General features: G+C 35.7%; 6 protein-coding genes, 2 long non-coding RNA genes and 1 pseudogene across 12 annotated transcripts in view; 5 read left to right on the top strand and 4 right to left on the bottom strand.

Moving 5' to 3' along the window:
• Positions 1-24,603: 24,603 nt before the first annotated feature.
• On the top strand, positions 24,604-26,001 carry LOC18014064 (non-specific lipid-transfer protein-like protein At5g64080). The gene is made up of 3 exons (XM_024153896.1): positions 24,604-24,966; positions 25,107-25,136; positions 25,758-26,001. Exons 1-3 carry the CDS (start codon positions 24,651-24,653, stop codon positions 25,925-25,927), a joined length of 516 nt encoding a protein of 171 aa, XP_024009664.1. The 5' UTR covers positions 24,604-24,650; the 3' UTR covers positions 25,928-26,001.
• A 1,343-nt stretch (positions 26,002-27,344) lies between these two features.
• On the top strand, positions 27,345-45,122 carry LOC18014039 (annotated as a pseudogene).
• Positions 45,123-48,788: 3,666 nt separating this feature from the next.
• On the top strand, positions 48,789-53,449 carry LOC18014038. 4 transcript variants are annotated; one of them, XM_006418529.2, is made up of 12 exons: positions 48,789-48,888; positions 51,167-51,226; positions 51,378-51,436; positions 51,528-51,583; positions 51,698-51,758; positions 51,855-51,891; positions 51,978-52,052; positions 52,147-52,199; positions 52,290-52,350; positions 52,448-52,530; positions 52,626-52,847; positions 53,161-53,449. In XM_006418529.2, exons 3-12 carry the CDS (start codon positions 51,410-51,412, stop codon positions 53,308-53,310), a joined length of 825 nt encoding a protein of 274 aa, XP_006418592.1. In that variant the 5' UTR covers positions 48,789-48,888; positions 51,167-51,226; positions 51,378-51,409; the 3' UTR covers positions 53,311-53,449. The 4 variants fall into 4 exon arrangements, with proteins under 4 accessions (XP_006418592.1, XP_024009704.1, XP_024009705.1 ...); XM_024153936.1 differs by having other exon boundaries at positions 48,796-48,888; positions 51,365-51,436; XM_024153937.1 differs by having other exon boundaries at positions 48,796-48,888; positions 51,362-51,436.
• A 602-nt stretch (positions 53,450-54,051) lies between these two features.
• LOC18014037 (non-specific lipid-transfer protein-like protein At5g64080) lies at positions 54,052-55,453 on the top strand. Its single transcript, XM_006418528.2, has 4 exons — positions 54,052-54,056; positions 54,178-54,521; positions 54,672-54,701; positions 55,369-55,453. Exons 1-4 carry the CDS (start codon positions 54,052-54,054, stop codon positions 55,437-55,439), a joined length of 450 nt encoding a protein of 149 aa, XP_006418591.2. The 3' UTR covers positions 55,440-55,453.
• Positions 55,454-56,440: 987 nt separating this feature from the next.
• LOC18014025 (L-gulonolactone oxidase 2) lies at positions 56,441-59,184 on the bottom strand. Its single transcript, XM_006418527.2, has 4 exons — positions 58,471-59,184; positions 58,116-58,371; positions 57,403-57,504; positions 56,441-57,291 (listed from the first exon to the last, which is right to left on the bottom strand). The coding sequence occupies exons 1-4, from the start codon at positions 59,182-59,184 to the stop codon at positions 56,552-56,554; spliced, it is 1,812 nt and encodes a 603-aa protein (XP_006418590.1). The 3' UTR covers positions 56,441-56,551.
• Positions 59,185-61,381: 2,197 nt separating this feature from the next.
• Positions 61,382-61,884, bottom strand: LOC112084635. Of its 2 annotated transcripts, none has more exons than XR_002898305.1 (2): positions 61,760-61,884; positions 61,382-61,579 (listed from the first exon to the last, which is right to left on the bottom strand). It is a non-coding gene; the product is annotated as an uncharacterized LOC112084635 (long non-coding RNA). The 2 variants fall into 2 exon arrangements; XR_002898306.1 differs by having other exon boundaries at positions 61,661-61,875.
• Positions 61,885-61,949: 65 nt separating this feature from the next.
• LOC112084634 lies at positions 61,950-63,746 on the bottom strand. Its single transcript, XR_002898304.1, has 7 exons — positions 63,603-63,746; positions 63,222-63,473; positions 63,038-63,130; positions 62,872-62,924; positions 62,419-62,778; positions 62,173-62,330; positions 61,950-62,023 (listed from the first exon to the last, which is right to left on the bottom strand). It is a non-coding gene; the product is annotated as an uncharacterized LOC112084634 (long non-coding RNA).
• A 1,619-nt stretch (positions 63,747-65,365) lies between these two features.
• LOC18014024 (probable L-gulonolactone oxidase 6) lies at positions 65,366-67,767 on the bottom strand. The gene is made up of 4 exons (XM_006418526.2): positions 67,004-67,767; positions 66,643-66,898; positions 66,360-66,461; positions 65,366-66,255 (listed from the first exon to the last, which is right to left on the bottom strand). The coding sequence occupies exons 1-4, from the start codon at positions 67,715-67,717 to the stop codon at positions 65,444-65,446; spliced, it is 1,884 nt and encodes a 627-aa protein (XP_006418589.2). The 5' UTR covers positions 67,718-67,767; the 3' UTR covers positions 65,366-65,443.
• Positions 67,768-70,868: 3,101 nt separating this feature from the next.
• Positions 70,869-71,141, top strand: part of LOC112084643 — a 1,173-nt gene continuing 900 nt past the window's right edge. Inside the window, exon 1 of the mRNA XM_024153917.1 lies at positions 70,869-71,141. This exon is cut by the window's right edge and continues 242 nt beyond it. Coding sequence (XP_024009685.1) covers positions 71,072-71,141 — 70 coding nt within the window. The 5' untranslated portion in view covers positions 70,869-71,071.

Genomic DNA, 71,141 nt, shown 5'->3' with positions numbered 1-71,141 from the left:
TTTCCCTAGTTGCCCTTTAACCAAAACAAAAGAAACATAGTTGTACCAGTTGCTCTAGTTGCCCTTTAACCAGAACAAAAGAAACATAGTTGTACCAGTTGTCCTTGTTGCTCTTTAACCAAAACAAAAGAAACATAGTTGTACCAGATGTCCTAATTATCCCATGACCAATAATCTTTAATATTGTTTAGTTGTACCAGTTGTCCCTAAACCATTACCAGCAAGTCAAACATAGTTGTACCCTATTGTCCCATAACCAAACTCATCAAATACTAACCTTTGCACTTGTTACAATTGCTGCGTTTATATCATGTAATGGAATGCTTTTCATGTATACATCGGTGAACTTGTGCTTGCACATCCTCGGACAGTCTTTCTGCGCAGGTACAGCTTCTCGGAATTTGCAGCCAAGGCTAGGAATACACTCAAAAGCAAGTATCTACACAAAAATTCAAAAAATTAAACCCTAAATTATTTAGATAAATTAACTTCTATAAACTATTGACTGAGAATTACTTGTAGAGGAAGAATAAAACCAGACAAGGGACATTCTGTTTTTTTGTCTTTGATGCTGCCATTATACTTTGCCATCACACGCCGGATCTCCTTCATCATGTCATCGAATGTGTAACGCCCCCAAGGAAATGATTTACACACATTCAAATCACTGACAACTCTGAGCAAGAACGGATCAATGTTACCATCAGTCTTGTATTTCGCCTTCACTACCTTGCATAAAAACCAGAGGAGAGCCATTTTCTTCCTGTCCACAGAGGTATCCTTCATTTCTTTTAATTTTTCTTCCACATCCGCAATCTTGATTTTATCCGCCCTACCAAAGTGCTTCTCAACAAACTTCGTGTTCCCCAAATTGTTGTAGTCAGCCAGGTAATCACGACAGTCAAATCCATTCAAAAGCGCATGCTCTCCCAGAGAATACCTTATTGGAACTCCGTTAACAACAAACCAGCACTCACTAAGCCTTTCAGTATGAGCAATGTGAAGGAGAAGCATCCACAATCCTTGATTTATGTGGTTTGGCTCCTTGAACATGTGAAAAATGTGGTTAAATTGAGGATTCACTCTGAACCATGCTTTCTCCTCATCAAGCTTATCAATCTTGTCCACAACTGCTCTAACTGAGCACCTTGTCAATATCCTACAACCCTTGCTGTACTCGGTTGGACCGAAGTAAAGCTTCTCAGGCACCATCGGTTGACTACCATAATCGACATCCTGAAATATAAACAAGAAACACAATCATATCAGATTTAGTTGTCCCAAGTGTCCGCGTGTTATCTAATTCTGTTAAACTAAGTTGTACCAATTGTCCCTGTTGTCCAACAGTTGACCAACACAAACATTCATCAAACACCGTTATCCTAGTTGTCCAACGACCAAACATAATATCATCAAACACAGTAATCCTAGTTGTCCTAGTTGTCCAAATGCCAAACATAATTTCGTGCAAATAGTTATCCTAGTTGTCCTAGTTGTCCAACGACCAAACAAAATTTCGTGCAAAGTATACTTACCTCTAAATCTTCATCTGCCTCTCGACATCCTCTTCTTCCGCTGCATTTTCTTCCTCTTCATTTCCTTCTTCTTCATTTCCTTCCTCTCCTTCTCCCTCGTCATCTTTCTCGGGTGTCCCCCCCTCCCTCTTCGTCTGCTTCTTTCTCGGATTCCTCTTCTCCACTATCTTTCTTGGATTGCTCATCCTCGACTTCCTCTTCTCTTGTTTCCTTCTCGGATTCCTCTTCCTCGGCTTCTTTCTCTGATTTCGCTTCCTAGCCTTCTCTTTTTGAAGCCTCATCCTCAGATACATCTCCCTAGCCTTCTTTATGGGATTCTACCACACCCGCTTCCTTGACTACTGTATCTGCTAAACCCTCTTTCTCAGGTTCTTCACGAGATTCCAACCGCTCCTCTGGTTGATCCGTCGCACCATCGTCCGTGGGTGTTGGTGCGGATGCAGGGGCGTCTTTGGTGGTTTCCGTACCAGCTGGGTCTGCTTCCATCGTGATATTCTTCTCTCGAGTTTCTTCATGGGTTTTTTCTTCATCATGCGCCGGGGGGTTTGGGGGTAGTCCGGGGACTTTATCTTCCCATATGTGCTTTTTCGCTGCGCTTGGGTACTGAATCGTTTGAATCATATACCACGCCCTTTAGTCGAATTTTAGCCATGAAGTTTAGGATTTGTCTAGATGTATGTAGAAGGATAAATTAATGAATAAATAGTACGGGAAGTTGAAGGAGTAAGTTGAAAAAGGGGAAGTTGAAGGAGGAGAAGTTACAAAATCTAGTGTCGTTTTAAGGGGGAAGTTGCAGAATTTTCGGAAGAGTGAGGGAAGTGGAGATAGCCGTTCGGGGAAGATGAAGAGAGAAAGAGGAGAAATCGAGATTTGATTTTTGGTTTCAAGTTTATCAATTGTGTTTGGTTTTGAGAATCAAATTCACTCGGTTCGGTTTCGTTTACCCGATTTTCGGTTTAACAATTAAAATTTTCTATTTTCGATTTCAAATTCATTAAGTTTTATTTTTTTGGATAGAAACTGCATTTTTTAAGGGTTATCGGATGGGCTTAAAACAGGTGGGTTTTACCCTGGTATTTTCGTGATTATGGAGACATATAAGGAGAAGAGTATAATTTTCATGGTTTGAGTTAATAAAATTAATTCAAAAGAAAATTAATTTTTATACACATGGCTTTTCAGCCTACTTTTTCGCGTTCCATAGGTTTTCAGCCGCGCACTCGGATTAGTTGGTTTGGTTTTGTTTTAAGGTCTTTTTGAAATTTTGTTTCCGATTTTGCTTCAATTGTAAAAAACTTTTGGATGAGTATGTTTTTTTTAAATAGAAAAATGATAATCAACTACACAAACTATATCTCATCACATAACTACAAACTAAATTAATGCATTTATAACTACATAATATATACATGACTACATGTATCAATTAACAAGAACTATGTTATTATGACATAAATATTTTGGGAGTTGACGGAACAGTATATTGGAGGAATGAATCTAGCACCATATAAATTCATATATCAAGAACTACACGATTATATAATTAATATACTCAAAACTATACGATGCATAATCAATATATTCAGAACTACATGATTTATAATTAATGTATCAAAAACTGCACTATAATGTTATATGTAGCCGAATGCAACACTAAAATGGATCACAACATACAATTCAAAAGAATAGACATGGTAATGCTTATTAACATTAACGAAAACCCAAGAATCAAAGTAAAAGCCCAATAAGTAAAAAACACGTTGCAACACGTGGTTCTTTCAAAATATGTAAAACATCACATGATTTCCTAAAATATATTCATCAAAAGAACCACTTACCCAAAAAAACTATAAAATCACATATATACTCCCTAAAAATTACCACACATGTTTTTCTTAAGAAATAAAGTAGCAATATCATCATCCAAAGATCAGCCTAAATAATCGGTTGCATCTGCATAAGCCTCCTTGACCTCTTTGGCCTCAAACAGGATGACATTGATGTTCATCTCTATCAGCTACTGCTTTTTTACTCATTTATATTTGATGGGCTTGCGGGCCTAGGATTTGTTTTAAACAAGCCTGTTGGTCCTCCAAAAGTTTTAAATTTATAAAACTCAGTGTCTGCAAGTGCACAGATGTACATTGTAGGACTTAGGGTGTCGATCCACAGAAGGGATGTCTAATCTGCGACAAACAACAAACTAGGAAAATAGAGTATGTGAAAAATTTAAAAAGATTAAGGAAAAAGAAAACTTACCTGGTGTGGTGATGGATTGTGAGGTGATTGTAGTGGTGGTAGGATGTTGAATAGTGGATGGTGGATGATGTGGAGTGCTGCTTGATCCAACTTGGATGGATTTGAATCAAGGTAAATGTGGAAGTGGCCAAGGGTGGCCGATTTTTGTTGGCAGCAGATCAAGATGTCCCGGCCGCGGTAGGACGCATGCTGGCCGCGGTAGGACGTGTGCTGGCCGTGCTTCAAGGCTTCGTGGCTGCGGCAAAATGCTTGCTGGCCGCGGCTGAACCTCCTTTGGCCGCGGTCAGCTCCTTTTTTTTTTTTTAAGGTGTATACTAAGGCCTGTCTAAAATAAGAAAAACAAAACTTGAATTAAAAGAAAAGTTAAACAAAAACAAATAAGTACCTAAATGGGTTGCCTCCCATCAAACACTTTGGTTTATAGTCTTTAGCTAGACTTTGCAAAGAAAAAGACTTAGTTCAAATAGGATCTTGTCCTAAGACAAATCCTTTTCAAAATCTTCTTGTTCTGTCTTGCAGGTTCTTCATCACTCCAGAGTTCTTCTGGTTTAAATGCCTGGGCTTTATGCTCTCTTCTTTTGCTCTTAAGTGGTGTAGCTTCATAGAAGATGTCCTTGTCAATATTTGCAAAAGAAACTCTCCGGTTGGGCCAATCCATGATGGCTCTAGCAGTTGCTAGAAAAGGCCATCCAAGGATAACTGGATATGAGTCATATTTAGTCTTCACTATGTATAGATCGACAGGTGCTATGCAATCTCTAATCCTTAGAGGAATGTCTTGGGCTATCCCTCTTGGTGTTGCACTTGAATCAGCTGCTAAGCTAATCTTCGTCCTGGTACTTGAAATGTTCTTAATGCCAAGTCTCAAAAGCAGTTGCTTTGGACATCATGTTAATGCAAGCTCCAGAATCACAAAGAATATTGAGGAATCTTTCACCTCTAATGTCACAAGAGAAAAGAAATTGACATTTGTCTTGAACTTTGTGTAGAGTTCGAACTGGTCTATCTTGTGGATGATCTGGTGCTTCAAATGCAGAATAACAATCACAATAGAACCTTGCTGCTTCGAATTCGATGATTGAGTCTATGTATGGCATTTGAATCCTCTTAGGTGATTCATCCTCCACATCTATTACATCTGGTTCATCTTCTGTGATCTTCATGCATGGGATGTAAGATTCATGCTCTTTTGGGTCTGCAGAGTCTTGGTGATGTGAGCTCAGGGAAGGATGGAGGTCCCTCGCGGATGGAGACGTCGCACCCGTGGCCAAGTCTCTTCCTGCCGCGGGTGAAGCTCTCGCAGCCGCGGTGAAGATGGGCCTGGCTGCGGTTGAAACCCTCGCGGCCGGCGGTGAGGAATTCCGAAGGTTGCTTAGCTGCTTCTCCTTCTTGCTCTTCTAGGATGTCTTCAGGGCTACTCTGGATGTCCATTGTAGGATTTCTTGCATCAGAATTGGTTGATCCTCCTTCTTTTTACTGACCATGAACAAGATAATCCTTCTTATGATTCTCAAAGATCTTCCTCACAACAAGGTTTGTGTCTCCTTGGCACTTAGAGATGCTTGATGTCAGAACTTGTTTTCATGCTCTTGTGTTCAAGCTTGCTAAGGCGAAATTCAATCTCTTGAAGTTCACCATCTGTCCTTCCTCTGTACCATGAAGTGATTTCATTGGCCTTCCTTAATCTCTAGCTTGGCAGCCTTGGCATCGATGGATCCTTGAAGGATATCATACTTCTGTCTTGGCTACTCTTCCTCAAAAGCATCTATCTTCCTTTTTAGGGCAGAAATACACTACAAGAAAGATTGGATTTTACGTCGGCATATATCGACGTAAAATCGACGTAAAACAACATTTACGTCGAATTAACGACGAAAAAAAATTCGTCGTAAAACGATCGTCGTAAAACCAAAATCGTCGTAAAATCGTCGTAAAATTACCAACTCCGGAAAATCGTCGTAAAATCGTCGGAAACTATTCGTCGTAAATGCGACGTAAAATTTCCAACGGAAGTACAACGAAAGAACTCCAACATAAAAACGAGAAATTACATCGATTTTAACAACGATTAGGCGACGAACAATTTCAATTAAGGGAAACTAATTTTTTAATTGTCGATGTTAAATCGTCGTAAATTTTCGACGTAAATTCGACGTAAACTTATTCGACGTAAATTCGTCGTTAAATATTCGACGTAAATTCGTCGTTAAATATTCGACGTTAGATCGACGTAAATTTACGACGAATTTACGTCGATTTATAAATTAAATATTTAATTCGATTTTAATTTAATTAATGAGTTTTGAAAATAATAAAAAATTAAAAATAGAAAAAAAACAATTTAAATTCAAAAATAATTTATAAATAAAAAAAAATTTAATACAAATTGTTTTTTACAAAAAAACCTAATCTACAATGTGATTTCGTAATCGTCGAGGTTCAGATCGACGTCACGAGGAGGCTCTCCGTCTTGGCCGCCCGTCGCTGCTGGACCGTCGTTTCCCGACTGTACTACCGGAGCCGAAGACTGACCCTGCGTCTGCTGGTCCGATGGTCCAGTACCGGAAGTACCACCGGTCTCAAAAACCCCTCGTGCTCGCTGTTGCCTCGCTCGGATTGCGGTGGCCAACTGCGGAACCGCTTCCGCAATGATGTCGAAGAGACCGTGCATCTCGGTGAGCTCCTGCTTCTGGGCCACTTGCTCATGCCTGAGAGTGGTGATCTCAGCATTGGCCGTAGCAAGCTCCTGGCGAAGCTGACTCGGATCCTCCTGCGTGCGGAATCCGGAAGCCGAGGCGGCAGGACAGTCTCTAATAGAGCCCATCTCTAAGGTTCGGCCCTTCTTCTTCGGAGCAACCTACAAATGGAAAATAAAAACGTTAATTATTTATTAAGTAATAAATATAATAAATTTTAAAAAAAATTGAAATAGATCATACCTCTTCGATAATCTGGTCTTGCTCAGCGACGGTCAACGGTACTTGGATAGTACCGTCAGGTGTGGCCTGGGTCTCCCGCTCGGCGATCTGCTGCATAGCGGCATTGTAGATCTCCTCGGACCGAGCGTCGATAAAGCTCCCGTCCCTCTTCCGGTGAGTGGTCTCGAAGAGCTTCGTCATTGGAGGTAGTTCTCCTCCGTTCTCCTCGGCCTACGAATTAGTAAACATTAGTGAAAAATATTTAATAAATTATAGCAATAAATAAAATTAAATTAAAATAATAATTACTTACCATCATGAGACGTCTTCCCGCAAAAGATATTTGGCCAGAAGTGTGCGGGGTCACTAACTTCTCACCAGTCACCGGATCGACCCGGTTTCGGACGGCCGAACACTTAGCAGCGGTGGTTTGGGCATGCGGGTCCAGCCAGTACGCCTTCAACCCGTTCCAACAGGTAGTGGACATGGAGCTCGGCTTTGCGTCGTCGCCGTCGGTCTCCCATTTCCGCTTCCAATCGGAAACGGTGTTGACTAGGCGTTTCTGCGCCTTCAGCCGGAAAGCTTCGCGGACCGTCTCGTTGATCCCGATGTCCCAGTTCCACCGTTGCTGCAAAAGAAAACAAAAAATTAGATAAATAATATAAAAGTAAGATTAATTGAATTTTACTACAATTTAAAATGATATAAATAATATTTAAAATATATTACCGCAAAGCACTTGTACTAGGTGTCGAACGTCTCTTGCGACACCTTGCTCCAATTGTAGTGTGGCTCCACGAAATGACTCTTAATTGTGTCGGAAACGCTCCGACCAACACAATTATCCAAACTAAACCTATGAAACAAAACAAAAACTTATTACATTAATATTTAAGTAAATTAAAACATTAATTTAAAAAAATATAAAAAACTAAAAAGTTTACTTACCAATAAGAGCCCGGTTCCGCTTTTCCGGGAACCAGACGTCGTAAAGCCCCCCGTCCCGGTTGGGCTAGTAAATCCTCAACCGTAAACTGGGCATACGGATGAGGAGGGGCGGGTACCGGTTCGGCAGCCGGCGGTGGAGGTGGTGGTGGAGGCGATGGTGGAGGCGGTGGTGGAGACGGCTCCGCGGTATTCGGAACCTGGGAGGCTCCGGAAGATGAAGGGACATCGGTCCCGGTGTTTCCCGAGGCAGACGCCCGGGAAGAGTGTCCGTCCGCCATGAAATTGATGTAATGCGTCCTCCGTCGAGTCATCTTCTGCAAAACCGATAAAATTTTATTTTTCAAGTTAATTACAATTAATTTTTAATTACGATCCTAAATCTAAGAAATTCCGATCCTAAATCTAACAAATTCCGAGCCTAAACTAATTCCCGACCTAAACCGTTTGAATTTCTAAACTATTTAATAATAAAATAATATAAAGTAATTAAAAAAAAATAATTACCTTTTTTTGCGTCAAAAAGAGGAGGAATGCAAGAGAGGACGAAGCAGAGAGAGAAGAAGGAGAGATAAGCGACGAAATGAGGAAGGGGTGATGTCCTATATATAGAATTTATATTCGTCGTAAATTCGACGTAATAGTTACGTCGAATTTACGACAAATCCGTCGTAAATTCGTCGCAAAGGTCCCACCGTATAACAAAGCGAATAAGACAAACACACGTGGCTGTATCTGGGCTTTGCGACGATTTTACGATGATCCGTGTTATTCGTCGTAAAATCGTCGTAATGTTACGACGATTTTACGACGAATCGTATAAATCATAAAAATTAAGACGGCTGTGTATCCACAAATTTACGACGAATTATACCAAAACTGATGAAATTCAAAAATTGAAACATCCATAAGGACATACAAGCATGTCTATTCATGATAAATGTGGTGTGTATAACTTTCTAGCATGTTTACATAACTTAATAAAGAATTTAGTAAGATGTAAGACAAAACCATACATCTTGTGTAAATGTATATAACACCTTAAGATTATTTGATAAACACATATATGTCAAATTTTGAATTTTTTTTTTTTTGTTTAGAAAGTTGTTTTACCTTATGAGATGGTAAGACATTTCATTCTCTTCATCAAAATCCCCCCTAAACCCCAGAAAAGATAGATTATAAGATTTAGGGGTTACATTTCGTCGTAATCTCGATGGTATATTACGACGGATTTACGACGTTAACACCCATTCGTCGTAAATTCGTCGTAATAAAACCACATTTCTACAAGTTCCTGAACCTTATACTACAGACCCTCATATAATACATCAGTTTACTTAGGAAAATAAACCCAAAAACCATTCTGTAAGTTGGGAAAGCTAAACCCTATAGGGTTTAAGGTTTGCATTTTACGACGAATTTACGACGAATTCCAAAAAATCGTCGTAAATTCGTCGTAAAAGTCAACATATGTCCAAGTCAACACTTTAACAAATTTTCATCAACATTTAATTAGTTTTCATTAATTGGCTTTAATTAATGTTACATTGAAACGTTCAAAGCATGCAATTAAATGTCAACATATTTAATTAGTCTTCATCAACATTTTCCTCGGTGTCCTCATCATCATTGTCATCATCATCACTGCTTGTTTGAAATTCGTCAGCACCTTCTTCAGTTTCGTCCCCATGTAGATCTTCAACTTGTCGATTACGTGGATCAATTAAAAGAACATTTTCTTCAACATCCGGTGCTGTAATGTCGACACGATCATCTTGTTGCATTGGCGGGAGATCTACACCATCAATTATACCCCTTGGAGCAACTTTGACAACCGCCAGCCATTAAATTCCCGTATTCCGAACTCGAGGATATGGAACAAAGGTGACTTGTTCTGCTTGAGATGCAAGTATAAAAGGCTCGAACTTATTGTATTGCCGAGATGCGTTTACATCTACCACTCCGAATTTGTTAATTCGCACTCCACGACCTACCGTAGGATCAAACCAATCACATTTGAATAGAACAGTTTTCATTCTGACTAATCCGGGGTATTCCACTTCAATTATCTCTTTGATGATCCCATAAAAGTCTACTTCACCTCGTACACAAACTCCATAGTTTGTAGTTGCCCGTTGAGTGCCATGACTATAAGTATGAAAAACATAGCCACGTGTGAAATACATAGCTGCAGTAGTTATCTTCGAAATAGGACCTAGGAGCAACTCATGAAACCATACTGCATATGTCATGTCATCATGCTCGACTTGACCTTTTAACCACAATGCATAATGTTGGTCTTTTCGCTTGTTAATTTCATCTTCTGAAACACCGTCAATGCATTCTCGGACTTGACTGACGAAAGTGCTGAAATTTTAAAACATTGTTAAGGACATTTCGTCTGTTCAATCAAATTTTAATAATACATGGTTATAATTATGTACCTCTCGTAAGGTGCCAATTCCTCGCAATTCAGAAGTATATATGTATGTGCGCTGTGGTAGTCTTGTTCGTTTGACCAACAAGTTTCTTTTAGTTTCCCACTTAGACGTCCAATTAGTGAGAATATATCAGGCACACCTTCTACTGCGTAACTTTGTCCTACACCCCCATCGTCGTAACGTCTTGGAGCCCGTTTGCGTGTACGAACCTTTGGAGCAAAGTAATAAGACGTGAAATGAGAAGTCTCTTCTGTCAGACTTCCCGCCACGATAGACCCTTCAACTTTTGCTAAGTTTTTGGCCTTACCCTTCAAATGCTTCATAAATCATTCAAACGGATACATCCACCTAAACTGAACAGGTCCTCCTAAATCTGCTTCATGAGGGAGGTGTATAGGTAAATGTTCCATAACATCGAAGAAAGCAGGTGGGAATATTTTCTCTAAATTGCACAACAATATTGGAATATTTGTAGACAGTTGTGCAACTACATCTTCTGATAATGTCCTTGTACTTAGATCACAGAAGAAAGCTCCAATGCCTCCTAGTGCCTCATGGACATGTCTCGGTAGGAGTTCAGCAAACGCAAAAGGAAGTAACCGTTGCATAAACACATGACAATCATGACTTTTCATCCCTGAAAACTTTTGTCCTTTATCCACAGATTTAGCCAGATTAGATACATATCCATCAGGAAATTTCACGGCTGATGATACCCAATTAAACAATGCTGTTTTTTGTTCAGCACCCAACCGAAATACAGGAACAGGTGCTTTCCCATTACTCACCATATGCAACTCAATTCTGTTACATATATCAGGTAAGTCCATCCGTGATTTAACGCTGTCTTTGGTTCTTCCTTGGACGTTCAAAACAGTATGCATGATGTTATCGAAAAAATTCTTCTCAATGTGCATAACATCAAGATTGTGTCTAAGTAAATGATATTTCCAGTAAGGCAGATCCCAAAATATACTTTTCTTGTGCCAATTGTGATGAACCCCATATCCGTCAGGCATATTCGCAGGAGTGTGCCAATTTCCTCCAAGGGGGACCGTTTCAAGTCCACCCCAATGATCTATTTGCGCTTCAAGCTCTACTCCAGTTAGGTACACTGGTGGAGGGAGACGAACCAATTTGTTCTTTATAAACAAACGCCTATTTCTTCTATATTGATGGTTTGGTGGTAAAAACCGACGGTGGCAATCAAACCAACAGGTTTTCCTACCATGTTTAAGCTGAAATGCATCAGTCCTATGAAGACAATAAGGACATGATAACCTCCCATGCGTTGTCCAACCTGATAGCATTCCGTATGCCGGGAAATCGCTTATTGTCCACATAAGCACCGCTCGCATCGTAAAATTTTTACCACTCGAACAGTCATATGTTCGTACTCCAACATGCCACAACTGGTTTAACTCATGTATGAGTGGTTGCAAAAACACATCAAGAGCCCGCTTCGGGTGATTTAGACCAGGGACTAATATACTTAGAAACAAAAACTCTCTTTGCATGCACATATCTGGAGGAAGGTTATATGGCGTAAGAATCACAGGCCATAATGAATATTGCCTACCAGACATACCAAATGGACTAAACCCGTCAGTGCAAAGACCAAGATAAACATTTCGCTTAGACCTAGCAAAGTCTGGATGTACGGTGTTAAAATGTTTCCAAGATTTCCCGTCAGACGGGTGAGTCATTTTGCCATCTGTTTGTGAATGTTCCGCATGCCATCTCATCGACGCAGCTGTCCGTTCGGATTGATATAGTCTTTTTAACCTATCAGTGATAGGAAGATACCACATTCGTTGGTAAGGAATCTTCTTACGCCCAGCAATTTGCGGTCTATATCTTGGCTTTTGGCAGAAACGACATTCTTCAAGCTTCTCATCATCTCTCCAAAAAAGCATACAATTATCAACACAAACATCAATCATCTCAGAAGGCAATCCAAGACTAAAAACCAGCTTCTGAATTTCATAATACGTTTCAGCAGCCAAATTATCATCTGGCAAATACTCTTTAATAAGATCTGCCCAATCGCTCATGCAAACTTCAGATAGATTGTGATCAGTTTTTATTGTCATCATCCGAGCTGCCAATGATAATTTTGATAAACCTTCCCTACATCCCTCGTACAGAGGCTGTTTTGCTGCGTTTAACATATCATAAAAGCGTTTCGCATCTGCATTGGGCTCCTCAACAGTATCAGCATGTGTTTCATGAAATGCATCAGTAATCATTTCATGCATCCTATCATGATCTTCACCCTGAACTTGACTACTTTGATAATCATTGGACGCTTCAAAATCCACATGTTCTTGATGATTACTACTACTCCGTGCAGCCATCTGACCACTACTTTGACCATATCCCTCTCCATGCTGATACCAAATAAAGTATTGGGGCATGAACCCTCTATTCAATAAATGCTGCCAGACAGTGTCAATAAGAATATGTTTCCTATTTTTGCATTTCACACAAGGACAATACATTTTGCCGCTTTCAATTACAGTTTCCAGAAGGCCGGCTTGGTACATGAATATTTCCAATCCGTTTTTGAAGTCTTCAGTCAACGACCCATCACCATTTTTGGGCGTATACATCCACTTTCGTAGATCGTATATAGACATTTCAAAAACAAATATTTGACTTTTTGTTTCTGAAATTTGATAGAAATTTCAACTACTAAAAATTTTACTTAAACATTCAAAGACTCAAAAAAATTGTGTCTTTATATGTTTTTTTGGTTGATGGAATAATGAGAGAAGAAAGGGTATATATAGAATTTTTTGTTTGGTTACCAACATATTACCATTGCATATTTACATCAAATTTACGTCGAAATAAAATTTACATCACATTTACATCGATTTTACGTCAACTACAAGATAGAGGACAATTCGTCGTATTATCGATGTAAATATTTCGACAAGATTACGACGAAATAAAATTCGTTCTTTATTCGTCGTAATATCGTCGTAACATTACGACGATTTTACGAGGGTTATTTTTTACGTCGAATTTACGACGAAATTTTTTATCGTCGTAAATACGACGTAATGTCGTCGTAAATTTACGACGACTACAAATCGTCGTAAATAATTCGACGGAAAAGCCCCTCTTTCTTGTAGTGATATCTTGAGAGTGCAGGTCTTCCAGCGATTTCACATGATGGGTAAGGTCATCGATCCTCTTGTACAGGGTAGCTTCTATAACAACTTAAAAATCAAGGATTGATTCAGCATAGCTCCTAATCAATAGTTGGAGCCTAAATCGATCAGCCTCAGCGTTTTGGTGCAAAATATGATGAGTAAGAGGATGAGATGGTCGACGATTCACCAGGTGTGGCGAATAGGGCTCATCTCGGTGGTGTGAAGTTGGTGAGTCTCCATGGTGGTGGTTCAGATTAGGGTTCCAAAGATGAGGATCAAAGTCACGCCTGGATGGTGATTCACATGCGCAAGGAGCTTCACACAGGTCGCAAGACCTTCGCTCGGGATTAGGGTTTCTTCTTGGATGATCCATGCTTCAACGGTTTCTGAAACTAGGGCAAACAGAAGAAAGAATAAGCAGAAAACAAAGTTAGGGTGTTTATGAATTTGGTTTACTTCCTATGTTGTTTTGGTAGAAACTCGACATATATATAGTCTTATGCGGCTTCAACCTCCCAGGTTTAGACCTCCAGAGACTAAAATCATCCCCGGCAACGGCGCCAAAAACTTAATGGGCTTGCGGGCCTAGGGTTTGTTTTTAACAAGCCCGTTAGTCCTCCAAAAGTTTTAAATTTATAAAACCCTAGTCTCTGTAAGTGCACAGATGTACATTGTAGGACTTAGGATGTCGATCCACAGGGAGGATATCTACTCTGTGAGAAACAACAAACTGGGAAAATAAGCAAAGTCATAAACCAATGGGGTTTTGGGGTTTTGGTTAAAGATCCTAAATTAAACCTAATCTAATATTCACAAGAAATAAAATGCAATGCAGGATGAATTGTAAAGAGAATATCTCAAGCATATCGACTCAAACTAAAGACTCTTAAACTCATAGGTGGCGACTTAGACTTCTCCGGTTTACTCTAATCGATGTATGATGGCATTTCCAATTAGTTTCCGGGCTATTTATCTTCATCTATTTCTGGGATATGCATGGAACTAGAATAGACATATGCATGATTAACCAACTCTCGCCATCTTAATCAACTAACCACTTAGATCTAACAACTAACTCTCGTTCTCATGCCAGAAATAAGATCATGCATTATACATTGAATTCGTCTGTTCACATCTTCTCTATAGGTAGCTCTCGACTCCTATAGCGACTATGTTCTTCTGAAGCTAGGTATGGATGATCTGATACAACACTCTCGTGGCTATGATCGATCCTAGGCTCAGAGAATAGGTCATGAATCTACTCTCATGCAATATGAACAACTTAGAAGAGATGAGATCCAGAATATGGTTTAGAACTATAGAAATCCTAGTCGATATGTGTACCTATCAAAATCTTCAAACAAATTTACTCTCTGAGACTAATCTACATGATGCAATGCATGATGAAAGACATAGAAGAATGCAAAAGAATGAAACAGAAAAATTAATAAGATAAAAAGGAGAAAGAAAAATGGATATGGGAAAGAATCCACATCTCCATCGCCTAACCCTAGATTGCAAATTTTGGTGGTTCAAAATCTCATTACAGGAGCACACACCCGTTTAGGGCTGCTAAGAAATGTATTTATAGGTCCTAAGGTCTTCTAGGTCTCATTTAGGGCTTCTCTGAAGAGATATTGTGAAGTGGGCTTTGATGTTGGGCCTTGTGGCTCGTCCGAAGGTCCACCGGGGGTGAGAGTCTTCCAGGGCAGGTAAAACATGGTTTTCCCGCGGATGAGAGTCTTCTGGGACTAGTGAACTGGGTCAAGTTGTTCTCCATGTATCTTTTGATTACACCGTTGGATCTTCGTGATGTAAAGTGCTATGGAAAGCTGGTTGTCTCTTCTTGATTTTCTCCAAATTTGAGCTGTATCAGATGGTAATAAAGTCTTCATTTGAGGTTGAACTTCTGATGGTCTGACTCTAAGCTAAAAGAGTGGATTTCTTCCATTTTGCCATCATATTCCCTAAATATCCTGAAAAGAGTCTTGAAACTACAAATACATGGAAATCATTATAAAAGTTCCTAAAACTGATTAAAACTTTTGAAAAAACATTCGAAATCAATGATGAAAATGAGTCAAAATCAAGTGTTATCAATATTCTCCGCTAACATTATTGACATTTCAATGTTTTATTCAACATCAGAAAAATTTGTTTCACTCTCCTCAAGTAATGTCCTTGCACTCTCATCTTCAGATAAGGCTTTCTCATTCTCATTTTCAGATAATGCCTTCTCACTCTCATTTTCAGTTACTATCTTCTTTGCAACATCCCAACCTCTTTTTTTTAGTATATACACTAGTTCTTTATACCGCAAGGAAGCTAAGGAGGTTAAAGAGGCTAAAGAAACCTCCATATAAACAGCTGATTGTCTAGGTTGCAGCTGATTGTCTAGGTTGCTCTCTGAATGATGATTATGTTACTTTTTAATTCTTAGAAAAACATGTGTGATAGTTATTGGAAACAATGTGTGATTCTATGATTATTTTCAGAGTAAGTAGTTCTTTTGATGGATGTTTTTTTGAAATAACATGTAGGGGGCATTTGACCCCACTCCTTCACTAGATCTGCTCCTAGATACATATCGTCATATATATAGTATAATTTATGCAGTTAGAAATGCATTAATTTAATCTGTATATATAATATAGTTTGTGTAGCTGGCTATCATTTTTCCTTGTTTTATTTATGTAGTTGTTTGGCTCCAGCGTCATACCTTTAGACATATGGCTCTTGTAATCCTTTCATGAAATTTTAATATAACAACATATGACCAAATGTCAACTCATAATTTTGAAAAATGATATATCGTATATTTCAATTCAATGTTGAAGAACTTCAAAGTAACTTAGAATCATAAAAATTTGCATTTTTAAAAAAATATGTCTTTTCAATTCTATTTATACATTTGCTCATTCATAAATATTAATTTCATTTGGACTCAAATTCTAACTTTCCAAATATAAATATATTATTATTGTTATTTCTTGCTTCCCCTCTTATCTAAAATTTACATCAATTTCATTCCTTTAATTTTCATTTATGACTTTGAGTGCTTCGTACTTCACTTCATCATGAAAAAAGTCTTACTTTCTTTCGGAGTGAATATGTCTCTCTGACTAACATTTTGTGTGATTATTTTTTTGGATTGAAAATTTTAATTTTTTTTTACATATGCAGGGTTTTGTTTGAAGATTGCAGTTTACATATGCATGGTTTTGTTTGAAATTACGATTCTAAAGATTGAAGTTTTACATCATTTTTTTGCATAACTTACCTTTTAGATTAATGCAGTTTAAGTATCTAGAGAAATTATCTATTAATAACTCCTCATCTCAATACGTTGCTTCTGTGCCGTCGTCCTTGTTCTATATTTGCAACGATCTCCTACTTCAATCTTTCTAAATTTTGATTTAGGTAACTTTAATCTCTTACTTCTACAAACATACAAAATTCAGTTTTGGGTCAATGCAATCAGACTTATCTTTTATATTTAATTGAATGAATTTTCTTTTAAACTATAAAATATATACTCTCTTCTTTCTCACATCTATTTAGAGTTTATCTATTAATAATAGCAAACCCCAATAAATGCGTTCTACGATGGTATATTTGCATCATAATTCTTCGGCTTATATCTTTCAGTTATAAAGTTTATAATCGTTAAAGGAATTGTGCTTTTTTTTTTGTTATTTGGTCTTTTTATAACCGTTTATTTAATCAAAAGTTTCATTTTTAAACACACTTGTCTTTTCAATTCTATTTATATATTTTTTGTTCATGAATAATAATTTCAGTTGGCATTCAAATTATAAATTTACAAAATCTTCTATTATTATTTTACAAGGACATATTAAAAAAAATATTTATGTCATGTGTGATTTACAATTGTGTCATGCTTAGGTGTCAAGCTCAGAAAGCTTCTCAAAGTTATATTAAAAGTGGTTTCTAATTACTAAAATAATTATAATTATGCCATTTAAGACCATAACAACTATTTATATTATTTTATCTTATATTTTAATATATTATCTTATACTATTATGTTTATATATTTGCATAATTCACAAATTTAATATATATACATAATATAAAGTATAATGATATTACAACTATATTTTGAGGTTTGTTATCATTGTCATAAATGCATTTTTAATTATATAATGAGATTACAGCTATTTATTAATATATTATGTATGTATTTTAATAATGTAATTTATATGCGTTAAAAAAAAATACAAGAACATTTGACATAAAAAACCAAAGTTCAAGAACATATATTTGCAGATCATAATTTTTAGTGTTTTGAGAATTTTTTTTTATGATTACATATATATTTATTAGAGAAGTCCATATATAACCTGTTAAATACGTCAATAATGTCTAATATGTCTAATTGATTATGCCAGTAAAATTATGGGCCTATAACTAGGCATATAGATTACGTTCCAGTAAAATATTTATTATATAATGATATCACAACTATTTATTAATATATTATGTATGTATTTTAATAATGTAATTTATATGCGTTAAACAAATCACAAGAACATTTGAAAAAAAAAACAAAAGAGAGTAACAATGTAGTTTATGCCAATATAATCGATTTTTTTCAGAATTTTAAATTTTTATCATCCATATTTTTATTTCAAACTTGAATATTATAAAAAAAAAAGAATCTCGATTTTTCTAACTTTTGGTTTTTGTAACTTTGGACTCTTACTTTTTCAAACATATAAATTTGGATTTTGTATCAATACAACCAGACTCTTATCCTTCATATTTAATTTAATGAATTTTCTTTAAAACTAAAAATCATGTTCTCTTATTCCTCACATAGATTAGAAGTTAATGTTTTTATCTTTATATGTTTTACGATTGATTTGGGCATTCAAACTTCATTATTACATTGCCTAACGGCAATTTATGTCTATGAGTTCTACTTGGTAAAAACTAATAGCACACTATTAAAATTTTGTTAAGAAAAAATAATATGTCTAATGCTATATGATGTTATAATTTCAAGATAATTTTAGATTTTTGAAAGATAATATTGACTTAAAATATATCATAACTATTTTCAGTGGCTTGAAATCAGTTTTTTTTTCTAATTTACTACAGACCATGATAAAATTTGAATTCCCCATTAAAAGAAAATTTTATTCTTCTCGTTAAGAGATATTAATATTTCATACCATATTAGTGTTTTTGAAAATTTCTCATTACAGAAAAATATCTACCAACAATTGAATTCTATCAAATCAAATTACGTTGGTTATAGTTGGACTTTCATTTTTAAAATCATTTTTTACCTTCTTGTTGGACATCACACTTTGAAAATTTGAAAAGTATGTGGGTTACCATTGAATCATTTATGTGAAGGAATATTGTCCCACATCAGAAGTTGGGATGAGACAACACTAATATATAAGGGATTTGGGCCAATCCATTCATTGCCAATTGGTTTTGAATTGGAAGCCCAGGAAACTTAACATGGTATCAGAGCCCAGATCCATTCTAAACACACACAGCTCCATTCTCTACCTAAATACTCGATTCGACCTAAAAAAAAAAAAAAAATGTCGTGATCATTCTACTATCTCGGCCCGATCCAAAGATTCGTCCGGCCAATCTAACCTAAAACTAATCCTAAATTAGAATTCTTTCGAGTTGAATGGTTAAAAGAACCATCATCTCGAGAGGACGTGTGAAGGAATATTGTCCCACATCAGAAGTTGGGATGAGACAACACTAATATATAAGGGATTTGGGCCAATCCATTCATTGCCAATTGATTTTGAATTGGAAGCCCAGGAAACTTAACAATTTACTCTCTGTCAATTTACTCGAAATAATATGATTACTTTTTATATGGATATGGATGTATATGTTGGATTGAATATACATTGTTACATATATATATATATATATATATATATATATTATAGACTATAAACTCAAATGGAAATGTGTGTTAATTGATTTTTATGGTTTCTTCCATTCTTGTATTTCTACTTTCAAAAAATTTATATGTATTATTTTTATAATAATTATTAAAAGGTTTGGCGTTCTCTCTTCTATGTATCATCATTTTTTATTGTATGTAAGTTCATTTATAATCATTTAATTTTTTTTTTAATATACCTTGTATTTCTGCGATTTTGGAGAGGTTGGAGACCTAGTATATTTGATATAATTATGAAAATTCACTTTTATATGTAAGAAGTAGGATAAGAATGCCATGGTACGTAATTACGTATGTCTCTCACAAACCGTTGTCTTCAGACTGAAAAAAAGAAAAAGAAAAATGGGATCATCTCCGAAGAAGAATCAGACTGGAACTGAGTTATAAACGTGTAAAACACCAGACCTCATGTTCTTGTTCCTTTTACTATGAGATCAATACAGGTATTATTACATCGAATTGAATAATCAACGGAAAAAAAGAGGAGGAAAATGACTTTATTTATGGCAAGAAAGCTCATCTAACATGGAAGAAAACAGTTTTTAACTATTTTGAACAATCAGATTCGAATACCACCGCGTGACACCCTTTCTCAATACCGCATTTATCTACATCAACACCTCTATTTACTCAAAAGAATTTGACAAAGTCCATGAGAGTAAATCATGAAAATACTCATTTTGTTTTAAAATAAAAAAATTTGTGTCAAATAATACGATTGTTTTCAACTTCTACTGCAAAACATACTATTTTTTTATGTGTTATAACTATTTTTATTATGCAGTTTGTTTTATTATTGGTTAAAGTATGTTTATAGGTAGCTAATAAATAATGTTTTTATTTTTTTAAAAAATAAAGACTTAAATATTTTTTTTAGTATATCATATATATTATAAGCAAAGTAAAATTTTGAATTAAAGCTCTCTCATTTAATTTCGGAGTGGTTAATTACCCTCTACCCCTCCTTATATTTTTCTAAAATAAAATTTAATAAAAAAATTATTAAAAATCGAAAATTAATAAAATTTATTATTAAAAATCGTAAATTAATAAATAATTATTAAAATCGGAATTTAATAAAAAATATTTAAATTTTTAAAAAATCTTAAAAATCGTAAATTAATAAAAATTATATAAATCGGAATTTAATCAAAAAACATTTAATTTTAAAAAATTATTAAAAATTGAAATTTAATAAAAAACATTAAAATAATTTCATATTTAAAAATCGTAAATTAATAACAAAATTATTAAACTCAGAATTTAATAAAAAATATTTAAATTTTTTAAAAATATTAAAAATCGTAAATTAATAAAAAAATTTATAAATCAGAATTTAATAAAAAAACATTTAAATTTTAAAAATTTATTAAAAATTGTAATTTAATAAAAAAACATTAAAATCATATCATATATACTATATGCGAAGTAAATTTTTCTCGATAAGTTCTCTTATTCAATTTAGGTGACTAATCATCATCGTATATATTAAAAGCAAAGTGAATTTTAGCTTTAAAGACATCTCATTCAATCTCAGCGTGGTTAATTATTTTTTTTGTCCCTTTCTAAAAAGTTATTAATATCCTTTAATTGGTTAAAATTAAGTTTTATTTATAATTAACTATACCAAATTTTGTTACCATGAAGTTAATATTGGATCTTTTAATGCTATAAAATTGTATGGTTTTGTATATGAAAGCCCCAAGGCTCTCACTTTAGCCCTAATCTCCGATTAGTCAGAGCTTCTTCTTCAACCGGTGGTTTCTGTGTTTTGACGTTTGAGTTGTATTGCTTTATTAAAATTTTTGAATTAGGGTTTTTTGTTTAAAAGCTTTGGGTCTTTGTTCATGATGAATGATGACGATTTAGTATTTAAGCTTTGTGATTAATTTCCATCGATATTGCTCTATACGTCTATGACCGATCGGATCTCATACTGTCTATGCTCCTCCATCTCAACTTTGTTTCTGTTTTTGGAATGTGTCTGGTTTATCCAAAAATAATTTTGCTTCGGACTTGAGATTCTGTTTGGATTTCATGTTTAAGGTGTATTCATCTCAGTTAAATTTTGAGGAATCAAAGTGATGCTAATCATACTGATTTAGCGTTGTTTATTTTGATGTCCAGTTATAGTGAAGAATATATTCACAAGCATAAAATCGTAGCAAAACAAAAAAAAAATCACATGCATAAAAGAGACCATATTGAACGAGTTTCTATTGTTCTCTAAGCCAAGTCGAATTGATCGCTCTGCTTCTTCACTCTAATTATAGTAAAGACTGAAGAAATCGTTGGAATAAAGATTTCGATGAGCCCGGGACTCTTGCCCCAACCAGACTTTCTTGGCCTTGCAAAATACATGGTTTTCAAGGTGAACCAGGATGATGCATAACGGAATATAAATGGGAAATTATTGATTAAATTTAAACAAACTAGACCAATCAGGGTTTTAAAATTATTTTTTTCATGTTAAATCTTGTGGAATCGTTGAACAGAGAGTGTGATTTAACTAAAGACTGTTATTGGTAAAATCTTGTAATCATGCTAATTTAGGAATATTAGTAATGATACTTTCAGTGAGACTTTTGTTACAACATTTTTCTTAAACGGACCAAAGTATTTATGTGGTTGATTTTACGATTGGATAATGGAATGTAGGAGGGTCTTGAATTGGACATTTGCATATGGATACTACCTTGCTCATAATGAACATGCAAAGACACAATTTTTTCGAGTATTTGAAAGAAGCTTCATCATTGTGCAGAGATGTAGTTGGAACAGTTTGTCTCCGGAACTAATGAACCATCCAAAATTTTCAATGATTTCGGTTGACTAAAGTAACCAAACCTACTTCGAAAAACACGTGAAAGCTTTGGAGAATGGTCTTGCTGATGTGGAACACAATGAGAGCACAAATCAACAACAGACTCTAGATCTTCTTTCAAATGACAAAGGTTGACAAGGGTCTAAGAAAGATCCAAGTGGTAAGTGAGAGATCTTTCAGCTTCAGATTTATATTATTGGTGCAAAAAAACCATATGGTTTATTGCAAGTGGTATTTTCCAAATTAAGGATCATATCAAGTATTCGGTTTACAATTCGGAGGGACATGTGAAAAATTGTAAGTTTATAGTATTGAGAAGCTATTGGTTAAGATAAATAAAGAATAGATTTGTTTCCCCTAAAAAAAACCTATAGCATCACTCCGCTAATTAAAAGATTTTTACTTCTTTCAATGTCTTATAGAAAAAATAATCTCATTATGTAAATCTCAATAACAGAGTACATTGGTAAAGTTTTAAAAACCAGGAAATAGTCAAGATAATACCAGTAGGCACCTTACATAACGATCAATGGGAAAATGAGTAACTCCTATGCAGAGTCATCTCATTTATAATTGTTTAAGAATCTAATATTTTTTTAAAAAATAATTGGAAGAATATATGTCTCAAATAATAAATAATTCATTATGTGAAGATTATTCTTTCTACAAAATATAAGAAATGAATACAGTTCTAATTTTTATGATTAAAAATTAAAACATGTTTTAGTTGTTTGGATTTATATATAATTTTGAAATTACTTTTTAGGCAATAAAGAATAACAACTTTAAGAGTGACTTGGTTTCAGCTTCCAAACTATATTTCAACTTCGTTTTAAGAGGAGAGTTCATATTAGAATACTCGGATAATATGTGTCTATGTTATCTTTGTGCTTCACTTCGTAAGATTTTTTGAAATTGATCGTTTATACAAAGATAATCAAGCCTATAAAAGATGTGAAAATATACATCTGAAAATTTCCAAACTTCCAAAAATAAATAGTACAAGAAAATACGAAAAAGGAATAAAACTAAAAAAAAAAACACAAAGAAGAAATATGTTTATTTAATATTTTATGTAAAACAATAAAAAATTGGAAAATATAGACTATATAAAGAATAATAGGAAAAAAAAAATCGAAAGAACAAGACAAAAATAAATTGAAAGAAAAGATGATATTTCCGTCCGCGCAACGCGATTTTGAGTAAGTTTTTCAAGTAAATTAGCGATTTTGAGTAAGTATTTTTAATGAAACATTTCCGCTCGTACAAGGTGCGGGCTAAACACCTAGTATACAAAAATAAATCAAATATTAGTTATTTTGAAACGGATTGAATATACGAATTACCAACATTTTTTCAAAGATCTTATCGATGCACATAATCTTTAACATTTTTATAACATTACAAGACTTCAGTGTCTCACGAAAATTCCAATTTTTATCGCAGCCAGACATAATTTATTTATAGTTTATTACAACAACAACATATCATACTAAATATTGACCCACACATAAAGAGTTTCAGCATATGCAATCAGAAAATCATGTTTAGGCTAAATATATTGGCTCCCACTGGTGACCACAGAAATGTGGAAGAACACTTAATTCTTTTTCAATCCTATATAAATGTTTACTTTATGTATTAGTAATTCTTTTGTACATATATATAATTTCTTTTCATTTCAACTTTTTTAGGGAATAATAGAACAAACAGTATTTTTTCATCAAAATTGAGAAAAACAAACTTTGATCTATGATTTTTTGTTGTTGTTGTTGTTGTTGTTGCAGTGTCTATTATAGTATGTTTTAGGGAATAATAGATCAAAATAAAGAAACAAAATTTGATCTATGATTTTATCCCTCTCAATAATGTTCCATTAATGATCACTATTCAGAGCTTTAATGTTCTTTTGATCCCGAGGACAATCACTCATTCTTTTCCATTTTATTTTTGTCTTCGAAAACAAAGAACACTGAAATTTCTATTTTTTTCTGAATCATTTTCAAGTAAACGTGTTGCAAACAAATACTTTTTTTTTAATTAATCTCTTAAGTTTAACACCCATTTACAGGAATTTTCCATTAGAATCATTCATGCATATTTAAGCTTCAGATGCGCACCATTCCTCGTTAATTAATAATATAGATTTACTAATCCGAAGAATGACTTATATTTTTCATTCGTGTTTCATAACCATTGTTTCTAGTTTTATAGGTTATTTACTAACTACTTAGTGGTTACTTAATGACATACAACATAAACTCTTTTTACCCTAAATCGATTTGAATAGAAATCAAATATTAGAATATGGCAATCAAAGCAAAAGTTTGAAAACGAAATCCTCCAATTTAAGAAAGGCGTCTGAAGAAGATAACGACAGTTGGACTTTCTCGTTTTCGGTAATAAAGTAAATGTTTGATATTAAAGCTATTTACTAAGATTATCTGATTTAGGATGAAGGATATAAATCAATTTAAAAATCCCATAATCACGCGATACACACGAAACGCATAAATAGTAGTGTACATCAAGCTTTGGTTCCACCACATTCATTGTTTCTGACAAATTATAAACAAAAAAAACTGAGAGTCACACTATGCCCGTCTTCCCCGCCGCGATATCTATTCTCCTTCTCGTCCTGTCTGTTTCCTCTCCATCTATTCATGGAAAGTTGGCACCGACCACTGATTGCTCCGCGAAATGTTTGTCTTTCGTGACGATCGGGAGCCAAGTGGATAAACCGGACATGGAGTGCTGCTCTGGTCTGAAGACGGTGCTCGACTCCAACGCCGAATGTCTATGCGAAGGGCTAAAGAACAGTGCCTCCTTTGGAGTCAAACTGAACGTCACTAAAGCCTCTACTCTTCCCGTCGCTTGCAATCTCACTGCTCCTCCGGTGACCGCTTGTGGATGTGAGATTTTTCTTCATCTCTTTCTCTCTCATTCTCCTTTCTATTTCTCATTTTTGTAGATCTCTGTTTTTTATTTTCCTGGATATTTTGTAATGAGTTTTTTTTTTCCTGATGATCTCTGATTTTTGTTGTTGTTGCAGTGTCTATTAATCCTCCTGCTAGTGCGCCAGGTATTTGTCTTTCTCTTTGTTGCTTTCACTCTATATCACTCTTTAATTTGTTTGATTTTTTTTCCCTTACATGTCAATTGTCATACCTAAAAATTATTTACTTTTGTATTAACAATGACCAATTTTCTGATTGTTGAAGTTCTTTTGGTCTAACAAAATGTCTGATTTTTTTTAATGCTTAAAATATGCTTTGGTTGGCGTTCTAATTCTAACAATAAATTAGGAGAATTGTAAAAGTCTGTAGCCATCATAATTAATAATTTGGTCTTTTTACCCTCTTAAATAGTAAATAGTTAGACGGGGAAAAATGATTGACGCTGATTCGACTCCAACCATAATGTTATGAATACAAATGGTTTGAGGCTGATTCGTTGTTTGATCTGACCATCACTACATAATACGATACTATCAATCTTAAAGCTAGTGCCTTGAATTGTGTAACTACATGAAAATGGCTTTGTTAAAACGTTTAAGTTTTGAATTTGGATCATATCGATTAGTTTTGTGAATTCCCTCCATTCTCTCTGCATATTCTGCAAAGCTTGAAGATGTATCAAACTTAGTTATGTGTTTGTGATTATTTATTTCCTAAGTTAAATTCTTTTATTTTATTTGCAACAGCTCCAGTTCCTGCTGCTGGAACACGATCAGGAACACAATCAGGTTTAGGACCAGCTTCTGCTCCAGCTCCAAGCCCATCTCAAGGGAACTATGGGTCTTCGGTGATCTCAATATCTAGCTTGTCATTTGTAATCAGCGGCACATTGGTTATATTGTTCTCTCTTATTTAAAAGTCGAGGATGTCCTTTTAATTTTTTAGTTTACTATATATGCAGTTCTCTTTCAGAGACCTTAGACCATCTGCAGTGGGAGTCTCTCACCAAGTTTCTCATATTTAAAATAAATAAAAATAATAAGAAATCAAGAGAAGAGAATGAAGTGAGTCTTTCATTTGAAAGACTCTGAGAGATTTATGAATGACTTTCAAACCATATGTCTTTTATGATTGGTTATATCCTTTTTAAAAATTAAAATTTAATACTAACAAATCTAAATTCTATTAAAATATTAATATTTCTTCACTACCAAAAAAATATTAATATTTCTTTGCTGAGAGCCTCTTTTTTAGAGACTCATGGATGCAGATGCCCTTAGCTTATTTTTAGTTATGATGTTATCATTAAGACTTGGTTTCAATGCGTGTTTTTTTACTCACTTTGGTCGTATTTATTCTTTGAGTTGACTGCTGGTGGTTGTTTCCAGATTGTGTTCCATTTAATCACAATGAGCCACTAAGCCACTAACCAATCTAACGAAGCTCAAAATCGAAGTATGAGACTAATCAAGAGTTAATTGCAACCTTCCTATGTGATTAGGAATAAAGTCATTAAGTTTAGTTAATTGAACATGGCTAACCACACTGTGAATCCAACTTTGAAGCCTTTTAAACTGTAATATCGACTATGGCATCAACTCATTTTTTTCTTTCGCTAAATGGCATCGATTCATTTAGCTAGAGTATTACGCGAAGAATCTAAGATTTGCATAAGCTTGTTAATTTCATAGGGTATATAGACCCAGATAAGGAATTTCCTTTGAAGATGAAGACTTTGGAGCCATTCAGCCATTGAGCCTCGAATAGTTGCTCCTCAAATTCAAAAGGTGGATAGATTAGATAGTAACCCGAGAGAGGTAGGAATGAAAGGATGAGCCATATAATCCGAGTTAAAATTTTAACCGGCTAGACTCGTAGACAAGTTCATGTTCATATATAGTGGGGGTCAGTCATCTAGAATTATTGGACCTTGGTTTAATTTATTCGATTTATTTTCAAATATATTATTTCATTTATGTGTTCCATGTTTTATATTCAATGTATATTAGGCTATTATGGGATACGATTTCTTAGTCAATTTGTAAATACCTGACAGATTTCATTCTTAATTAGTATATCCTTTCATTTTAGGAATACAGTACAAGTATTTTATACACTAGTTTATAGAAATATTAATAACTATTTTGAACAGATTATAAAACATTTGAACATGTCTACCAAAAATGCTAAAAAAAAAAAAAAAACAGTACATGATATAAGAGTAAACATATCAAAACAGAACAAAAAGAAATAAAAATAACACTATAACAGATAACCAAAACACCAGATTTATTACATCTTGTCTGAGATTATATCTGTTCAGAAGAATAACCATGGGACTCAAGCTCAACATTCCAAACACAAATGTTAACACACTGCCAATAGTCTTCTCCGTCTTTGTTTTTCTTATAATCCAAATCGCAGAAGCCAAGATTCATCATCATACTTTCACGGTATTGTAAAACAAATGTTAGTTTTTTTACAAAATTAAAAGAGATTAATAAAACAATCATATTACATATCGAACTTATCTACATGTAGTGATAAAGTCAAAAGCGTACACACGACTTTGTAACACCAAAAATATATTGACGGTGAACGAAGAATTTCCCGGGACCGACGTTAAAAGCCTATCGTGGAGATAAGCTCATTGTCAATGTCATCAATAACGCAAATTACAATATTACTCTGCACTGGTAAACATGAAATTTTGAACACATTTTAATTTCGCATTGGCTAATCAATGTTTACAAGGTATGGAGATCAGACATGTTTAACAATTTTAAGGCATGGAGTGAGACAAATCGGGAATCCGTGGTCTGACGGACCTGAATACGTGATTCAATGTCCAATCCGACCAGGAGAGAGCTATGCATATACAATTAATCTTACGACTGAAGAGGGCATGATTTGGTGGCATGCACATACCTAATGGGCATGTGCCTCCTTCCATGGAACGTTTATTGTCTACCCCAAACACGGCTCGTATTATCCTTTTCCCAAGCCTCACCACGAAATCCCTATCATTTTAGGTACACTAATTTACACTCTTTCCTTGTTAATACATTGTTCCCATACGGCATACTCCACTCAGTTCTGCAAATTATTTTGCTAAGTTTCCATCATTTTGCATTTTGTGACCAATCAGCATTTCAATGTTGTTAAATTGTTCATGGGTGTAACTTTAAGCGACAAATGGCAGGTGAATGGTGGAAAAAGAAAAACATTATGGATATACCAGAAAACGCTAAGAAAACCGGAGGTGAACCAGCCATCTCTGATGCATATACAATAAACGGACAACCCGGTTATCTTAACCCCTGCTCTAAACCGGGCAAGTTTCCACACACAAGCTCAAAATCCTTGATAATTTTGGGAGAATTGCTACAAATAGGCCACGATTTGAATTCAAATACAAAAGTATACTCCAAATTCAACATATTGCAAAAATATGTCAGATAGATAAAGAAATTACTATTATCTTCTACATGAGTAAACAAAAAAACGAATGACTCAGTTACGATTTTAACCCTGCGAAATCTGCAAATATTAATAAAATCTTTTCTGCAGACTTATAAAGAAGTCTGCTATATTATTAAATCTTATATTTAAATTTTAAAATTATATAAAAATAATTTAAACTGAAATTTGTATCTATAAATCAAATGTCAACAAGTATGATCGATATAAATTAGAATTTATTAAAAATGAATCATTTTAAACCATCTAAGATAAACATTAAAAGTAAATAATTATAAACTAGGGCTACAGACTTCTTTAGAAGTCTGCTGAGCAGGCTGTAAAGAAGTCTGCTATATTATTAAATTTTATATTTAAATTTTAAAATTATATAAAAATATTTAGACTGAAATATGTTTCTATAAATCAAATGTCAACAAGTATGATCTATATAAATTCGTATTTAATAAAAATGAACCATTTTAAACCAGCTAAGATAAACATCCAAAGTGAATAATTCTAAATTAGGGTTGCAGATTTCTTTATAATTTATAAGTCTGATGAGCAGACTGTTAAGAAGTCTACTATAAATGTAAACTGTATATTTAAATTTTAAAATTATATAAAAAAATTGTGAGCCGAAATTTGTTTTCAAAAATCATATATAAGCAATTATGAGGTTTATAAATAAAGATATAATATAACCGAATCAATTTAGAACAACAAATATAAACTTATTCAAAATGGAGTTTAATTTTGGGTTTGCAGACTACGGATCAAAGTCTTGTCAAACCGGAACAGAAATCAAATTAAATATTGATAGAAACTGGAAATAATTAACCTAACTGGAATTTTTTTAACATAGTATATAAAGAAACTTACCAGTTGTTACCATAAATAAAAACCCTAGATCAGTGTAAAACGGCGCTGCACTCTGGTCTCTCTCGCCGCGACTCTCTCTCGCAGTAAGCTTTTCCCGGCGCTCCCCATTTATTCTATTCCCCTTCCATCTATTGAACTCTTATATGGTTTCAGATGCAGATATCCGGCGGTGTCTTCATCCTCCTCTCGGCATTTTTCAGCTGGTAAGCCTTATTACTCACCCTCCTACCACATCTCTTCTTTTTCGTTTCTGATGCATATGTTGTTTCATATATCTCACTAGATATATTGTTGCTGCAGATCTCACCCGGCGTCTTCATCGTTCTTATTTATCTCTCCAGATCTGTGAGTTCTTCACCATTACATTCTCTGTTTAGTCTGTATCTTATTGTTTACTTGTTTGTCCTTTAAAATTTTTCCTTTAAAATTGTCTTTTTGCTTTACTATTTTTTCACAGATCTAAGCCCAATCCCGTGAGCAAGTAAGTAAAAATATTTGTTTATTACAAGATGTACGTTTTTTGTTATTTTGTTGTTTAGCGAGTAAAAAATACTTGTTTGGAAAGTTTGTTTTTGTTGTTTTGTTTTTTAGCTGCAAAGTTATTATTTTTTATTTTTTCTTAGTTGTTGTTTTCATGTCATTTTGTCCTTTAGCTTGAAGTCTATATATAATTTTTCCAAAAGCATGCATTTCTTACATAAAAAATCGTTTTAGCTGGAATGGGTCAATACAGCTACACTCAACCTTCAAGCAGCTCGAGAGAATGTATGAGTTCGACTGCTCGACGTCGATCTGGTGGAAATTTTGGATTTCCTATCCGTTGTTACTGCGGTTTGGTGCCAGTGCTCCAGACATCTTCCACAGACCTGAATCCAGGTAGAAGGTTCTACGGATGCCGTAATAATGAGGTAATAAGTCGTTTGCTGTATTGGTTTGTGAGAGTTTGTTGTGTTGAATATTTATGTTTGTGATTGTTTCCCTTTGTGATGGTTTGTGATGGGTTCTGAGTGTTTGTATAGGATGGTGGCTACCATATATTCAAGTTGTGGGATGAAGCTATGACCGAGGAGTTTCAAGAGCTTAGGTTGGTTGTGGAGCAACACACAGACTCCATTCGTTACTTCAAAATTGGTGATTGCAAAGCTGTACAGAATTGTATTGATAAGCCAGCAATGGAGGCAATGCGTCGCAGGATCATGAGCTTGAATGCAGATATAGCACAACTAGGGGACCAACTTTTGGAGTCATGTTTTGGAGGCTTGAAGTTGAATCATGCGATGGTGGCTGGTGCAATCCTGATTGTTGTTATTGTCTTTCTTGGTGTTTGTTTAACTCGATCATAGTTGTTCTCGAAAGAGAATATGTATGAACAAATGTTAAATTATGTAAACTATGTTTCTGACATATTTGTTGACTAGCAGACTTATTATGCAGACTTATTATGCAGACTTCTTATGCAGACTTACTAAGCAGATTTTTTATGCAGACTTAATACATAGATTAAACTAAACCCGATAGTTTTAAAATTATATTGCAAACCAGCTATACAAATTTAAGGCTAAACCAATTGCGTTTAAAAAAAAGTACGATAAACCAAATCTAATCGATGCTACTGGATCGAATTGAACCGGTACGACGGTTATTGAACCGGTACGACGGTTAAATAGGTTTCTACGGACATATTTAAGCGTTTCTACGGACATTGTATTACTATTAACACAACATCGGTAAAAAAAAACTACCAAGTTTTGTAAAATTTATCTCCGCAGTGTCGCCGGTTTTTACTGTACATCCGTTTACCGTTTAAGGTAAGTCAAAATTAATGCCGACTTCTATTTTGGATCGAAGTCTGTGCTTTTCACAAACCCTAATCCCCTTCGCTTTCTATTCCAGATCTGGTGTCGCCGCCGTCCGTAACTATTCATTTCCGCTGTTGGTTGTGGAAAGATATTTGGCTGCACTAATTTCTTATAATTTGTTCATAAATATCTTTAAGGGTTCCAAGTTCCTAGTCGTTTGGGTTTCTACACCGGTTTTCCTAAAAATCGGACAACAACGAGTAGATATATGTTCCAAAGTCGGACAAAAATCGAACACCCGTTTTCCAAGTTTCTAGTTCTTATGTTATAGATATTTGTTCTTGTTTTTATTTATTAACCAGATTTGTATAGTGTTAGGCGAACTATTTTGGAAGTATTATCTGGTAAAACGGAGTTAAAAACGGTTTGTGGTTTTTTAGAGAACTTTGTCGGCGGCTAGTTTTTTGGCAACTGTCTGAATTACGCTATTAGGGCTACAGACTTCAATTGCAGACTTAGCTGGTTGACTTCGTGTGTAGACTTCTTTGTGAGACTTCATAAGTAGACTTCTTTTAAGGCTGCTATTTTGAATATTTGACTTCGTTTTGCAGACGTCAGAAAAGCTAATGGAAAACCCAGAATTCCCCCCGCGTCTCTTCACAAAAGGCGATGAGCCGTATCCTCTGAAAAGCATAGGATACTATAGCGGTGAGACAAAGCTGATGACTGCACTCGAGGAAGCACTAACACAAGATGAGTGGGAAGAGATAATGAACTCTAGACTGGGAGTGTTCTTGAAGTTCAGTCAGCTGGATTTCGGCTGGGCATCTAGACTGGTGCATTACATTCTCGGCATGCAGCTAGTTTGCAAGAAAAAATTTGAGATTTGGAGCCTCGTAGGTCTAATCCCGATCCGCTTTTCGTTGAATGAGTTCGAACATATTACTGGCTTGAATTGCGAGTACGTGGACAGTCTCGAGGATCCGGTGGTTGAGGTAACTGAGGAGATGCAAGATTTCTGGGAGCGATTGGGAGTCAATCAGGATTTGGGCCCGAGCACTGAAGATTTGATAGAAGTTTGTAAGGAATGCAGGTCGTGGTCTTCCAAGGATCGGTTGAGGCTGGGATACCTTAGCTTTTATGCTAGTTACATTGAAGCACGAAAACCATCTTCGGCTACTTGGGTTAGGTTGGCAAGGCTTGTGATGGATTTAGATGCGTTTGAAAACTACCCTTGGAGAAGAGTGGCCTTTAAACACCTGATGCGGTCGGTAAAGGAGAAAGAAATATGGAAGTCGTCGTACACCATTGAAGGGTTTTTTTCAAGTACTACAAGTTTGGGTTTACTTTGCTCTTCCCGACTTTGCTGCTAAATTTGGTGAACCACTTCCAAACGACCCCGAGGTACCGCTGATAGCTTACAAGGGATCCAGGGGGAGGAAATTTATGAAAGAGAATATGCTCTGACAGGTAAGTAGTCTGAATTCATACTTGTTTGACTATATTGGTAGACTTCTTTAGTAGACTTCTAGTGCAGACGTCTTTAGTATACTTCTAGTGCAGACTTCTTTAGTATACGTCTAGTGCAGACTTCGTTGGTAGACTTCTACAGTAGACGTCATATAACACATCTTTTATTCTCATGTAGACACGTATAAACAACTACGTTGTTAAGGACTTCTTCGACATGTTTCCGCGCTGGGAAGTTGAAGACAATAATGAAGAAGACGCGAGGACTGACAACATCATCAAAGCGATGTTTGGTCATTTTGGCCCTAAATAATGGAAATAGGATAGGAGTCATTGGCCTCCAACAGGTGTGACGAAGTATGTCAAGTCCAAAGTGTCTGTCGATCTGAAGAGGTGATCGGAATCAGTTGGTGATCCAGGAAGTCGGAAGCGGTTCTGCCCAGTCACTGGTGATGAAGAGAAGTCAATGGTAACGATTTTGAAGGACCACATGGACGACTGCTTCAACAAGATGATGGATGGGTTGAGTGGTTGTGAATCTCAGATCAAACACTACAAGAAAACAATCGTTTTCCAACGGTCCATTACGACGGTTTTTAAATCGTCACAAATTGACAACGATTTTACGATGATCTAACGTCTAATTTAAAAACCGTCGTATAAAAAAATCATCGTAAACTCGACGTACAATTTACGACGAATTACGACGATTATACATCGATAACGAGAGATTTGCTAGTAAATGTAAAACCGTCGTAAATTCGTCGCAAAATTACGACGAATATACGACGACTACATTTCGATGTATATATTACGACGATTTTACGTCGAAAAAGGAGTTAGGTGAAAAACATTTAAAACATGTTTACCTAACAATTGTAGATGAAAAATTTTATCGCAAAATCATCGTAAACTCGTCGTAATATTATTGTTGAATGTAAAACCATCGTAAAAAGTCGTCGTAAAAGCGTTGTAAAGCCTGAAATTTTCCTATAAATAGATCTTCATTCCTTCATTCAATCACAACACATCATCATTCAAACATAAGAGTATCTTCATCTTGGAGACCCATTGTAGGTCTCTTAAATTTTAGTATAGTGTTGTAAATCCTTATATATTGGGTTGTCCATTGCCGGAAACCCGAATTAAGAGTTATATTACTTTGAAAAAAAGAAGTAATAATAGTATCCTGGATTGTTAAGGCTGAAAACTGTTCTCTTCAAATGTGATTGGTTTGATCCAACTGTTGGACGAGGGGTACGTCTAAACAAGTTTGGAGTTGTTGACGTGAACAAATCACGACGGTACAACAGGTTTGAGCCATTTATATTAGCTTCTCAAGCAGAACAGGTAACGTTTCTGCCATACCCTCGAGTTCGATCAACAGGAATTTCATGGTTAGCAGTAGTTAAAGTGGCTCCGAGGGGCAAGATTGTAGGGGTTGAGAATGTTCCACTTCAACAGGACACTTGCGTAGATCTGTCCGAACCAGATGTTGATGAGGAGATTTTCTTAATAGACCCTCGGAACAGGCAAGTTGAAGATCTTCCCGATGATACAGAAGAAGAAGGTGATGATGAGTTTGCTGAAACCGATGATGACGATTTGGCGGAAGAAGACGACGGTGATGGTGATGAAGTAATAGAGGAATATGAATCTGATTGAGTTTCATGCGTTGTATTTAGCGAATGTTTGTTATTATGTAATTTGTAACTTTGTTTGTTTGAATTTTTTAAAAACCCTAAAATTCGATTTTACGACGGTTTTACGACGGTTTTTCTAAACCCTAAACCCTAAGTCTAGGTTTTAAGCCCTGAATGAATAGGGTTTCAACATTACGACGTCTTTACGACGAATCATCGTAATATCGTCGTAAAGTAAGGACGATTTTACGACGAGTACACTGTTTCGTCGTAAAATCGTCGTAATGTTAAAATCCAAGAATTTAAATCTTTTATATCTTATTGGTTGTAAGGTATTTCACAAATGTTTTTGATTGGTTATCTTATTTTATATGAAATGCTATCAATCTGATCAAAATCAAAAATTTGAAAAAAAACATACATATTTACAAGTTCATGCTTGTTTTCGTAAATGTTAAGTGAAAGGTTATATATTAGATTACGGAATTTCAATTTTTACTATCTCATGTCATAAATCCATCATACATGCAAAGTTGTAAACTTTTTGTTATATGTTAGGATACAATAACCTTTGCATTGTTCTTTATGCAATATCCCATTTATAAGATTTAGGGTTTACTCACTTTTTTAAAAAACATCGTAAAACCGTCGTAATATAATCGTAAAGTTACGACGGTTTTACGACGATTAAACCCAAAACCGTCGTAAAACCGTCGTAATGTTTGCACCGGATAGGCTCTTGATCCGAGGTACGAGGTTATGAATGTTTAGACGTTACGACGATTTTACGACGGTTTTGGGTTTAGTCGTCGTAAAACCGTCGTAACGGTCAAATGCTCCCATCACGACACGTGTCATGTCATGCAGTGGACCGACTGTTATACAACCGAATCGTCGTAAAACCGTCGTAATATTACGACGATTTTACGACGATCACAAAATCTATATAAGGGACGCGAGATTTCCTCTTTCGTCGCTCATTCCTCTCTTCCCTCTCTCTCTCTAGAAATCTGTCTATCTCTCTAGAAATCTACCTCTCCCTTCTCTCCCTACTCTCCAACCAATTAATTTGTAAGTATTTTTGTTAAATTAATTTCATTACATATTATTTTAGATTTAGGTTCGGAATTTAGATTTAGGTTCGGAATTTAGATTTAGGTTTCGGAATTTAGTTAGGCCCGGATTTTGGTAAATTTAAATAAATATTTGAAAAATTAGTAACTAATTTTTAAAAATTTTGTAGGTTCTGTTGATATGGCTCCTCGGGCTAAGAGATTTCACTACCGACAGCTCGTCGATTCTGACGGTACGGCCCCGTCTACCTCGGCGTCCGGATCAGCCATCCCGGAGTCCTCGGGAACACAACGGACGATTTCCCAACCGGTCGTTGTTCCGCAGCCGGCACCGCCTCCACCACCACCAGCTGAACCAGCGGCTCCCGCACAGGCCGATCCTGAGGCTGATTCGATCCCGCCTGTACTGTATGCCCAGTTTACGGTACAGGATCTTCTGGCGCAATCCGGTCGTGAGACCATGAACAAACTCGACCGGATCGAACCCCGGGCACCTTTTGGTACGTAATTTTTTTCCTACAATATTTTTAAATTAATTAATATTTATTCTTATATATTTGATATTAATTTACTTTTTCTCTTTCCATTTGACTAGGTTTACGACCGACAATGCAGTCGGTCGTAACGTTGCGGATATCATCAAGGGGTTTTTCGTACAACCCCATACCAGCTGGAAGAAGCTGGATCAGGCCACACTTGACACTTGGTTCAAGTGTTTTGCGGTAAGTAATTTACCATTTCGTTTAATTGTAATTTAAATTTTAACTTTTTACAATAATTACTAACTTCTTTTTTTTTCCTAGCAAACCTGGCATTGGGAAACATCCGCACACGGACGTGTGGAGACGGCCTTCAAGGAGAACGTCAAATTCCGCCTCAACAACACCGTTTCCGACTGGAAACGGAAGTGGGAGGTTGACGGCGACAAGGCCAAGCCGGCGCCTATGGCCAATACCGTCTGGCGGGGCCTTGTCCAATACTAGTTGAATCCGCACAACCAGACTACGGCCGCCAAGTGTTCCTGATCTAGGTAAGTAGTTAATTTCAATAATATTAACATTATTTTTTTTCTTATAATAGATTCTAATGAAAATATTTTTCAGGAACGCTACTGACGATGCGGGAAATCGGAAGAACGTCCCACACACTTCCGGCCAGATTCCTTTTGCCGAAAGACGGCTTATGATGGTAAGTAAATTTAAATTACTAATTTTTTTGTTTTCAAATAATTAATTCTTATTTCTCGATACTAATTAATTTTTTCATTTTGATTTTGTAGGTCGAAGATAACGGAGGAGAACTTCCTCCGATGACGAAGGTTTTCGCCGAGACGCATAAGAAGCGTAACGGCGAATTCACGGATCCTCGGGCGGAAAAGATCTACAACGCCGCCTGTGCGGCGATCGAGGAGCGACAGACGCAGCTGACTCAGCAGGCGCATCAAACGTCTCCCAGAGGTAGCTCGGTCCAATCGACCCTGGCGCTGACGGTGGCGGAGATGGACCAGATCTTCGAAGAGGTAAATTTAATTACTATATTTAATTAATGTAACTTTAGTTTTAAATTAAATTTCTAACCATAATGTTTTTAAAATATTTGTAGGTTGCCCCAAAGAAAAAGGGGCGGGTATTAGGGATGGGGTCCATCCGTGATATCCCGAGAGCTACGGCGACTGGTCACGTCCGGGTCCCGGATCCGGTCATCCGCCAGGAGATCGACTAGATGCGGACCCGGTACAAGACGAGGATCGACCAGCTCTACGGTCTCTTCGAGATCATGGGAGCCGAGAACCCGGTACTCATGGCGCAGTTGGACAAGCTGCGGGCTGATGGGGTTATCGGATCGTCTGCCGCCGGGTCATCCACTAGGACGCAACCGCCGGTGCAGACGGACGAGGAGATGTTCCGATCTCTCGGGGTTGAGCCTCCTAGAGCCGGAGATCAGGCGCCGGCAGAAGCATCAAACCGAAGACCTGGCAAGGAACACGTCCAGGACGATGGGGAGGAGGCCGGTGACGGGATCGACGAGATCGACGATTTAGATTTAGATTTAGATCTGTAGGGTTTTTATGTAAATTACAATTAATTTTAATTTCAAATTTTAATAAATTTTAAATTGTAAATTATTTTTTTTTAATTTAAATTTTTTTTTAATTTTCAATTATATTAAACGTCGTAATAGCTTTATTAAAACCGTCGTACATTCGTCGTAATATTACGACGAATATACGACTAAAATGTACGACGACAAATACGACGATTATACGTCTGTGCTTTACGACGATTTTACGACGAAATGATTAACGACCACTTAACGACGGTCCAGGCGAAGACCAAGTCGACGCAATTCGATGTAAATTCGTCGTAAACTGTACGACGCATTTACGACGATTTTTTTTCTCTCGATGTTACGACGAAACGAAACCGTCATATACTATACGACAATTTTACGACGATTTGTCTATTACGACGATGACTTTACGACGATTTTGAAATCGTCGGTAGTCCGTCGTAATAGCCCTATTACAACGAAATAACGACCATTTCGGCCGTTGTAAAATGATGTTTTTCTTGTAGTGAAACTACTCAACACAAAGCTGGGAATGGTGGAGCAGAAATTAGAGGCAGTGATCGTCCAAGCTGGGACCGGAGGTACTAAGGAGGATGTGGCTGGCGATGGTGAAGCAGACACCGATGGCGCAAAATCCGGTGGCGACGATCCAACGGACGCCGATCCTAATATCGGGGTTAGTTCAAAACCCGCTCCAAAGAAAAGAGGAAGGAAACCCCGGAAAAAAAAAAATTTCATATTTGTTTTCAAACTTTTCATCGAACTTTACCAATCTGTTTTAAAACTTTAATAATCTCTTTTCTGTGGAGTTGTTACCACTAAATATTTAATGCTTTTAATTGTACTTTTTAATGTTGTTTGATGTTTGGTTTCGTATCATTGATGTGTGTTTAAATCTTCATATTTGCAGAGTAATTTTATGTCTAAGCAAAATAAACAAACTGATGTCCCGAGTGAGAGCGTGAACGATGGTAAGCAAGGTACTCCAGAGCCAAGCATTGTTATGGTTGACCCAGCAAAATGCGACATCGACTTTGATCCGGTCCAGAAAGAGAAGTGCGAGAAAGGCAGGAAGGCGGCACAACTGGTTGCCCGTGCGAAGAGTGAACGACTACGAAAGTTGGTTCGTACACAACAAAGCCCTTTCAAACTCAACAGCACAGCGAAGGAAATCATCCCAAACAAAAATGTCCGAGGGTGTGGATATGATCCGTTTGATATGACAGACGTGAAGCAAAAGATCGGTGTGCTTACTGATTGTCTGTAAAAAGATCCGTAAGTCTTTGTTTTGGAGTTATTATAGCAGACTTCTTTCTATTGTATATGTAGTTATGATATCAGACAAGTTAATGTTGGTGTTTTCAGGAACTATCCTAAGCGGATAAAATGGTCATCCATGGACTGGTACTACATTCTAAGAGTCCCTAAAAAATGGCTAGCAGACATTGTAAGTTATGCGAGTATATATATGATATGACCACAACATATTTCTCTCTTCTTGAATAATTATTCTCATAGAATATGCTGCACATGGAAGCTGGGATTAACCTACTCAGGCTGCGATTTACAAAGCATCCTGAGTGTTTTAGGTCGGACAGGATAACCTTCCTTGAGTCTTACTTTGCTACGATGTGGAGGCACAAGTACCAGGAGTTCGTTAACTCTCACGCCAACCCTGATGGTTCAGGCAAGCTACTTCTCGCTGGCGCGTTCGAGTACTACATTGGTGCAGCGCCAACTTACTGCGTTAGTAACAAGACGTGGGGGTATGATGTAGATGACCTGTACTCGATGTTACACATCACTGGTGATCACTGGATGGCAATGTGGATTTCTTTTCCAATGAAGCATATTGTCATTTGGGACAGCCATGCGAATACTCATGCATCAGATCTTCAGTTTGAGGCTGCTGTGACTCCGATTATCGTCTTGGTTCCCTACATCCTCCGTGAATGTGCCCCTGCTGAAGACCGGATCAATCTGACTTATGATCCATTCACGTGAGAGCGAATCAAAGGCCATTTGATCCCACAAAACAGACAAAGCGGTGACTGTGGCGTTTACTGCCTGAAGTACCTCGAATGCCATGCTCTAGGGATGCCATTTCCTAAGACCTTGTGTGATGCAAACATTAAAAATATCCGAGACAAGATGGCAGCTGAGATATTTGACGAGACAGGAGTAACCGGCGAAGAGAATTATGATTATCCATGGTTGGACGTATACGAAGGTAAGTGATATGTCCAACTATGTATATTCTGTACTGTAAGAGAAAGGACTCTCGTTGGGTGTGGTATGGTTGGAAGTTTTTGGTTAACCTGCCAGAATTGTTGTTCTCTTATTTAACTGTAATTTCCTAACTAATTTCGGTTTGTTTAGTAATATTGTAAACAATGGTGGGGTTGTATCTTTTGTTAGCCTAAACACTGTAAATAGACTAGTGTTGTTTTTGTGATAATTCACGTACTCTAAGGTTAGCCTAATCCTATTTTCATATATCGCATAGTTTATAACAAGAATTAAGAATGATCGTACATAGACATGAAACAGACATATTTCAATATGATTTACCTTACCTAGTCTACAGACTTGTTGGGCAGACTACGTTAGTAGACTTTCATGTGTACTCTGCAGTGTAAGTCTGCTATTATAGATAGCCCTCTGTTATCTTAACTTCCACGTCTGCAAAAAACAGAGAAAATTAACTTCAACCAATGTAAACCTTAAAAGTATCAGGTAACATAACACTTACACAATCCGGTCTGGTATGTCCTGTTTGGTGATACCTTAAAAGTATCAGGTAACTGTAATGCTTGTGGATCTTACGGGGTTTCTTTTGCTTATGCCTCGAAATTTCCAGTCAAGTTTGCCATCTTAACTTCTTCTACCTGCCTTTTTTACGTCGGACTTCCGGAGGTAGACATTGTGCTGTTTCATCGGTTTTCATTGCAATGCTTGGAGGATATATATTATGCGAGTACGCTGCATACAAGTAATCTTTAGAGTATGTCGGGCATACAAGAGTGGCCAGATGCATATGCATTGCATCTGAAACGGCTATAACATGAGAGCAAGGTATTTTTCTCTATATCATACACGCCACACCCACACTTTCGAAGTTCCAAATCAACGACACAGTTATGTGATCCTCCTTTCACATTGAATCGCCAAAAATCTATGCCTTCAACCATTAAATTATCAGCATAATGTGAACGAATTGCCAACAAATATTCAACTCTCCGAGTATGGATGGTTTGAAGACTCAAAGCATCTTCTCGTCGCCTTTTACAAAACCACTTGTTAGCTTCTCCCGTAAGTACTCCAACAGGAATACTATGGGAAATCCTCGTGCCCGCTTGAGAGCGAAGTTAATAGACTCTGCGATGTTGCTCGTCTTTATATTGTATCTATCACTCGGAAAGTGAACTCTTAACCACAACTAAATGCCTGCCTCCTCCAGGTACGTTGTAAGCTCAGGTTTTATATGCCTTATCTCGTCAATATACCGGTTAAAATCATGAACCGTATATGCATACGCAACACGTTTGACCAAGTACATAAGATGCTTCCCCTTAAACTTAGTGTTGCAGATGATAATAGCATATCCCGCGTGTTACCCACGGTAAAACAGTCTCACATGCCTTCTTAATGGAATGATGTCGGTCTGAAATTATCACCAACGGATACTCGTCTGTAAAACACTCCCGCAAATTTGTAAAAAACCATTCTCATGCGTAATCATTCTCAGAGTCCACTATTCCGAAAGCTAGTGGAAATATCTGGAAGTTACCATCTTGTGCTGTCGCCACTAGCAGAGTCCCTTCATACTTTCCAGTCAGATGACACCCATCGACAACAATGACCCGTCCGAGATATTGAAAACCAGCTATGAAGGCTCTGAAGGCTAGGAATAGGTATTTGAACCTATTCTGACTGTCGCGTTCAAGGGTAGTTATAGTACCCGGATTTGCTTCAACGATCAGATGCAAATAAGAAGGCAGTCAGCTATATCCATCCTCAGGGGTTTCCCTCACACATTCTTGTGCATACATCAAAGCTCTATACGAAGTTGTGTAGTCTATTTTCAGTCCAAACATCACCTGCATTGAATCTTTGATGTGTTGCGTAGTAATCCCATCAATTATTCCCACATGCTCTATAAATAACTTCCCAATGTATCTTGGAGTCGTATGCTTTCGGTGAGCCAACCGATCTGAAACAGATCAGGTATGAGTTTTGACATATTTTGTGACCCAAAACGTCTTTGCTTCGTTCTTTACAGCTGCTCTAACTCTCCATATGCATCCTTTAACAGCACATTTACCAACAAACAGACGTTTCGATGACTTATCAGCTCTGAATGCAAAGTTCAACATAACAGTCGTCAACCTTATCTCTGAAATCAGCTCGTCTTTTGTAGCAAAACTTCCGTTTACTTTTATTTTGTCAACCCAATTTCTTTTATATTGAGGAGCCTTAACCGGTTCTTCAATCCACTCACCCTCTGAATCAGAATTTGAATCCTCATCCTTTACTTTCCCATATTGGCTGTAGTCCTGATCCTCAGAGTCCTGATCCTCAGAGTCAGTACCGTCTTCCTCCTTTACTGGATCGTTTTTGATGTCCTCGTTTATCTCATCATCATCATACTCATCAACATTTTCATCTTCACCTTCCTCTGTAGTTTGATTCCCACCTTCAACAGAACACCCATCAGCAGCGTCAAGACCACCAGTATGTCCATCATGGTCCTTGCGACTAGATACACAAAGACGTATAACATGCGTATTACTCAACCCAATCAAGCTCTGTACTTGTCTATCATTTGTAATATGCATAGGAGGGGTATCTGGAGCCATGTTTGCTAACATTGAATCTGGCAATGCATAAGTGATATACACACTTTCCGTTTTTCCATCCAGCATGTAATCATCTAGAGCCATAGCTACGAGTTCTCCATGTGTACAACCATCATTCAAGAAGAACAACCTCCCTCCTTTGCGATTATCCACCACAAAATGCCACGACTGAGCACCCATAACCCATTCTCCAAATACAACAGGCAACTGAGCCGGCATCTGCAAAAAAAGGTAAACCACATAAGAAACCATGTTTTCCAAGTAACATAGAGCAAAAGAAGTCTGCTATAATCGGCTAAAAGTCTAAACATTCAACAAAATTCATCATTTTGTAATTATAACACATATCAACGTGAAACTCACGTATGTGTAACAAAAAAGGCAAATCAACATGTCCAAACAAGAAATTTATTTTAACATAAGCCATTAATTCGAAAATGAATTTTTTGTTAAAATAATTAGGCAGACTTCTAGTGCAGTCTGCTGTGTTATTCTCCTTCGCCAAGCAGACTTCATCAGCAATAAGCAGTCTGCTAATATGTGCTAATTACCTTTCAAATCTATTAAAATCATAACTATTATTGTATAATACATAAGCATACCAAATTCATACAGGTGAAGGAAATATACCTAAAAAATAAGAATTAAAATTAAAAAAAAATCATCACACAAAAGTTAAAAAAAAAATGTTTTTTAAAAATGAAAAAAAATGCAGACTTCCAGCAAAACTCCACCAGGTATATTTCACGTAGAATTCTGCCAAAAAAAACAGGGTTACTTTTGCAATTGACCAAATGTTTGACTTTCGTAGCAAACTTCTATATAAAGTCTGCATAAGAAAAATGTTATTTCTGCAACTGACCAAACGTTTGACTTTTACAGCAGACTTCAAAAGAAGTCTACTTTAAGATTCCTTCACCCGTATGAATTTGGTATGCTTATGTGTTATACATTAAGAGGTAATATACCTCTTACAACAATAAAAGACTTCTTACCTCTGTAAAAAAAGTCTACTTTCGCGAAACATAGTCCAATGTTAAAGAAAAGAATTAGATGTTTACCTCCTTCCAATTTGAACTCGATTAACTTTGACAGAAGTTCAGAATTTTTGAAATGCACCGAAAGCAAATCAGCCCAGAACTCGGTTATCCAAGAATCTCACAAAATAGATGATTTGCGAATTCAAACATATCAATGTCGACCAAGAAAGAGATTTTTAGATGAAACTGGAGAGAAATTTGAAGATAGAATGAAGTTTTGAGCGACCAAATAAGCATTTAGAGCTTCAAATGTGGATGGGCAAGCATTAAGAGCTTCAATTTTGGTTGGTAATGGTAGTTGACGAAATTGAAGATGATGGCATTTTCGTGAATACTTGATATATCTTAGGATGGTATGTCTTTTAAAAATTTCCTTAAAAAATCGATAATTATAAACATAATGGCATTTACGTTATTATATGTGGCTTTAGGGAGATAGTAAGGAGAAATTGGCTAATATTAAAGAGGAAGAAAAAAGAGGTTAGATTTGCATTTGACTTCAATTTATGGGTCATATATGAAAGAACCCCAATAATTTTTGACACTAACAGATTCAGATTATTGATTTTGTAATTTCGAAACAGATACATTCACAATAAAGGTGGTGCCAGGTCGCCAATACCTTCTCCGAATTATCAACAAGGTGATGGACGAAGAACTCTTCTTTGCAATCGCAAACGACACCTTAATCGTTGTGGCCAAAGGCGGTCTCTACTTAAAACATTTCAACACTAGTAACCTGATGATCACTCCAAGCCAATCCATTGACGCCCTCCTTGACGCGAATTAGCGGTCTGGTCGTTATTTTTTGGCGGCTCGAGCTTACTCCTCCGCCTTTGGTGCCGGATTTGACAAAACCACCACTACAGCCATCTTACAATACATAGGTGTTTCCTTAACCGATGAATTAAACCAAAACCACCCGGTTTTACCCAATTTGCCTCCTTACAAAGTTACAATCAACCAGAGGCAACCACTCGGTTCACTAACCAGTTAAAAAGTCTTCGACCTGGTAACGTTCCGGTTAAAATCGACACTAATCTTCTTTACGCGATCTCTGTGAATTTGCTGAATTGTTCCGACGATAAACCCTGTAACGGCCCTTTCGGGAAGGGATTCTCGTCGAGCGTTAATAACATCAGCTTCGTAAACCCATCGGTCGACATTCTCTGAGCCTATTATCGCCTCATCGGAGGCGTTTTCGAGGAGGATTTCCCGAGAAATCCGCCGATGAAATTAAATTACCCCGGAGACAATCTCCCGTTTCTGACGAGGTTCGGAACGAAAGTGGTGGTTCTCGATTTTAATTCGAGCGTCGAGCTGGTTTTGCAGAGGACGAACGTGTTGGCCTTGGATAATCATCCGATCCATCTCCATGGTTATAGCTTCTATGTCCTGGGTTCGGGTTTCGAGAAATTTTGATCGCCGGAAGGATCCCTTGAGGTATTACCTAGTTGATCCACCGGAGGAGACCACCGTCGGAGTTCCCCGTAACATCTAGACCGCCGCCATCAGATTCATAGCTAATAATCCAGGTCAGTACATATTGTACATTTGGTTAATTACTTTTCTCAACGTGGAATTAGATATAAAAACGTTGCATGTAATTTATTGGAAAGGCAGTACTTAATTTTTGTTTTTCATGGTCTACATTACAGATCAGTTTTTGTTATTATATGGTTGTATATAGGGGTTTGTTTATTGCATTGTCATATAGAGAGATGCAACATGGGGAATGAATGCAGTGTTCATAGTGAAAAATGGACCGACGAAATCATCTCGACTGGTCAAGCCTCCTCGTGATCTACCTTGTTAGCTAATAACCTCAGTTCTGATTGGTGGATTAGTTTACTTTTACCATTTATGTTATATACATATTTTTGTACAATGAAGATTGGGTTTGGTTTTACTCTTTCCTCCATTTCCTTTCTTTAAGGTTCAAAGATGATGTATACTGTTACTTTTTGTTTTTCATAATTCTTCAAGGTTCAAAAATGATTAATGAATGTGTTTTTTATCATCTTACGTTTCATTCTAAACTAATTTCACGAATATATAATCTTTTTTACCAATTCAGAGAAAAATAGTGTGAATCAAGTAAGTTGACTGAAAAAAAAGATTATAATCCAAGCGCTCGTATCCCAGTGGTTTGAGAATTCCAGTGGTATGGGTATGTGTCCTACCGTCCTGGGTTCGAATCCGCTTGACCCCCCTTCCACGATTAAATCAGAAAATTGCTGACGTGTATCCCAGTTGTTGAGCAGTTAGTGATTAGTCTTGGGTTTAGAAAGCCTTTGAATAAATAGTTTATAAAAAAAAAATTTCTAATATAAAAGGAGTAAGAAAAAAACAGTAAATTACAGCTGTAGGACTGCGATTAAAAATGGGCCCATACATATCTTATTAGTAAACGCATAGGGTCTGGAGCTCCATTATGTATAAACCCATAAGAGCATGTCCATCGCGGGGTCGTCGAAGGTATGAGGCTCGAGTTCATAGGATTTAATGGGTTTTAAAAAAAGAATTAAAGCCCAAAATCGACGGATCTGTTCATCCGGACGACCCTGATGAACCCGCCTCTTATCGACGTGGCATAACGTGAGTGGACGAGTAATTGGGGTAATTTTTGGGAAGCAAAAAAAAATCAAGGGCCAAAAATCATTCTTCTTCCCGACTATTTTCTTTTCTCTCTTCCCCTTCTCCAGGCGATTCTCGTCGAACCTGTTCGATCCGTCGAAACCGGCAAAATTTCCCGGTGAAGTGCTCATCCGAGGATCGGGCAACCGTTCATATTGTCAAGGTAAGCTTCTGTTATCATCTTTCAGCTGTTTTCGTTTCGATTTCAAGAAATTAGGGTTTGCGATGTTTTGGAGAAAAACATTTTTGTGCTTAATCGGGTGTTTTTTGGGGGGAATAGGGTGGATTACGAGTCCTGGGACCTATTTGAAACCCGAAAATAGATTATGCGTCTTGTATTCGGAAGATTCGAAATAAATTTTACATCGGTGAAATTAGGGTTTATGTGATTTGGGGGAAATTTGGGCTTTCATTTGTTGTTGCAATTGGGGTCTAATTGGGTGTAATACATTGATTCTGAACTGCAGTAGCCCTATTTTGAATACGATTTCACGGTATATGATTTACGTGTTGAATTTTGTATCGATGAAATGAGGGTTTTTGCAATTTGTTGATTTATGTGTTGAATATATTTGAAGATGATTATGTTTCATCGGGTTCATGTGCTTGGATGTTTAATATGTTTCATGTTAGATATATATGATATGATATGATCATATTTCCTTTGCCATTATCGATGATGAACTGAACTGTAGTGTTAGTAGATAATATCTTTGGGGTTTAATGATCGGTAGTGTTAGTAGATAAACATAATTGTGAAGTGTATGTTTAGGTTGTTATCTGTGTTGTAAATCATTGTAAACATAATTACGTACTGATCTTAATCTGTGTTGATTTATGTGTTGCATATGTGAGTTCATATGCCATTGTCGAAGATGATTACGTTTCATCGGGTACATATGCTTAGATGTTTTATTATGTATCATGTTAGATATATATGATATGATATGATCATCTTATGTTTGCCATTGTCAACGATGAACTGAAATGTTCTTGATGTTTACATGATCTGTAGTGTAGACAACTTGGTAATATCTTTGTTTACATGATTGATGTTTACTTCTGATGTGTATGTTTATGTTGTAGCGTACTGATCGTTTTTTTTTGGACAGATAATGCCAAGCTACAGCAGCGGTTCTTATGAGGAGGAGGTCCCCTACTGGGCTTACGCGGATGCCACTTATGGCATACCCGAGAAGTGTTTTGTGGCCGGGTAACCAAGTTCAAAGCAAACGCAGCCGGTCGCAAGTATTATGCTTACCCGGAATGGATCAACGAGATAATTTTTCTGTCTTCTTCAGGTCTTTATTTATTCGGGTTTGAAGTTCAACGAGTTCATGCATTTTTTGCTAACAGTTTGTCATCAATGTAGGACACTTTTGATCACATGCACCAATGGTGGGACAACGCAGTTACAGAACAGTGCGAGATCCTCGCGACCAGGATAGAAAACCAGATGGCCCTGATCCTCAGTGTTGATCGGAGTAGAATCAATGGTGACGATCAAGCCATAGGAGAACTCCGTGAAGAGCTAGCAAGGCTTCATGGAGAAGTCCGGGGTTTGAAGGAGCAGCTTGGTACTCCAGGTGACCGTTTGTCGATGCTGATTTACATTAGTGTTATTGCAGCTATTGCGTATATCTTTAGGGTTTAGGAATGGCTCATGTAATGTAGTTGTTTAGGGTTATGTTTAGTTGCATTCGGCTGTAGTAATGTAGTTGTTTTAATGGGGTCTTTTAATCTTTTTTTGTGAGGATAACGTTTAATGGACTTCAAGGGAACATGGTTTACTTGAAGGCATACGGCTCACCCAGTAAAGGTTAGTTCTCTTGTAACTAGTCTGGTTGTGTTTAATGTGGTTGGTAAATGGCTACATTTGTGTTGTTAGCTTTAAGAGTGGTTATGAATGCTTGATATGACATGTTAGGTTTAGGTTGTGTGATAAATGGTAGTTAAACCTGTTCGAAATTTTTTACAATTTTTTCGAAAACTTTAAAACCCTGATTAAAAGACTATCAACTACTATGTCATTAAAACTAAAAGAGACTCACTCATAAAGACACAGAAAAGACTGTCAACCATAATTTAAAAGATACTCAACCATATTTTAAATTTTAAAAGACTATCTTAACCTCGTTAACACTCTTTCTACTCTCTTTAACTCTTTAACACTCGTTTATTTCTTTCCACTCTCTTTAACTCAATTAAAAACCCTCGTTCACTCTTTTCACTCTCTTTTTTTGTTTACCTTGTTCAATATCTGTCACTCTCTTATTTCTTTTACTCTCTTGCATTCTTTCTTTCTTTCACTCCCTTTCATTTCTTTGAATCCTTTTATGGATTCTTAGAACTCTTTTACATACTCTGAAAGGTTTGTCAACCTTTTAACCAGTCAGTTAAACCCTGACTCGTACTCGCCTTGCATAGATATAGTTGGATCATCAGACATTCCTTTGTTTAGTACACAAGGATCTGATGATCCTCCTGATACTGCACTGAAGAGGAAAATCTGGTCGCCGAAGGAAGACTTAGTCATCATAAGTGCGTGGCTAAACACCAGCAAAGACCCGATAGTCGGTAATGAACAGCGTGCTGGATCGTTCTGGAAGCGGATTCAGTCCTACTACAACGCAAGCCAAGATATTGATAGACTGCCAAGGAGAGAATGGATATATTTCGGGATAAACCCCATTCTCGGATTCACTATTAGAACCACATTACACACCCAATTTCTTCCCGAACCTTAAACAAACAATTTTTTTTTTAAAAAAATTTGATGAAGCCCATTAAAGGGTTCACCAATGGACTTGTTCTAAGACAGTTATAACCCTTTTCTCAGTTCTGGCGCTTCTCTTTTACGCCACTCTCTCATCGCTCTCTCTCTCTTGCCCGCCTCCCTTTGCGCCGATCGTCATCTCCACCATCGAGTTTTTTCTTCTCTCCGGGTATGATATTCCTACCCTGTTTCTGGTCTGGTCCGCCGTGTTTCGATGCTGATTTTGTGTTTCCGCTCTGATTTTCCTAATGCTGTCGTCGGTTTGCGTTTTCCCTTTTGAGTCCTGAAATTGGGTTGCTATCTCTTTTGATCTTATTCTTGTGATTTCTGGACCTGATCTGAATCTAGATTCATAATTAGGGTTTTACTCTTTCTGGGTTTTGCTCGCTTATTTGATACCAAATTGATGATTTGTCATTTGACATCTGCTGTGTGTTTTAATTTCTAGTTGGTCGTGTAGTTCAAGTCTTTGTTTTTTTTTTGTGTTGCGATGTCTAAATAGCAGACTTTACGTTTCACACCAGATGTCTGTTGATCTCTGCAAGAAGAATCCATCTTTCCTTTGGTGCGACTCCGGTTATATGAGCACTGGACTTAGTCGTTCTCTCACCTCGTCTAGTGCTCCTTTTTTTTTTCTCTTTTCTTCTCTTCTCTTCTTGGCTTCTCTGCAACTTTTCTACTTGTTTTGATTAAAAAGTATGCGCTTCTGCTGTTCCTGTTACTGTGACGTGACCTGTCTGCACAAAACTCCCATTTATTCACTGGTGAGGAGTTTCCCGAGGAGAGTGCAAGTTTTCCCCTTTGGATCAGCCAATGGGGAAAACTCAGCTGGCTCCTGGATTTCGGTTTCATCCGACTGATGTTGAACTCGTGAGATATTACTTGAAAAGGAAAGTGATGGGAAAAAAAGCTCCTCGTCGATGCAATTGCTGAACTTAACATTTAAAAGTTTGAACCATCTGATTTTCTTGTCTCCGGGCTTTTTCCTTCTCCTCTCGGTTATAAACCTCTGTTATCCCTTCGGATCAAATCTCAAGACTTCTTGTGACACTTAGCTGTTTTTCTACGGTTTTCGGCTAATATTCGGCCAAATCCTTCACCATCGAACCAATTTGAAATTTGTCCGAGTTTTTCTTCATCTTTTTCGAGCAAAGCTCTTATTTTTCCCTACTTTATCTCTTCCAGGTTGTTTCTCCTTGTTTGGTAAATCTTCAATTTTTTGCCAACTCCGGTTAAAGCGTTTCTCGGCCAAAACTCTTTGTCTCGGACAATTTTTGAATTTGCTCGAGCAAATTGCTTTCTGCTTCGACCAAAGTTTTTCTCTTAGCCCAACTTTGCTTTCCCTGATCAACTCCTACTCGAGTTCCTTGAGATTTTGGGGTCCATGGAAGTCGATTTCCTTGAGATCTTTGAGTGTTCCTACGTGGCCAGCTTCATGTCCTTCTTCTTGATCCAAATGCTCCTTATCGGCTTCATGGCTTAAAACTGGTGTATCTTGGAGATTTGAGGCGGTCTCTTCGAGATTCTTGATGTTCTGAGCTCCTTGGTTGGGTTGAGGCTGATTTTCTTTGAGGCTCAAACGTGCAAATCCCTTATTATGTCTAAACGAAAATGGGAACGTCAGTTCGAATCCCGTTAATTAACCAACTAAAGTAACTCGACGTGGTTAAGTAATGGTTAACATAAAACTTGATATAACCTAATCCCGACAAAATTGAAGCAAAATCCTTAAATCAAATTGAAGCAAAATGATCACACAAATAACAATTGAGGATTTAAAATGGATAGAAAAAATATTTGATGTTTTTTTCTGGACACAGAAAATAAAAATTTTAAAAATTTATAAAAACTAAGTTAAAGACTTTATATGGAATTTTCTCTAATAAATATCAAATTTGAATTTATGGTGGTTATCACAAAGAGAGCAAGTTTCCTAGTGGAATGGTGTTTTAAGTCAAGCTGTTTCAGAATGGGAAGCATCCTTGTGAAAAACATTATCAAAGAAGCCAAGAAAACTACCAAAAAAAACGCAATGGATCCTCTCCCAGACTTGGAAAGTCTACTAGTGAAAATTCATGTTTCAAGATTGGAGAAGGGATTTGAAGAAACTATTATCAAGGAACAAGAAAGATCTATGCGATTTATCTTCAATATTTCCTCGACCTTTCTTTAACTAAAATTTGTAAAGAAATCTATGGCTATTGGCTATACAATTGTTTCTGGTTAGACATAAACCATGATGATATAACATGAATTCATTACACTACATTAATAGGCCTGATCCGTTTACATCTTAAATTCTCAATGCAAGTCGACTGTTTCGTTAAATTAAGCCGGTTTAATTTCTCCCCACGAGTTATGCTGAAAACGTTACCGTTTTGGCTTACCGAAAGACCCTAATTTTGTGTCATCTTTTAATCGCCGATCATCCTCATCCTCATTCTCAGGCTCATTGTTCACCGTCAGTGAACTCAACGATCGGCGATCAACCAGTCTTCGAGTCGCAGGTCAGGTTTTGAAACTATTGATTCTATCACTTTTTTCTGGTTCTGAAACTGTAGTTCTCTGAATTTGTAAAGTTTCTGTGAGTTTGAAGATATAAAATTTAAATATTCGTACTCTCGTAACTGAATGTTCTTCAGTAGTTTTGTTTTGTAGGTGGTCAAAGTGTTAGAATAAACTGAATTGCAATGGAGGAGAAACCACCAGCACGGAAGGTTTGTGGTCGATATCATCTATTTACAATCTTTTCTGCCAGATTAAGTTTTGGCTCTGCTGAGTTTATCGTTTTCGTGTTTTCTTCTGCAGATGAAATTTGCTCCAAAAGCTCCCCCTAAACGTGTGCCAAAACCAGAAGTTAAACCGTAAGTAATTCTCTATTAACACTGATCTGATTTTGATCTGATTAAGCATTAGCGAACGTGTTCTTTGGTCAATCTGGCTTCTGAAATCAAGTTTTGAATTTCGAATATCTGCAGTGAAGTGGTTGAGGATGATAATAATAGTGCACAAGCCACGGAGTTGCTACGCAGAGTAACTGTAAGCTTTATTTATCACTGAGTGAAATCGCTTTGACTCTTGTTTCTTCTTGTTTTCTCAAGCTGTTTTCCTGGATTTTGTTTTTGTTTGCCTTAGGAAAGATCTTTGCGCAAGCCAAAAGGGGAAAAGAAAGGTTATATCTTTAACTTGAAACTTGACTCTAATCTTATCTTGTTTGCTACAAACTACTTGATAGTAAAAACACTCTTTCAAACACAGTTCCTGCTTCTCAAGTTGCTTGGATGGGAGGTGTGGTAAATTCCACGAGATCAGATAAGTACCTAAATGGATCAGGTAGCAAGCATTTTGATTTCTTAAACCAGCAACTCTTTGTATATAATCAGAATCCATCTGCGTGGATTGTTGATCCATGATGTTTCTTGTGTAGCTGGTGCTTTTGGCTCAAACGCGACACAGGAGATAGAGTATAAAGAACCATGGGTCAGTATAACAACAGTAACCCGTTATATGATCTCCAACTTATATACTGACGATGTTAATGCATAATTACTGTTCTTGGATCCCTCACAGGATTATTACAGTTATTACCCAATCACGCTTCCGTTGAGGAGACCCTATGCAGGCGATCCAGGTTTACATATAATTTTTTTTTGGGTTGAGAAGAAAAAAGAAACATGTTCTTGATTAGCATTTTACTTATATGTTTGAGATGCTGCTCATTTTTGCAGAGCTCCTTGATGTGGAGGAATTTATGCAGACTGTGGGAAATCATGAAGATTCACTTAACACTGCCGCTAATCTTGGTCTGATGGTTAGTACCAAAAAGAAATTCGAGAACCAAAAGTCACACACTAAATTTAGAAACTCCATACATATTTACATATTTTTTGCATTACTTGTTGGCAGGAAGATAGTGGTGAACAGAAAATGATTTTTATGAGGTTACCTTCTGTTCCTTTGGTAAAACAGTCAGCAACAACAGAAAACCGTGAAACAAAGCCAAACAGCAAAGGCGGAGTTGAAAAGACTTGTGATTTAAAAGCCATCTTGCCAGAAGGTTTCATGGGAAAACTACTTATCTACAAAAGTGGTGCTGTCAAGATGAAACTTGGTGAAGTGCTTTATGATGTGAGTGATTTCTCATACTCTTTTATTTTTTTCCCCTTTGATTAGCATTCGATTAGGCTAGATCTACCAAAACACTAGGCCAATATCTAGTAAGGGTGTTCATTCCAAGTATCGGTTCTTGCTTTTTTGGAAGGGTTTTGGTTTTATAAAAATAGTAGCCTTTAGTTGAACTAAATTTAGTATGGATAACTTTAGTACGGTTTTTTTGGTTTCTTTTTCTGTTCTGTTTGGTTTGGAATCGGTTTCGGTTTAAAAAAGAAAATAAAAGTAAAACCATTCTAGTCTAATTGGGATTTCGGAATGGGGTGTGTAGGTTAGCCCAGGATTAAAGAGCGAGTTTGCACAAGATGTGATGGTTGTTAACACTGATGAGAAGAATTGCTGTCTGATTGGAGATGTGTACAAGCATGCAGTTTTGACTCCTGATATTGATTCAATCTTGAAAGATATTGACAATATGTGACATTCTTTAACTATTTCATTTCATCAATTTGTTTCCTTCTTTCTTTATCGGAAGAAGTCATAGTTTTGACATTAAGAAAGAAACTAAAAATATACTGTATTTTCTTTTTACTTTCACTAATAAACATGCTAAAAATTACCCATATAGTTGCAGCATAAGCAATCAGAAAATCATGTTTAGGCTAAAATATTGGCTTCCACTGGCGACCACAGAAATGTGGAGGAACAAGGAACATTGATTTTTTTTTCAATCCTATATAAATGTTTACTTTCTTTTATATATGTACATATATATAATTTCTTTTCATTTCAACTTTTTTTAGGGAATAATAGAACAAACAGTATTTTTTTCATCAAATTTGAGAAAGAACAATAAGGAAAAACAAAATTCTATGATTTTATCCCTCTCAGTTTATATTGTTCCATTAGTGGTCATCATTCAGATCTTTAATGTTCTTTTGATCCCGAGGACAATCACTCATACTTTTCCATTTTCCTTTTGTCTTCGAGATGTCTCTTAAGAAAATAAACAACTCCTTCGTCCTTCTTTTGAATACATCGTAACAACAACTCTCTAAGAACAAAAAGAAAACAAGGAACACTGAAATCTCTGTTTTGTCTGTATCCTCTTCAAGTAAGCGTGTTGCAAACAAATACTTTTTCTTTATTAAAATAGCTTATTTAGGATAAAGGATATAAATCAATTTAAAAATCCCATAATCATGCGATACACACGAAACGCATGACGTGTACACTAAAAAGACATCGTGTTTCCGTTAACAAAACACATAAATAGTAGTGTACATCAAGCCTTGGTTCCACCACATTACGTTATTTCTGACGAATTATAAACCAAAAAAAAACTGAGAATCACACTATGGTCGTCTTCCCCGCCGCGAATATCTATTCTTGTTCTTGTCCTCTCTGTTGCCTCTCCATCTGTTCATAGAAAGTGGGCACCGACCACCGATTTCTCCGCCATGATACTGAACATGGCGAAATGTTTGTCTTTCGTGATAATCGGGAGCCAAGTGGATAAACCAGACATGGAGTGCTGCTCTGGTCTGAAGACGGTGCTCGACTCAAACGTCGAATGTCTATGCGAAGGGCTAAAGAACAGTGGCTCCTTTGGAGTCAAACTGAACGTCACTAAAGCCTCTACTCTTCCCGTCGCTTGCAATCTCACCGCTCCTCCGGTGACCGCTTGTGGATGTGAGATTTTTCTTCATCTCTCTCTCTCTCTCTCATTCGCCTTTCTCTTTCTCATTTTTGTAGATCTCTGTTTTTTGTTTTCCTGGATTTTTTTGTAATGAGTTTTTTTTCCTGATCTCTGATTTGTTGTTGTTGTTGTTGTTGTTGCAGTGTCTACTAATCCTCCTGCCAGTGCGCCAGGTATTTGTCTTTCTCTTTGTTGATTTCACTCTAAATCACTCTTTAGTTTGTTTGATTTTTTTTTCCTTTACATGTCAATTGTCATACGGTCATACCTAAAAATTATTTACTTTTGTATTAACAATGATCAATTTTCTGATTGTTGAAGTTCTTTTGGTTTAAAAAAATGTCTGATTGTTTTTTATGCTTAAAATATGTTTTGGTTTGCGTTCTAATTCTAACAATAAATTAGGGGAATTGTAAAATTTGGTAGCTATCGTAATTAATAATTTGGTCTTTTTATCCTCTTAATTAGTAAATAGTTAGACGAGGAAAAATGATTGAGGCTGATTCGACTCTAATCATAATGTTATATGAATACAAATGGTTTGACGCTGATTCGTTGTTTGATCTGACCATCACTACATAATACGATACTATCAATCTTAAAGCTAGTGCCTTGAATTGTGTAACTACATGAAAAGGGCTTTGTCAAAACCTTTATTTCGTTTTTTGAATTGGGATCATATCGATTAGTTTTGTGAATTCTCTCCGTTCTCTCTGCATATTCTGCAAAACTTGAAGATGTATCAAACTTAGTTATGTGTTTGTGACTATTTATTGCTTAGTTAGTTTTATTTTATTTTATTTGCAACACCTCCCGTTCCTGCTGCTGGAACACGATCAGGAACACAATCAGGTTCAGGACCAGTTTCTGCTCTCCAAGCCCATCTCAAGGGAACCATGGGTCTTCGGTGATCCCAATATATAGCTTGTCATTTGTAATCAGCGGCGCATTGGTCATATTGTTCTCTCTTATTTAAAAGTCGAGAGGTCCTTTTACTTTTTAGTTTACCATATATGGAGTTCTTTTTCTGAGACTTTAGACCATTTGCAATGGGAGTCTCTCACCAAATCTCTCACATTCGAAATAAATAAAAATAATAAGAAAAGAAGAGAGATAATGAAGTTATGATAGACTCTCTAACCATATGTCCTTTAATTTATGTTTGGTTATATCCTTTTTAAAAATTAAAATTTAATAACAAATCTAAATTCTATTAAAATATTAATATTTCTTTGTTGAGAGACTTTTTTTTTAGAGAGTCATGGATGCAGATGCTCTCATCTTATTTTTAGTTATGATGTTTATCATTAAGACTTGGTTTCAATGCGTGTTTTTTTTTTACTCACTTTGGTCGTATTTATTCTTTAAGTTGACTGCTGGTGGTTGCTTCCAAATTGTGTTCCATTTAATCACAATGAGCCACTAAGCCACTAACCCATCTAACAAAGCTCAAAATCGAAGTATGAGACTAATCAAGAGTTATTTGCAACCTTCCTATATGATTAGGAATAAACACCTCCATTTACTCAAAAGAATTTGACAAAGTCCATGATACTCATGAAAATACTTATTTCGTTTTAAAATAAAAAAATGTGTCAAATAATACGATCTTTTTCAACTTCTACTGCAAAATTTACTAAATTTTATGTGTTATAACTATTTTTTGTTTTATTATTGGTTAAAGGTATGTTTATAGGTAGATAATAAATGATGTTTTTATTTAAAAAAAAAACCTAAATATTTTTTTAATATATGTGCAAAAATAAATTAAATATTAGTTATTTTGAAACGGATTGAGTATACGAATTGCTAACATTTTTTTAAAGATCTTATCGATGCACATAATCTTTAACCTTTTTAAGGCTTGCAAGGCTTCAGTGTCTCACAATATTCCAATTTTTATTGCAGCCAGACATGATTTATTTATAGTTTATTATAACAAAACAACATATCGTACTAAATATTGACCCACACATAAAGAGAAAGACGACCGCCTTCTGATGTAAGAAGCCATTATTGAAGATTAATAACTTACTGACTGAGCCATATTAATGCCACTGACACGTGTACATACCATAGCTTCTTTGTAAACTTTTCCTGGTCGACACAGATAGCCTTTGTTCGGAGCACAATGAGCATCCTCCGAACAAATACACATTCCCTCCAATGCACATCCATCTTTTACAATCGTCACGTTTCCTTTGATCCCTAGAATTTGATCCGTCCATTTGCTCGAGAATAAACCATTTGGATCATAACTCTCCTTTACTTTCAAGAAAGCTGGTGCGTTTTTGTACTTTCTAATCACTCCATCAAACGCTAAATTTCTGTTTTTACCCCAGTGTGGCAATGCGTTATACTTGAACAACGCAATTTGCTCGATTTCTTCGATGAAATCTTCGTAGAGTCGCGGTGTTAATGGATCTTTGGCTCGGTAGTATGTTATATCAAAGTCTAGGGCTTCAGTTTCTTTCCCAAGATAAGCCGGAGAAGATCTGACATAACGCATCAAAATACCATAATGGAGCTCAAGGCCGCATAAAGATTTTGGTTCAATTTTAACAAGAGACTTGATGTCATTAATAAAACTTTTGACTTGCGTGAGAGAAACACTGAAAGTTGTTTGATGAAAAAATTCGCCTTTTATACGTGAATCCCATGCACACGCAGTGATTAATCCATCTTGTAAGCTATCTAGACATGATCCTGACGACATCATACGGTTTTGGCTTCCAATGACCGGATAACCAGTGAATATAAGACCTAAAGCCGATGAATATTTGAGAGAAGTAAGTAATTATTGTATGTGAAATCAATGAACATATAATAATAAAAACTGAACATATATATGTAAATTGACAAAAAAGTAGATACCATTGTTGGTCAAACCGTATGAGGTAGCAAATAGTGTAGATGAAATTAGTGTGGCTCCCGCACACTTCCCATTCGCATCTCTGAACGTCTCTTGCGTCTCCTCTTGAATGTATACAAGAAAACAAAATTAAAGTTACGTGTGGAATTTTATCTATAGAGAAAATGCTAATTTTAAAAATAAATTATTGTAATAGTCGTCACTTGATAATCTCTTGGCAACCATACATTAGTTATACTATATAAATATTGGTTTAGGATCCAGGAGTTATCATTTTCTACAACACTAATTCAAGAATCACCTATTATTTACCTCTGCACACTTTTTCAATTATTGACCAAACATATACATGTGTTTCTTACAATCTTACATAATAATTTATTTTACATATTTAAACTCAAAATTTGAATTTTAAAATGATGTATATTAATGTTGTTGATGTATCATATCATATATAATCCAAATTTAAAAACATAAATTTGACATATGTGTTTGAGTTGTAAAGAAAACAAGGTAGAAAATTCTTTATTTTAGTGAAATATTCCGGTTTTGTATAACAATCACAGTAAATGTCGGTACAGTTGTTTCATATATATACCGATAGAAACTAAAATGATCTTCTGTTTTGGTAAGTTCCATCTCCTGTATCTTTATTTACATTTTCACTAAATGCATAAGAACAAAAAAAAGTTTAGAAAGAATGATAACTAGGTACCTGATGACCTTATGATGGCAATAGCCACAGAGAGTTGGGAACGGAATGGCAAGAAATCAAACAAACCGTTTCCCGACGTGTTGACTGGAACTCGATCATCCCTTCGATACACCACTTTGCCTTGGCTCGGTAACCATAAGAAATCAGCAAACTCGTGTTTCTTTCCAAAAGACACGGCTTGATCCCCGAAATCCGAATCATTTCTCATTGTATATGCTAATGATCTCTTGAACATCGGTTGCAATTTAAAAGTCACCTTTTAAAAACAAAACATTGTAATTAAAATGACTTAGAGCCACGATATTGTCTTTTTGTAGTAAAAAAAATAAAAAAGTGGAATTATAACCAATCCAACCTGAGAGATAACCCCAAGAACGCCAAGAGAAACTTTGGCCGCCTTAAACTCGTTAGGAGTCGTAGTCTCGCTTAAAACTCTAACCTTTGCAAACCCATCATTGACCGAACCAGGACTTACAATCCTGATCTCGGTCACATAATCATGGACGGCACTTCCTTTACCCCACAATGAGCTCCCGTGAGCACCGGTCCCCATCATACCACCCACGGTTAGTCCCCACCAATACGGTGCATAAGGCAACGCCAATCCCACTTTAGCTGCTTCAGTGATTAACTGCCTCAGCGTCACACCGCTCTCAACTGTCAAGGTCATGGCCTCTGCATCCGCTCGCACCGTGCGGTTTAGAAGCTTTGTGCTTATGAACAAACCGTCCGTTCCATCGGTACACACGAGCTTAGTGATGCTATGGGAATATCGAGTGGTTACACGCATTTTCCGTCCGGCTTTAGTGGCTGCAGCCACGATAGCCACGACCTCATCTTCGGTTGTTGGGTAGGCCACATTGGCGGCTCGACACGTGGAACGGTCAGGGAAGGCTCCATATGAGTTTGTGACCGTGCAATTTGTATTTCCAGACACACACTTGACAGGATCTTCAGGTGGTGTTGAGACCGCCATAAGCACAAGTGTAAATATATAGTAGAATACGAGAAGGGTGCGCCAAAACATAGCGTTTTGGGAACCATTCGAAGGAGCATAACCAAATTTCATAGGTTATGATTGAGTATTTTTTTTTTTTTTATCTTACCAAATGTATATATTGCGATTGGCTTTTTTGTAAACATGTTTACTATTTATAGAGGTTATGTGGCGTAAAAGGCCGGTTAAGCACGATAAAAAAATATTTTGGTTAATTAAACTAGAAAAAGTTGAGATAATAGTAATGACTAATCCCATTCGATCCATCAATTTTTGACTTTCATGTCAATTTCATTTGTACCATATGGTGTAAAGGACTTAACCATATTATTGTCATTGTCGTATTCCTATTGCCGCTGGCATCGTCTCTTCTTTCTCATTATTTTCTAAATGTTTTTAGTCAAAATATTCGCCTCGACGGCTTATGCATTTTTTTTTTTTTTTTTTGGTAAACGGTAACTTGAAAATTTCAATGGGCGAATATTTAATCAAATACATATACTTATATACACAAAAAATCCAACTAGCTAATTATCATGCAAATTTCATAGCATTAAAAACTCAACTATGGACAGCCTTGGTTCTTGGAAGAATCCATTAGTGTTCGAATCTCTTAGTATTCAAGAAATCAAACTCTGGATTTCCAAACTATCAAGCTATATACACACATCAATTGGGTTTTTATTATATTGTTTTCAAGAAGATTTACGAAGATCAATGACAGGAGCTACAAATTTATTATAGAAATATCACTCTCTCAACATTTTGAAGTAGAAGTTTTCATTAAGGTCATGCACTGTATTGGTATGTCTATGTTTTTCTCTATTTCATTCATTCTACGAGTCACCAATTCAGAAACGGATAAGCTAACACAAAATGCTTGTCCATATTTATTTGATATAATTTATATAGAGCCTAAAATTGTCGTACGTACGAGCATATAAATATCACCAACATACCGAAAATTGTAACAATAATTTAACAAAACAAAAAACACAGTGATATTGTTAATTAAAAATCGTGATAAGTGCCTTTTGAAAATTCCAATCTTATTGCACCCTGAAATTATTATTATTACTAGGTTTATACCCCGCGCATACGCGCGGATTTTGTTTCATATAATATTTTTATAAATATGTTTGTGTTAATATATACATGTAGTTAATTATAAAAATATGGTAATTTGTTTAACTGTTTAGTATTAGATTTTAAAAAAAAAAATCTTTATCAAAAAAGTTTTCTTCTAGGTTTAGAAGTAGGATAAGTAGGAGAATTATTCTATCATTATAAAAGTCATAAACATGATATGAGTAAAAAAAGACATAGATAAAAACCTTATTTTTTAGATTGCATTGCTTGAAAACAATCTTTACATTCTTTACATTATTATATACATCTTAACATTCTTTTATAGAACAATATTTAAAAAAAGTGTTCATGATAAAGATAAGTCAAAAGAAAAAATAGCAAGTTAGTATAAAAAAATATTAAAAGATCTTATATGAATACCAAAAGTTTAGAATATTATTTATTTATTTTTATTATGAATGTGAAAAATCTTAATTTTAATGTAACTTAATAGTTAAAAACATAAATACATATGAAAAAATATTAAAAATAAAAATTATATTACAATTAGTGGTATTAATTAATTTTGACTTTTCATTTTAAAATTTATGATCTAATAAATATGTGAAAGGACATATTTACAAGTCAAGTCACCATGCATCTTTATTTTCAATGTGAGATTTTTTAGTCACACATATTTCTTCACATTTTGAGTAATTTATATTTGTTTTGAAATAATTATTGGTTTCAATATCATATACTTTATATTGTGTATGATATCATTATAATTTTTTTATTATTATTTCTAAATTATTTGTATACTTCATATTAAAATTAAATTTTGGCATGTCCATGATATGAAAAGTCATTTTAGTGTATTTGAGTGAAAAACTGGAAAAACTCATTTTATCTATCAACTTTGTTTTTTTATAGTAAATGCAATTCCTCTTTGTATGATTTTTTTCTACCTATAGAGTTACTTAGACTCATTTGTATGTTTTTTTAACTTGTATTAAATCTTTTTTTGACGTTAACTTATATTAAATCTAAAGTTTGGTGTTCAATATATGTATTTATGTATGATATGTCATGAAGAATTCTGAAACCAAGTCATACCCAATTTCATTCAACCCAATTCTGAAACACTGTTTGAAGGACTCGTATTTGAGCAAAGCCAAATGTCATTTCAACACAAACCTTCACATAAAGACAATGAAGTCAAACGTTACTCAAGCCAACTTCATTACAAAACAAACATCGAAAGTTTCAGATACAAAATGTTTATCATCACAGTCGTCTTCCCGAGAGGAGCTGACTTTCCGAGGAGTGGCAACCACAAGTGGAGCTTCCAGAGATTCTCCAACAGCCGGATTGTTTTGTTTTTTTGGTAATGAGAGAACTGCAAAAATCATGGAATGTCAGTCAGCGTACCTCCTTCACTTTGATATGGTATTTTTAAGTGTATAATACTGCTACTGACCGTGCTATAAGCTCATCTGAACTGTGCATAGTATAACAAATGGTTTATAAGAATATGTTCATTAAGCTCCAGTTCAATAAAAATGAGCAGAGAACAAACCGCAAAGATATGGGACTGCCAATGGTTTTAGTGAGTCAAGCCGTTCCTTGAACTCTGTGGCATTTGCATCCTGGCTGTCCATGTAAAGCTAAGCGTGCACCTAAAGCACCCAGACACTCCTCACTGTAATAAGCTTACACTCATCATTGGAACTCAATGGTATATATAGATCAAAAGTAAAATAATACATGCCTCATCGAGCTTCTCAACAAACGCCTTTGGCTTTTGTTGGGTGGATATCTTTTCAAACTCAGGTGTCTCTAGCTGTACAATGACCAAAAGAAAACCAAAGCTTTGAGTTTTGAGAAGAATGCCAACTGAGACGATATATAGGTATAGAGAAAAAAAAGTCTATATAGCAACAACAAAACCATGAAGTAGCCGGGATAAGAGATTTATATAAAAGCACACACCTTCTCTTTTGTAGCATAAATATAAGATTCAAGATTGTTTTTATCTCAGCCATTCTTCTTTCCCTATCTTTCTTGTTCAGGGCTCTAATTTTATCTTAGCTTCAGCAAGAGACTCTTTCATAAAAGGTGCTACAGGTCCAACCTTTTTTCTAGACTACCTACAAGCCATATATTTAAACAGAATTGGTAAGTATTTATTGATAACAAATCAAGAAAATCTTGGAAACGATAAGCCAGAATACACACCTGACTGTCTGCTTATTCCGTTTTTTGTTTTTTTTTGTTCTGAGGTCAACCACAGCTGGCTCTTCTGTTGTTATATTCGAAGCAGTTCTGTTTCCAGCATCGGCTTGTAGCTCCTCTTGATTTTCTTGTGAATTCTCGTCGAAGGCATTGCCTGTTTCTGTGGTTGTGTAACTATCACGTTGTTCTTCATAACACGGCATTTCCCCCATGTAGACTGGGAATCGCAATTCCACTTAGTGAGAAATGCAGATAGCCTTGATAGGTGATGACAGATTCCAAGAAGAATATCTGTCCAGATCAAAATCAGATAGCGAGTCCTTGATCTCCTCCTGCCATTTCTCAACATGTTCCTTGTGTATCCTGATCATGTTTGAGATGATATATTCATGGGAATGTAATAACATCTCACCATATCGTACATACAAAAACAGTAAAGGATCTATTTAAACTCACATGATCATGTGTTCTGAGAAATTAGTTATTGAGTTCCTTGAGCATTGTTTTCCCTGATTTACAGAAGAAGGACACTTGATGTAAACCCTAAACTTGATAGGCATATTGAATTCTTCCTGAACTTAAGAAAATGCGTTTACATAGGGAAATTATCATCACAGCTTACAGTATGCGTGAAGCTATCAATCCTGTCGAGAATTGGAGCAATTTTAAGTTCCATCTCACCAGAAGCAGCAAGTTTTGTATCAGTTTCTTCATCCTATCAAAATGTCAGGCCAAAACTAAAGAAATGAATCAACTGCAGATCATCAAGATATTAATGAGAAAATTCAAAACCAAAAGAAACGTACATATGGTTTATGCGTTCGGCGATCCTCAATTTCTACTTCCATTTTCAGTGATTATGATGAAGATTTTTGGTGGGCAAAATATGAGGAGGTATTGTTGTAGTTTTCCAAGAGATGAACAACCCAATTTGCCACCAATTCTCTGGCCGGCTTCAAAGTATGAGTCATCTCGTGCTTAATCCACCGCTACCGTGAGTCGTCAGTTTCTGTGAAGCCACGCTGAAATTAAGCTTGTGGAAATAAAATTGAGAGAACCTAGATCGAAAATCGAAAAACCAGTTCAACCCAGAACTTAGGAAAACATGGAACCAAATATCTTATACTTTGCCGGAAATCAGAAAGTAGATATCAGCAAAAGAAGCATGATGATGGAGAGAGACTGACCTAGCGTAAAAATTGAGAGCTGGGGAGGATGAAGCAAGCCAGAGGACCGCAATAGCTGGGAGAAGTTGAGGAAGAAGAAATTGGGACAGGATTTTCGATGGGTTTAAGCTGAGATGGGAGGTAATAGCAGAAGGCGAGAAGTCTAGAGGGATAGGAGGAGGCGAGATGGGAAAATTGTTTTGTTTTTTCTGGGAAGACACGTGTAACTTTCTCCAGTGACGTGTCAAGCAACTACAAAAAATTGATTGTCTTTTATATATTAGATACACTAGAATATCTGCATATACATGTGGGTTTGTTAATCATATAAATTAGTGACTTTTTAATACCATGCAAAAATTTATTGATTATCCCTATCATACATAATTAAAATTAGAGAAAAATTATCAAACAATTACGATCTTGTGCTTCACCTCTCTCAACTCCTATGAAAAATTCATAGCTCTCTCTTAATCACAATCTTGTTTCACATCGTTAGAAATCATCATTGCAACATTAGGATATTCATTAGTCTCTAAAATCATTTTAACAACTCTTTTGCTATTTTGGATTTATATTTTTCTCAAAAACCTAATTAGACAATAACAATTGCTACGTCTCGACTCTTCTTCTTTGTGGTGGTGATGGTTCATTCTTTCTCTGCTACGTCTGGCCTCCGATTCTGATTTCCTGACACTTGTTCTCTTTTTTCTTGTTTTTGTGTTGTCTCTACTTCCTCTCTTTCTCTTTGTCATTAATCAACTTTACTCTCTCTCTCTCTTTTCTTCCTCCTCACGGCTTCTCCTCTCTTCTCTCTTCTTCTCACGACTCCTTCTCTTCTTTTTTTCTTTCTCTCTCTCTTGGCCTCTTACGGCTGCTCCCCTTATTTTCTCTTCATTTTTTTTGGTTCAGTAATCTAACTTAGATAACTTCTATATAAGGAGATACATTAGTTATAAATATTTTCTTTACTTATAATGATTGATGAACAAAGAAATCTGAGTTGTAAGATACCAGAAATGATGTAACTTTACAATAAAACCAAAGACAATAGAATTTTTAATACTCATTACTCGCAATATGGCAATAGAAAAATTTGTTTGATTTATAGTCCTTAATAATCAATAGTTAGAACGTTAGTTACAAGCATTTGACTCAATTGGCAGTAAAAATGTCAATAATCTGAAAAAATTAAGCTAAGCCTCAGCTAGAGAATAATGTCTATGCTGATGTAAAACTCTCTAAGGTATTTCATGAAACAAATAATAGGCGTTACTTGAAACCGTACGTTGTTTATCTCGTCACACTAATAGAGCACAATCCAGATGCACCAAAGAACCACACATAAACCTCTTTTCGCCATGAACAGAACATCAATCGAAATAATCTAAAATATTTACGCTCAGACCCGACCCTTTTTCATCTTTTGTCATCATTCTCTTCAGACAGTTCAAATTCGAGTTATAATATGGCAATCACATCCATCAATTCGTCGAACGAATGACAAGATATCTTGCAGGTCGAGAATCACGACAATCCAAGGACGGATGAAGACTAAGAGTATCTGATGAAATATTATGAGATGTGAGGAGAGAACGAATGGTTTAGAAATTTGATTGTAAAGAACAAGTTATTTATAACAAAGAGAGAAATTTATATTCAAACCAGCTTTGGAATTTTCGCTGTAAATTAAATTCATGTTGACCTGTATTTGATTTTGATTCGAGAAGACAAAGAAGCCAGCAAAATATCTGATTTTTTTTTTATTATTATTGATAACTGATGTGTCATAAAGAGAAGAGCTGATGTGTCAAGTTTATGAGAACTTTTATATAATAGATTTATACTTATAACAACGTTAGCTATAATTCGTCATAATAAATACCAACCCTCACATAAAAGCGTTTTCTGATATAAGAAGCAATGTTGAATAATAACTTGCTGATATATTGAATCACACTTATGCCATCGGTACGTTCACAAACTCTAGCTTCTTTGTAGACTTTTCCCGGTCGACACAAATATCCTTCGCTGGGAGCACAATGAGCATCCTCTGAACATATACATAACCCCTCCAATGCACATCCATCTTTGATTATCGTCACGTTTCCTTTGATTCCTAGGATCTGATCTGTCCATTCGCTCGAAAATAGACCCATCGGATCATAAGTTTTTTTTACTTTCAAAAATGCTGGCGCATTCTTATACTTTTTAACAACTCTATCAAAAGCTAAATTTCTGTTCTTTCCCCAATGCGGCAAAGCTTTATATTTGAATAACGCAATTTGCTCAATTTCTTCGATGAAATCTTCATAAAGTCGAGGAGTTAGTGGGTTTTTGGCTCGGTAATAAGTTAGGTCAAAGTCTAAAGCTTCTGTTTCTTTCCCAAGATAAGCCGGAGAAGATGTGACATAGCGCATTAGAATTCCGTAATACAACTCAAGTCCGCATAGAGATTTCCGTTCAATCTTGACTAGAGATTTGATGTCGTTGATGAAACTTTGGACTTGCGTAAGTGGAATACTGAAAGCTGTTTGGTGAAAGAATTCGCTTTTTATACGTGAATCCCATGCACACGCCGTTATCAACCCATCTTGAAGACTGTCTAAGCATGATCCTGACGACATCATTCGGTTTTGGCTTCCAATGACCGGATAACCGGTAAATATAACGCCTAATGCCGGTGAATATTTGAAACATGAAGGTAAGAAAGTTAATACTCGAAGTAAAATCAACGACAATGTACACGTAGAAGTGAAACTAATTTTATTTAATCACCATTGTTGGTCAAACCGAATGCGGTAGCAAACAATGTAGATGAAATTAATTTGGCTGCTACACACTTCCCATGCGCATATCTGAACGTCTCTTGCGTCTCCTCTAATCAATACAAGACAGGAAATCAGAACTAACTTTAATAAATAGGGGAGATTATATATATATATATTTTTTTCCGGTAAACAACGTTAAATTGAGAGAATGATATAATGGTCTTTTTTTTTTATCTATCTTTGTCATATGTAAACACTAGAAAAATAAAAAATTTAGAAATAAGGTGAACCTAAGGATCTTATGATGGCTAGTGCCACGGAGAGTTGCGAACGGAATGGCAAAAAATCAAACAAACCGTTGCCTGATGTGTTGACCGCTACTCGGTCATCCATTCGATATACCACTTTGCCTTGGCTTGGTAACCATATGAAATCGGCAAACTCATGTTTCTTCCCAAATGTCACGGCTTGATCCCCGAAATCGGAATCGTTTCTCATAACATACCTTAATGATCTCTTGAACATCGGTTGCAATTTCAAAGTCACCTTTTCAAACAATTGCAATAAAATATGTTTCAGAACTATGATAGTAATTATCTTTGTAGTAAGTTGTAACTTAAAAAAAAAAAAACAAAATTTAACTAATCTAACCTGAGAGATAACCCCAAGAACGCCAAGAGAAACTTTGGCCGCATTAAACTCGTTAGGAGTCGTAGTCTCGCTTAAAACTCTAACCTTTGCAAACCCATCATTGACCGAACCAGGACTAACCATCCTGATCTCGGTCACATAATCATGGACGGCACTTCCTTTACCCCACAATGAGCTCCCGTGAGCACCGGTCCCCATCATACCACCCACGGTTAGTCCCCACCAATACGGTGCATATGGCAACGCCAAGCCAACCTTAGCCGCTTCACCGATTAACTGCCTCAAAGTCACACCGCTCTCAACCGTCAAGGTCATAGCCTTTGCATCCGCTCGCACCGTGTGGTTTAGAAGCTTCGTGCTTATGAACATACCATCGGTTCCGTCGGTACACATGAGCTTAGTGATGCTATGGGAATATCGAGTCGTTACACGCATTTTCCGTCCGGCTTTAGTGGCTGCAGCCACGATAGCCACGAGCTCATCTTCGGTTGTTGGGTACGCCACGTTGGCGGCTCGACACGTGGAACGGTCAGGGAAGGCTCCATATGAGTTTGTGACCGTACAATTCGTATTTCCAGACACACACTTGACAGGATCTTCAGGTGGTGTTGAGATGGTAGTGAAGACTTGTGTAGTTATACAGTGTAATACGAGAAGAGTGCGCCAAAACGCTGCGTTTTGGAAACAAAACGGAGGCGTGTAAGTAAATTCCATTAATGAGGATTTATGGCAATTTAGCCATTAATTCATTAATGAGGTCTCCTTTTTCAAATGTATTGGGCATTTGGTGTATTTATTGTAGATATATACGTTTGGTATATATAGAGGTTGTGTGGACGTAAAAGGCCAGTTTTTAGTCGTGAGTTAACTTATATTTCAGGTTGATTAGAAAAGTACTGAGCTATGAGATGCTTGTAAGATAAGATTAATATATTTACTAATTTCATCGGTTCATCACTTGGACTCTCTCCATTTTCATTTTTATCTCATGGCTTTAAAGGGTATAACTGATTGGTGTATCCTTTTTCTTACTGAGAGAAAATTAATAAGACTTCAAACCTTTTACTCAAAAAAAAGTTTTTTTAGATTTTAAATCTTCTTTCACTATATATGTACTTTTTATAATAAATATTACAACGTAGTTTTACATAAATCAAACAAAGATTTCCAATATAATATGTATAACATTTGGATCGTATGGATAGTCAGGTTTTTTAAATAGCTATTTGATCGTCCGGCATCCATGCATTTAGATTTTACAAATTGGAGTAGTTATCTAAGTTCTTTACCATTGATTGTAATGATTATGCGACATTGTAATGTGGTGGGTAGGAAATGAAATGAAATCTGAACTAATGTTGTATTGTAATGTGGTGAAAATATATTGTATTGTGGTGATATAATTCTTCATACTATTTTTTTTTTGTGAAAAATAGGGTTACTAGATATACATAACTTTACTGATTTTTGTGTTTCATAAAAATTATTTTGTTTGAAAATCAAATAAATAACATATCTAAAAAAATATCTAGAAAATCATTATAGTATATGTGAAGTTTTAATCTGATGTGGCGAGTTCATAGCTATTCTCGGAGAAAAAAAAAATGACGTGTTCTATTATGATTCTTCTAATTTTTTTATGTGTCATCTTCACTTAAATCAAACCAAAAATTAATTTTTGATATTGTTTGGTTTATGATCTCACAAACCAAGATCTCCTTTGATTAATTTTTAAAATTTAAAACGATTTACTATAAAAAAAATTAAAATAATTTATAAAACCAAACCAAGTGTTTTTTGATTTATAACTTATAAATCGATTAGTCATCATTATAATATATGTGAAGTTTTAATTTGATGTGGCGAGCTCATAGCGATTCTCCAAGAAAAAGATAATGTGTTCTATTATTATTTCGTCTAATTTGCTTACGTGTAATCTTTACTTAAATCAAACCTAAAATTGATTAACTAAACCAAAAATTAATTTCTGATATTTTTTGGTTTATGATCTCACAAACCGAGATCTCATTCGATTAATTTGTAGAATTTAAAACAATTTACTTAAAAAAAAAATTAAAAGATTTACAAAACCAAACCGAGTGTTTTTTTGCTTATAACTTATAAATCGATTAGTCATTGATTTTATTTGAATAATTCATTTGAAGAACCATTATATTAAACTTATCAACGATTCACTAAACCAACAAAATCAACTAAACAATTAGATAAAAACAATTCACTAAACCAAGGGAAGATTGATCGACCATGCAGAACTGATTCTAATTTTACATATCCGATTTACAAAACCAAACCAAGAGTTTGTTGGTTTATAAACCTAGAACCCAATTAGTCATTGAATTGATATGTAAAATCTGTATTATTAAACCTATCAACGATTTACTAAACCAACAAAGTCAACTAAACAATTAGACAATTATAACCAAATCATTATATATTATGTGAAGTCTTAACAATGACGTGTTCTATTATTATTCGACAGATTTGCTTACGTGTCATCTTCATTTAAATCAAACCAAAAATCGATTAACTAAACCAAAATTATATTTTTTTGATATTGTTTGGTTTATGATCTCACAAACCGAGATCTCATTCAATTAATTTTTTAGAATTTAAAACGATTTTCTTAACAAAAAATTAAAACGATTTCCAAACAGAGTGTTTTTTGGTTTATAACTTATAAATCAATTAGTCACTGAATTGATTTGAAGAATTAATTTGAAGAATCATTATATTAAATTTATCAACGATTTACTAAACCAACAAAGTCAATTAAACAATTAGACAAAAAAAAATTCACTAAACCAAGAGAAGTTTGATCAACTATGCAGAACTGATTCTAATTTTTTAACAGAACTGATTCAAATATCACAGCACCGAACCGATTAAAATTTTACAAATCTAATTTTCTAAACCAAACTGAGAGTTTATTGGTTTATAAACCTAAAGCACGATTAGTCACTGAATTGATATATATGTAAAATCCGTATTATTAAACCTGTCAATGATTTACTAAACCAACAAAGTCAACTAAACAATTAGATAATTATAACCGAATCAAATATTAAAGTCTTCAATTCGGTTAGTGTTAAATCCAATGGCACAATGTTCACAATATAAATAGTTATTTGAGAAAACTAAAGAGAATATTACCATTGTTTACTTTTGAAAGTATAATTACCAAAAAAGACATTTTTTGGAAATGGTAGACTTATCTTACATTACTCCTATTTTTAACCTTTTTGCCGTCCTTTTCCTTTTTCTCTTTTTCCATTTTTGACTTTATATTTATATAGTTACATCCATCTATAATATATACATATGGATATGCATATATATTTATATAATTATTTCTATATATATGTAACTATATGGGGATATATATATAAATATACATGTGTATCTATATAATTACATCCATCTATACTCTATGTAAATGGATATACATATATATATAATTGCATAGATATCCATATATTTATGTTCACGTGTACAATACTATATGGATACATATGTGTATACATACATATATATAGCTATATAATTACATAGATATCTATATATTTGTGTCCACGTGGACGCTACTATATAGATATGTATGTGTTTATCACTAAACGACAAACTAATTTAAGTTAAAAAATATAAAATGGATATAAAAGTATTAAGAAAAAAAATTATACAATTTATAGTGTCAAAATAATTATTCGATTATTTTTTAAATAATAGATAAATAACAACAAACAATTATAAAGGGTGTGTGAAGAAAATATGCAAAAATGTTAAAACAGTCATTTGTCTCAACCAAATAGAAGAAAAATATGTCTTTTGATAATTAAAACTTACATGTTTGGAGTTAGCAAAGGCCGGTCGTAACAAAGCGACGGGTGAGTGGAGTTCTCTCCTCCCTTAGACGATTAGGGTTCCCAAAAATCTTAGCGCCGTCACCGCCGGTGAGCCTCACGCTCGCCGGTGAGAATTTCTTCCTCTCTCTCCCTCCTCTTCTTTTCTGGTTGTTTGTTTCTTCTTCCTCTTCCTGTTCGTTTTTCGCAAATGTCTTCTCCAGATCTGCTTGCTTCGATGTCTCTTGCAGATCTGCCGTCGGTTCGCGTGCTGCCAGATA

Source organism: Eutrema salsugineum, unplaced genomic scaffold (genome assembly GCF_000478725.1).
Source record: "Eutrema salsugineum unplaced genomic scaffold, Eutsalg1_0 scaffold_4, whole genome shotgun sequence".
Taxonomy (NCBI): Eukaryota; Viridiplantae; Streptophyta; class Magnoliopsida; order Brassicales; family Brassicaceae; genus Eutrema; species Eutrema salsugineum.
Note: the sequence above shows the minus strand (reverse complement) of the source record. Positions and strands in the feature narration are given on the sequence as shown.

What these genes read in the sequence shown, in the direction of transcription:
- LOC18014024 (XM_006418526.2), bottom strand. Translation starts at nt 67,717, where the DNA reads ATGGAATTTACTTACACGCCTCCGTTTTGTTTCCAAAACGCAGCGTTT. An exon ending in TTCTTGGGGTTATCTCTCAG is followed by an intron (nt 66,899 to 67,003) that starts GTTAGATTAGTT and finishes TTGTTTGAAAAG; the next exon opens with GTGACTTTGAAATTGCAACC. An exon ending in AGCCATCATAAGATCCTTAG is followed by an intron (nt 66,462 to 66,642) that starts GTTCACCTTATT and finishes TGTATTGATTAG; the next exon opens with AGGAGACGCAAGAGACGTTC.
- LOC18014025 (XM_006418527.2), bottom strand. Translation starts at nt 59,184, where the DNA reads ATGAAATTTGGTTATGCTCCTTCGAATGGTTCCCAAAACGCTATGTTT. An exon ending in TTCTTGGGGTTATCTCTCAG is followed by an intron (nt 58,372 to 58,470) that starts GTTGGATTGGTT and finishes TGTTTTTAAAAG; the next exon opens with GTGACTTTTAAATTGCAACC. An exon ending in TGCCATCATAAGGTCATCAG is followed by an intron (nt 57,505 to 58,115) that starts GTACCTAGTTAT and finishes TATACATTCAAG; the next exon opens with AGGAGACGCAAGAGACGTTC.
- LOC18014064 (XM_024153896.1), top strand. Translation starts at nt 24,651, where the DNA reads ATGCCCGTCTTCCCCGCCGCGATATCTATTCTCCTTCTCGTCCTGTCT. An exon ending in TCCGGTGACCGCTTGTGGAT is followed by an intron (nt 24,967 to 25,106) that starts GTGAGATTTTTC and finishes TTGTTGTTGCAG; the next exon opens with TGTCTATTAATCCTCCTGCT. An exon ending in TCCTCCTGCTAGTGCGCCAG is followed by an intron (nt 25,137 to 25,757) that starts GTATTTGTCTTT and finishes TATTTGCAACAG; the next exon opens with CTCCAGTTCCTGCTGCTGGA.
- LOC18014038 (XM_006418529.2), top strand. Translation starts at nt 51,410, where the DNA reads ATGGAGGAGAAACCACCAGCACGGAAG. An exon ending in AGTTGCTACGCAGAGTAACT is followed by an intron (nt 51,759 to 51,854) that starts GTAAGCTTTATT and finishes TGTTTGCCTTAG; the next exon opens with GAAAGATCTTTGCGCAAGCC. An exon ending in TAAGTACCTAAATGGATCAG is followed by an intron (nt 52,053 to 52,146) that starts GTAGCAAGCATT and finishes TTTCTTGTGTAG; the next exon opens with CTGGTGCTTTTGGCTCAAAC.
- LOC18014037 (XM_006418528.2), top strand. An exon ending in TCCGGTGACCGCTTGTGGAT is followed by an intron (nt 54,522 to 54,671) that starts GTGAGATTTTTC and finishes TTGTTGTTGCAG; the next exon opens with TGTCTACTAATCCTCCTGCC. An exon ending in TCCTCCTGCCAGTGCGCCAG is followed by an intron (nt 54,702 to 55,368) that starts GTATTTGTCTTT and finishes GAACACGATCAG; the next exon opens with GAACACAATCAGGTTCAGGA.